Source organism: Pithys albifrons, chromosome Z, assembly GCF_047495875.1.
Source record: "Pithys albifrons albifrons isolate INPA30051 chromosome Z, PitAlb_v1, whole genome shotgun sequence".
NCBI lineage: Eukaryota > Metazoa > Chordata > Aves > Passeriformes > Thamnophilidae > Pithys > Pithys albifrons.
The window spans coordinates 54,426,188-54,487,135 of NC_092497.1; the positions used below are offsets into that span (position 1 = coordinate 54,426,188).

At 44.8% G+C, this 60,948-nt stretch overlaps 1 protein-coding gene across 5 annotated transcripts; it reads right to left on the reverse strand.

The window, feature by feature from the left end:
- Nucleotides 1–18,825: 18,825 nt before the first annotated feature.
- Nucleotides 18,826–38,261, reverse strand: PRRC1 (proline rich coiled-coil 1). 5 transcript variants are annotated; one of them, XM_071580190.1, is made up of 10 exons: nt 38,174–38,261; nt 37,981–38,025; nt 36,798–36,908; nt 32,912–33,310; nt 30,710–30,861; nt 29,533–29,635; nt 25,708–25,871; nt 24,272–24,375; nt 23,269–23,371; nt 18,826–20,422 (listed from the first exon to the last, which is right to left on the reverse strand). In XM_071580190.1, the coding sequence occupies exons 3-10, from the start codon at nt 36,886–36,888 to the stop codon at nt 20,213–20,215; spliced, it is 1,326 nt and encodes a 441-aa protein (XP_071436291.1). In that variant the 5' UTR covers nt 36,889–36,908; nt 37,981–38,025; nt 38,174–38,261; the 3' UTR covers nt 18,826–20,212. The 5 variants fall into 5 exon arrangements, with proteins under 5 accessions (XP_071436291.1, XP_071436290.1, XP_071436289.1 ...); XM_071580189.1 differs by having other exon boundaries at nt 36,798–36,930; XM_071580188.1 differs by lacking the exon at nt 37,981–38,025.
- Between the last annotated feature and the right edge of the window lie 22,687 nt (nt 38,262–60,948).

Here is a 60,948-nt window from a genome sequence, read left to right on the forward strand (position 1 = left end):
CTGTGGGTACCAGATCTGCAGCAGGATTGCAGCAGGTCTGGGTGGAAAGGGAGCTGGTTGCAGATGGAGGGGCTGATCTCAGCAGTCACAGCGAGGCTGCAGGCACAGAGAGAGCTGCAAAGCAGCTGTGGGAGGAGATAGTTAGAAACTGTAGGAAAGAAGGCTGAAGACAGAAAACTTGGAGGGCAGGGAATTGCAAAACCATGCTTTCAGTTAAGTGCTCCTGAGAAAACGAGAAGGGCTTAATGACTCAAAGAAAGGGAGAGGAGGCTTCTGTATATCAAACTACTGGGGAATAAGCCATAAGGAAACACCAGCTAAGAGGACATGGGCACACTTGAAGACACAAATATATATGAAGGCATTCGGATTATAGTAATGCCATAAACTGAAGGTGTATCTGCTAAAGGAGCAGAATTATGGCAAATTGTAAGACTCCCAGCCATCCATACCCACACTTGTCTACGCTGGTTGTACACCCCCTGTCATCACCAGCAGTCACATTTCTTGTGTTCTGACTGTAAGACCACAAGGCCAAACAAGGGGGAAACTCCAGCGCTGGAGTTTTGGGAAGTGGTTTGTCTCTCCCATACTTGCACAGCGGAACGTGGGATTGTGGTGTTTTTAAATTTACTATGACAAAAATTCTCCAGAAGGTTACTTTTTTATCTATTTCAAATGGGGGTGGGGGGTGGGGGTGGGGGGATGGGAAAGAATATCCAGAGGTCTTCCTCATATTCTTTATCCTTCCTAAATTATTTCAATGAGAAATGGAAACCATTTCATCTTGAAATAAGACAGAAAGACAGAAGTTTTTTACAGTGAGAACAAGCACTGGAACAACCTCTCCAGGGAGGTAGTGGAGCCCTCATTGCTGGAGGTTTTCAAGATGAGACTGGACAAGGTGCTGAATAATCTCATTGATGCTGATCTTTCCACAAAAGGGTTTTTGAGGTCCTTTCCAACCTGAGTTATTCTGTGATTCATTTGATACATCTGATATGTCAAAAATTAAAAATAGAGAGGAAAAAGAAGAAGAACAATAAGCCTTGTTCTGTGAGATCTCGGTACACATCCTAAAGCTGCAAAAATGGCCACAATATTTTGAAAATGTGTTCAATACTCTTAATTTGTGGTGATTAATGTCAACCACTGCCTGATACAGTGGTACTCCGCATTTTTGTACCTCAGGCTTTGCAATGGCATAACAGTATCTCTCTCATGCTGCCTCTCAAGGTAACTGCTCCAGTTTGGTGGGACATCTGATGGCAATGAAAAAGTTCACATTGATTCATTAACTCTAGTCTATCCTTTTATTGCCAGCAACAAATGAGATATTGTGCAAAATCCTCATCTAACTTCAAACAGAGACCTTGGGATTTTATCTAAAACAAAAACTTTACTGCTCTTTATATTGTGTAGCTGATAGAATGGCACTCTCAGAAGCCAATACTGCTGTCAGTCAGTTTAGTTAACAAATTCAGTTTGTTTCTTTCCTACTAGCAGGAATTATTTTAAATAATTCCTTTGGAAGGAGTGAGCACTGAAACTCACAACGTAGCAGTGCCTCTTCTACACTCAAAGCACAGTAAGGGATAGAGAAATACAGCCTTGCCTTACCACAGCTGCAATAACTCTACATATTAAAAGCAGCTGCAAAATCCGCTACTTCTATTGTTTATCCTGCTATGTTGCTTGCCTTAGTGTCTTTCATTTCAGTGAATTCTAAATGCCCACATCAATATTTTGCTTGAAATTTAATATCTCCTGGTTTCACCTAATTCTTCATCACAGTTAAGGGGACTTATTATTACATTCCCTTTGATTCTTTCCAGTTTCAGTTCAGAAGAACCTGCTGTGCAGGTTTCTTTACAGACTTGCACTATTTCATTTTTCTGCATAACATCTTACCAGAATGTCATAGATAGAAGGCCTCTTCATTAAGAAGGGAAAGACACTCTTTTTCTTGACATATAATGAGACTTTCTAAAATGTGTGAAAACTAAATATCTCTCAATTGACTTTTACTGCAGAGGATTTTGATCCTGGAGATATGTAATTTTTCAGTGAATGGCATTTCTCTGAAAATTCTCAAAAAGGTTTCATATTAGTCGACTAAAGATACCAAAATGATGTCTTCTTCAAAACACAAAAATGGGGATGCAAATCTCTTTGTCCTGTTCACAGCCTACTCCTGTCATTACAAACAAAACTTGAAATTTATGTGTTTTCAGCCCATTATTTGAAGCCAACATGAGATTTCCTCAAGGCAAAACCAATTACAGCAAAGCCACTCTGGTAGATGTTTGTCTGACATTCAACAAAGAATGTTTCTCCTTCTCCTCCTCCTTTGTTTTGTGAGCTCATTGTGTGCAGTTAAGTCCCACTTGCCTTTAAGTTCTGCATTTTGATGGCTAAAATCTTCATTTTTCTCTGAGTGGAAGTTTAAGTTCTCACGTGGTCACATGTCAGTAGGAACTGGGTTTTAAAAAAACATAAAATAGCCATAATTAAATTGCTGGAGTTGGCAGCCCTGTCTTAACTTGCTGAGAAAGAAAAGTGGGTGAGTTTTGGAGTAGCTGGAGGCTCTCAAGTGGGTTTCTGACTCACACAGAAGAGGAAAACACACGACCTTGTTTTGAGAGCTTCTCTGTGCACATTATTCTAACTTGGCAGTCCTGGGGCTTAGCTGGTTTTGAGAGGAGCTGTTCCATAAATCACTGTCATCTCAGCCCTTACCCACCAACAAACACAGGCACCACATTGTTGAGTTGTCTTCTTCTGTACAGGTTTGTTTGGAAATGCTTTGAACTCCCCATCAGATGTCCCTCAGAGAACACATACAAGCTTCACAGGAATGCTTAAACAAGAACAAGGGAAGTTCTAGCCAGGTAGGGGTTGGGCTCTTCTCCCAGGCACTCAGCAATAGGACAAGGGGGCACGATGGGCTCAAGCTCTGCCAGGGGAAATTGAAGTTGGAGATGAGAAAAAACTTCTTTGCAGAGAGAGTGCTCAGGCATTGGAATGGGCTGCCCAGAGAGGGGGTGGATTCCCCATCCCTGGAGGTTTTTAACCTGAGCTTGGCCGTGGCACTGAGTGCCATGATCTGGTAAAGGGACTGGAGTTGGACCAAGGGTTGGACTTGATGATCTTGGAGGTCTTTTCCAACCCAATCCATTCTATGATTCTGTGATTCTAACAGTGTGCAACTTACCATGAATCACTGAACCTGTGACTGACTGACGAATTGACTGACTGACTGACTTTAAGTTACAGTTGTAAAGTAATGCTGTGGTGAAAAAGGCTGTGTTTTCCCTGCTAAGATATCCACCAGACATCTGTGAACAGGTTCTCTGTTCCCCCACCATCCTTATGACCTAAAGTAACAGCAAAAAGGAAAATTACTTTTGGCCTCATCCAATATGATTTTGAAAACATACCATCTTTAAACAAAATGTCAGAGTGTCTTGAGAATTGGGGCTCAAGAAAAGAGGAACTGGACAGGCAATTAATTAACAGAGAGCACAACATAAAATGGCCTTCTGACACACTTGTTAAAGCCCCAGTGCTACAGAAGACTGTGCCAAGCACAAATGTGTTGTAGAGGATTGACAAAGAATCTTCAAGTTACCTCCAAGGGAGGTAATTTTCCCCTTGAAGGAAAACAGCAAAAGTAGGACAACAGAGGGAAGGTTGGTAAGTTGTTTCGTGTCTAGATCTCTGAGACAGAGCTCATGGTAAAGCTATAACTTCTCAGTGGATGGACTTTACCTCAGTCCTTAAGTTGCTTAAATCTAGGTGATAGCTCTGGAAGAAGAACTAAGAAAAAAAATCTAATTTAGTTTCTGTTTTCAGCCTATGTCCTTACTAAAGACAAGTGTAAGTTCAGTGACTTTTTGCTGCCATAATGTTTGATAAGGAACACAACTGGATATTAGCCCTAGCAGTAACTGCATGCTAATACTTTCTTCTGCAGTCTGCATATAGAAGAGAGACAGTAAGAACATGAAAGTTTTAAAATGAAACTAATAGGAGAGGCAGAGTACAAAGATATTTGTGAAGAAAGAACAATTTGTCACATTCAAAGTGAGTAATCTTGAGGACAAAAGTCACTGAAATGTGATTTAATTTTTAGAATAGAGACCCCTGCCGTGCATGAAGGAATAACTGGAAAACTTCTGTTTGAAGCTGAGAATTGAATAAAAAGTGAAAGGAAAGACCTGGCAGTAGGTACTTGATCACCAGAGGAGTACAAGTACTCCAGATAATGACTTAGAGTGCTTACATAATATTCTTGGTGTCTCTTTATGTGTTTATACAACTTCATAGACCACAGAGGACAGTCTGAGTCTCATAAGCCCTTTTTGGTTGTGAGTGAGTCCAACATCAAAAGATAGTTTAGATATTTATCTGAATAGTAAAAGTAACCAATTAGGTCGTTACTCATATCTGTGGAGGAAAATGTCAAAAATCAAAGAAAAAAGCTGTGCAGTGAGTCTTGTCAGATGCTACACTGATTTTTCATTATTTCCTATTTGCTCAGAAAGTCCATGCAGCTCTGTGAAAACACAAGACGACTGGAAATAAACATAGTTCTAACTTAATAAAGAAATGTAAGCAGAACTTTAGCATTAGTTGAGAGCTGCCCTCCCTCGTTCCCACAGGGTATCCTGGGTGCCTCAGTTTAACAAACTAATTAGTCTGATTTTCCCAGTTTTTTCCCCATGAAATTGGCTGAAATTCAGACTGCTGTATTTTTAAAAATGTTAAAAGTAAGATAACATAAAATTCAAGATGAGACACAGAATATGGGGTACTAATCTTATAAAAAATTCTGTATTATGAATCAGTGGGCAAGGGTGCTCCCTCTGGGGAGATCCATTCCCCAGTCTGTGACCACTGGAGTTTTTTTTCTCTGAGAATGGTGCTGGGAATAAGCAGGGTTCCCTCACAACCCTTCTGAGGTCAGGCAGCCTCTCAGTATTGGCCTGGAATGGACATAAGCCACACGTTTCCTTGCAGGCTGTACTTGGATCCAGGTGCTTCCTCTTGTTCAATGACTGCATTGTGGCTGTTTATTAACCACAAACTTGTATTTCCACAGCAGGACAGGATGGGAGTAAATGCCACAGATGTGGGGCTGAAACGCTCAGTTCTATGTTGTTTCCCAAGAGTCCTTCTGGTCCCAAGAGTTCTGGAGGAAGTGGAAGTTTTGTAACCAAGAGAGAATTCCTGAACAGGAATAGCCCTGGGGTGAATAGGAACAGAAAATAACTTGACATTTACTGTTTGGGTATCACAAATAATTAGCCCAGGCTGATGAGTGAGCTCTGAATAACATCACCAGCTACATCAGCTCAGGTGAAATGAAGGAGCTAAAGGCACAAAATCCATCTGAATGTCACTGCAAAGAGCCACAACACTGAGATTCTTAACACACTTGTCTTTTTCTATACACATTTTAAAAAAATACTGAAAACTGGTATTTTCTTTTCCGTGTAGCCAAAAATCTAAGAAAAGGAGGTCTCTGTTGTGCGAGAGAAATTTTGCAAATTATTTAACTTACAGGAGCAGCACTATCAATGCAGTGAGGTGACATTGTCATAGCAGCTTGGAGTCAGAGCTGGAAGAGAGAGGAGATACTGATTAATATGGCTAGTGGAAGTAATGGTCATGAATTTTATTTTCCACAGCTTCTATTTAAGACCTTTCAATAAACAAGAATTATTTCCAGTATTTTCTGCAGAATCCTGAAAGAATGAGCTAAATATCCAGTTGTTGAGATTAATTATGCTTCCCTGATATTAAACTACCTAAGGCTCTCCAAGGAGTGGGATAAATATGAAATACAGAGGATTATTAAAAACAGCTTGTTTTAATTAATTCTTTCCATTTAAAAATACCTGTCTACCACTGTTGATCCACAGAACCTTCACTTCATTGGAACTACACAGTGACAAAAAAATATCACTCCAAGAATTAAAAAATCCAAGAAAAAAAAGTAAAAATATATTTGAGGCCTTGAAAAGAGCTGAATGTTTTAATTACAGAAACATTTAAAGGAAGATTCTCTCACAGGAGGAAGGATAAGAGATTGTGATATTTCCTGCAGATAGGATGATGTATCGTCTTGGGGGAATGATCTTGATTTTTTTATCAAGTTTCTTATATTTTTCTTTTTTTTTGCTATAAAGCAAAACTGATTTAATAGACAGTTTTACTTATGAGACTCTCATAGCCTGAATGAAAATATCTGCCCAAACACTTTCAGTATTTTCGTGGTGGTTTATGTCCAAAACTTTCTGAACATTTCCTATCAATTTAAGATAAACATTCAATAGAATATTATTACATTCCCATCAAATTGCAAGAGTACTTTTTCCAAGTAGCTGACCTTGGTCTCAAGGCACAGGAAACAGAACAGACACCTGAGTTATCTCTGGGGTAGTTTCAAGGGCAGCACTTCCAGTGGGAAACAATTTTTGAAACACATCAAAATCAGAAGTTACTGCACAGTTAACACTGAAAAGAGTTAAATGTACTTTTTCCACTGCCATTACTGAGCTCTTCTGTTCAGAGACATGAGTGCCCAGGAGAGCTCATATTTTTGAACCATATCATTTATATGTCCTGTGGACTCCCTACTTCTGATTAATGAAAGTCATTTGTTCCTGCCAGGGCTGGACCCTGCAATCTCCTGACATCCAGTGCCATCATGTGGAGACATGAACTGTTACCATCTGGATGTCTCAGAGCACTGAGGACCTTTGTCTAGAGACATGCACTTAAAATCTTGTATTTGCAATAATGAAAACAACTTTTTGGGGGGGAAAAATAATCACATTGCTAAGGTGCTTGGCAGTTAAGATATTCTTGGCTATTAAGATCATTCTTAGTGCTTCAGGTCTGTTCTACTGGCTGCCATATCTTCCCTCTAGGTTAAAATAAAAGCACTCTTTCTAAAACACAGATAGTGTCTTTTGCCCTAATATATTAAAATGGTGTGAAAGCATCAGCCTCTTTTACATGTCATTTTACTTTTCAGACAAGGATTACAGATTTCTTCCTCAAGAAGAAAAATCAGTTTTTTCTTTCATTCATATATAAATATACACACATGAAATACACACACACATATATTCATATGCACACATACAAGAACACACACACAAATATTTAACCTTGTGAGATAGTCCGGGGGAGATGCTGCTCTTCTTGTGGTCACCAGATATTTCAGCTTCCTGTCCTAGTTCAGCAGGAGGGACCAGCTAACCCTGTGTGGGGGTGATCAAAGCTGTGTATTCTACCCTCTCTATTCATTCCCCAAGGTCAATGGGCCATTAGCAGCAGCTGCCCAGGGAGCCATTATCACTTCACACCCAGCCTGAGGGGGGCGGAGCTGCTAATGGGCCATCAACGGTTCAACACCCCCTGGCTCCCAGAGTTAATCACCCATTGTGTGAGTCCCCGCCCAGGGGGAGGAACTGAGTGCTCCCTGAGGGTACATAAGTGGTGGGTAAGAAGACCTCAGGAACCTCTCGTCGGATCCAGAGCAGCAGCAGGACCTTGACAGGAGGAGATCACCGCTCTCGCCCAGACCACAGCCCTCGCCTGCACCAACAGGTTTTTCTTTTCCTTTTGCTCTGGACTTGGGGGAACCACAGGGGTCTCAGCACAAGGGCAAACAAACCCCCTTGGGTTTGTGCCCCAGGACACTGGGTTATACTGCTGGCGTTTTGTGAGTTGAAAGCAATTTCCCTTGTGTGTCAGTCTTGTTATTGTAATATTATTATTAAATTTTAGGTCTGACTTATAATCTCTCTCGTGGTGAGTTCATTTCCCCTGCTGGTTCACCTTTAAACCAGCACACTTCCCCAAGCCAAGATTTCAGCCCATGTGGGTTCCAGAGTGATGCTTGGACTCCATGATCTTAGAGGTACAACCCTGAGACTTTGATGATTCTATATTTAGTTTAAGTCTAGAGCACAAGGACCAAACCTCTTTTTCATACCCTTCCTCATCCTTTTTCCATTTTTCTCTTCCACCACAAAGTCTCTTGTGAAGTCAGCAAACTCAGATTGCTTCCCTGTGCTTAATATCAGCCCTGCACATCCTGATTTTATTTTATACCGTGATTTACTCTGGTACCTCCTGAATGCCTGCCAGCACCTTTTCTTTCAGCAGCCCTGTTTGATGGATGTATTTCCTTGGCATTGATTATAGTGATTCAGAGACCAGGACAGTATTTCCCTCTGCTTACCAAGCTGGTAACTGATAGTAAGTACAAAGCAATTCTGTAATAACTGCAATTTAGACTGGTTTAGGAAGCTGGCACTGCTGAAAACAGAGATCTTGATTTGTTGTTCAGCAGATGGGCCAAAATTGTTCCACTCCACAGTGGAATGAGTGGAGCAAAATTTCCTTCTGGAATTCATCCTTCAAAATCTCACTGAAAATAAGAAACCGTTGCTTTACTTGAACCTCCAGTAACAAGGCTACTCTCCAGTCCACCACTGAATCTCCACTGATGCTGAACCTGTGGAGGAATCTCAGATCCAAGGGGAATCAGACACAACCCAGAGCACAGGTTCTAGGGTGCAGACTTCTTTTAATTAGTTGCTTTCTTGCTACCTTGTCAAACAAACAAAAAAGAAACAAATGGAAAACATGAGGCTGTTTGGTATGCAGTGGTAAACCCCAAGTATTTTGGGTGTGGTGAGCTTGACAGCAGCAGAAAAAAGGGTGAACACAGGAAAAGAGCAGGAGGAAGCCAAGAGGTGTTTGAATTCAGAAGGAAGGATGGAAATAAGTAAGGGTAAGCCAGACTTTTGCAGACACAGATAATGGTGTGTAGGCTGTAGCAGAGTTGAAGGAAACAAATACCTGTCATCTTCCTAGTCAGTCATGAATAAGAACTAGGATACACTTCTTATCCATCCACTAGTTCTGTCGTGGATGAATACTTTATTTCTAGTGTTCAAGAAAATTATGGAGAAATACTTGAAAACCCATTTTCTAAGTCAGCCTTTTCAGAGAGGAATTTGCCAGTGGTTCACTTGCAACATAAGATCACAACAGCCATGCTGGGTCAAGGTAAAGATTTTTCTAGCTATGCATCCTCTTTCTGACACTGGTCACCAGCAGCCTCTAAACAGAGAAACACATGAACCACTCTACAGGCAATGATGCTTCTCATGCTCAGGACTCCCATTTTCTAGCAGTTGTAGTTTAGAGATAAGAGCTGTGTCTGCATCTTTGTGATTAATGGCATTTTGTGTATTTCTTTTACATTTATACCTCTGTGTTTAGCATGATTTAATTCACAAAAGAGTTTTTTTTTACTCTGCAGCTGATATATACTGCATTATGTATAGTTGATAGTTCTGCTGGCTCCTCATTTGAGCTGTAACTCAACTCAACAAAAAAAAAACCCAAACCCAAATACAAAACCCCAAACCAACCAACCAAAAAACCACATCAAAACCAACAAAAAACCTCCCAGAAAAATCTGACTCCTTATTTTTCAAGAATGTTACAAGAGTCATTTATAAAACACCAAAAATCAATTTTTCTGCTTACGTTTATGAAATAAACTGAAATAAAGGATATAACTCAAAAAAACATCTACAGATGCAGATGTATCTTGTTTATTTGACAGGTCTGGAGTGTGGGAGCCAAACAGCAGTAGGAAGTGAGACAATGGCAGAGGCCTGAAAGAACACAAAGCTTTGACTGAGTTGTTGAGTTGTTCTTTGAAGAATAAGGTGGAGTGAAACACCATCAAAGGCTGGAGGAATCAGGAGCCATGAACAGCATTCATGGAGAGGGTGACAGGCTCCCACGAAAGCAGGACTTGCCTAAAATTAAAGAAAGCCAATAAAACTAGGAACCTATTAAAAGAAGAAATGATGGTGAGGAAGCTTCAGTGAACCCCTCTAGGTTGAAGAGAAATTAACAGAAATACAGACTAAGATGGTGTAAATAATACAAACCAGAAAACAGGAGTTAAAAGCACTGCTGAACCAATCTTTCAAAAGCACAAAATTTACTTTTCTCTTGTGCTCTGCTGCTTATTAAAGAGGTTTGCAGGGAACATGAGATTGAAACTGTACATAAAAGAGAGAACCACATAAGTGTCCTGGTTAAAAGAACAATGACATGACCAACCCAGGAAAACAACAAAAGCATCAGTGTTTAATTTTGAGACAGAATAAGCAGTGTGAGGAAGTTAGAAGTCACACACTATGTTCAGGTCATACCTATATGTATCACTTGCCTTGCACTGTGCTTTATTTTGAAATTTTTGTCAGCTGTGTATGTGAAATAACACCAACACTCACCCAAAAGAACTGCTGTAAACCTGCCCTTCACTTTGGCTATAGCTGATTATGGCAGATTTATGGAAGACACACCAGAAACACAGAGCTGCACCATCTGCAACCCCTCACAGGGGAGTCTGGCACCTCCTGTGTTTTCCCTTTCTTTTTTTGGCCTTGGTATCCCTCAAGTGGGTAATTACAGGATGGCTTCCAGACTAGCTCATCTCCCTTTCAGAGAAGCACACAGAAGAAAATACACAGTCAGGGATTACACATCCAGAATGCAAAATGCCAAGTGCTTTCAGCCCAGTACATGGCATGTGCAACCCATAAATTCAGCACTAAGGCTGCTTATGAACAGTGCTAAATGCATGCACAGAAGGAAGGGAGTGAACACAGGCATTTGGTCCATGGGGATTTGCCACCACCTAAAACACTGGCACAGTCAACCTGGAAGGGGTTGCTGTTGCAACACACACTGGTCTAACTTGGCCACAAAGACCCCCAAATCCCATCAGAGAAATGCCAAACAACTTGGATTGTTTCAATTGATGAAGTGGATTCACCACCCCTGGAGGTGCTCAAGAAATGGCTGGATGTGGCATTTAGTGCTGTGGTTTAGTTGATAAGGTGGTGATTAGTCAGAGGTTCCATTCGATGACCTTGGATGTCTTTTCCAACCTAAATGATTCAGTGATGTTCATCAATACCTCTTTGCTGAATAAAGAGATAACAATTATTTGATGTGTTAAGGCACTCAAACACAAGGGGATGACCCTGAATAAATAGACATGAATAAATACATGGACAGACAGAACTTCTGCCTGCTCTGACACTTGTGCAAGCAACAGTGACTTTTAGGTAGATGTCTTGGTAGAGTGTGCAAAGCCATTTGGTGTTTGCCACTGTTTAAGGGGTCGTGTTCTCTGCCTCTGAAGTGTTTTTCTACAGCACCCACTGCACTGAGGATGTGCAGAAAACACAGTTATATTCTCCACCAAGACTTGTTTCCCTTTCACTATAAAAACCTAAGTAAATAAAAATATATGCACTGAAACTATATTACTGTAACTGTTCTATTCACACCAGAAATTTGCTAAATTTCTCCCTACAAGCCGCAATTTTCTGAGTCGATATTTTGAACGGCCTAAAAAACCCCAACTCCCAGCAACAACACATCTTTAAAAACTACATTTAAAGGTAATGAGGCAACTCCACAGTTGGAAGGATGTGGCAGAGGCAGGACATTCTGCTCAAGTTCATCCTGAAAACATGTCAACACTGACTGGAGAGATCTGCTCTCATAAAGTAGTGTTTGTTCAGCTCTTTTTTTTAATGCCAGATAGGGTCCAAGTGGAAGGGTGGGATTGATCACAGCCAATGAGCAGTCAGATTAATTTCTAAGGCTGCAAAACAGTGGGCAGTATATGAACTCTCATTTCTCAAAACTATGAGACATTTGCAAGCTTAGGTTTCTGTGGGTTTTATTAAAATTTTTTTATATGTGTATCAAACCCAGCTTGTTTTGCAATAACTCAAAAGTTGAAACAAACTGTGAAGAAAACATTTTTTCCTATTTAATTAAGTGTGTGAGATCAATGGTTTAATATTACCTACTTGTGCAGAACTTGGAAAACATCTCTTGTGACTTGCTGCCTTTAAATGAAATCAAGCCAAAATCATGGAGCTGCTTTATCACCCTGCATGACTTGCTACATCCACACCTATGTTAATAAAACAACACCATTTAAACTAGCAAGGGACTGAGAGTTTGACTCAGTTTGAGAGTCTGAGAGTTTGTTTCATTCAACCAAAATGGAAAGGAGAGGTGGGCTTCTGCATGAATAAATCAGAGAGCAAATTGTATACAGGCCATATAAACAGTTTGCATCAAGAGGAAACAGATTAGCAGAACAAATTAAACAGATCATTAAAAAATGTTAAAAAAGTCTTTTGTGGTCAAAATGATAAAACTTTCCCTTTCCTATCAGGAGAAACTTCATCACTAGAAACAAATCTGAGAAAAGGCAGAACTCTCTCTGTCTAAAACCGGGCATTCAGACACATGACTTTATGCAAGTACTGCATGAACTTTGCTTCATCTGCATCAGGTAACACCTGGTCTGTATTCTGCCTCAAGAGTACAAATCCAGTCTGTAAATGTGTATGTTCATCCACCTCCTACCCAGTTTCAGCCACTCCTCCCACAATAAGAAAAGCAAAGGCGCTCATGCAGAGGCTTCCAAAGTTATTTTGGGTAGTTCCAGTGGCAACAGAAGACAGGGAGAGCTATACCATCAACAAAAGGGGCTGGATTTTGCACCTGCCCTGACACAGCCCTCCCCCTGACTCTTGCTTCTGTTATTCAACAAAATACAGCTTCAACTCCTCATCCTTACAATTTTAACCTATACCATCCTAAATTGTGCTTATCCCCCCTTCCCTCTCCAGTTCTGTGCTACACAATTTATTTTCTAGGTCTTCCATACCTGCCTGTGGCAAATGTGCTGTTCTCACCGTGGAGAGTTTATTATAGGGCTAATAGGAATGAGAAACAAGCTCCAAAATCCACCTGAAGTCAGCCTAGCATCTGTGGAATCAGCTTTTTTTTGTCTTGCTTGTACTTAAGAACTCAGAAAACAAGAATAAATTGGGAGCTCACACCCAAGTTTACAGTGGGTCAGAGTTGCTGATTTAATCATTTGGCTGTCACTGGTGGTAAGAGAACCTTCCCTCACAGATTCATGGGATTTGTAGCACTCCAAAAATAGAGGAAACCAAAGTGTCTTATCCCTAGCAATAATTTTAATTTATTAGATTTATCAGTGTAAGAACAGATTTTGTGTGTCTAGTATTACTGAGCTGCAATGTCCAAGAAAATAAGCTCTGCAGATACAAAAATCTGCGTCTACACAGGATAGAGAGAACTTAAAATGCTTTCATTATAGTGTTTACAATTTTCTAAGTACTGGGATGTGCATTTTTGTAAATATTCTGAGAATCAGAGACAAAAAGAAACAGGTAACTGGTGTGATTATTGATTACAGTAGCTTCCACTATGTTAAAAATAAATACTGTCATGTTCTTTCCTCTTGAGACACAAGTTGGTTGATTTTTAGTTTTAATACATTTTATCAAAAACCCCAATTTCAATATCTGCCTTGTATGTGCACAACTGTACTCACTTATCCCACAGCAACATCCCAAGAACACCATTGATGGCAGGATAACTGATCTGTCTGGGAATTCTTTCTAAATCTGCTGGTATTACATCTTGGTGGATGGCACAGCTATTAAAGAATCCCACTACTGGTCACAATATTCCTCCCTATACAAAATCAACTTCCTGCACTTCAAGAAGTTGCAGAACATTCACCACTTTCTTGCAACAGCTGCTCCTGCAGCTGTAAGAATTAGATCATGAGAATGATCCCCAAGCAATATATATTCATGTGTGCTTTATTCTAAAAGCAGACACAACAGCTTTCTCTTTGATACTTGAGTTCAAAATAAATTGTTTTTCACTGTGGTTAAATACTGTTTTTTTTCACAGCCTGTCCTGAGTCATTAAACACAGCAATTCCAGTAAGTTTAATTAAACCTGTTATTTCTTATCTACTATTTTTTACTAGAAGACATAATGGATTCATTTTTAGCATACAAGCAGGACAACAGCTATATTTCTTTTGTTTCTGAGCTGGAAAGAAAGAAGTTCCCTATGGTATCTTGTTAGAGGAGAAATATGTTTTCTTCCATTGGGAAACCGTCCTATAAAATTCTGAGCAGAACCAACTCAGCTGCAGAAGCTGTAACATGAACATACAGACACTCAAAATAGGTCAAGTGAAAACTTCTAAAATTCACGGAAGTTTTGATGGAAATCAAGACTCAACTGAGGGAGGAATTTGACTGAATGGTTCAGTGCATTATTCACAACAAAGTTACTATATTTGTAGGTTTTTAGTTTGATCTTTATCAAATACATGTTAATCCCACAAAGTAGAATAAAAGATGTTAGAAAGTTTCAATGCACAATTTCCAATACCATATTTCTTATTAAAAAAAAAAAAAAAAAGAAAATCACAGTCACTCCTGTCATGGAGTATCCCTTTAATAGGAAGCATGTTTTAGTGATTAACACCAGAAACCCCCAGGCATAAGACAGAATTCCATACAACTCTACATTAAAAAAGCCAACAAAACTTTGGAAAGACAACCCATCTGCTTTCTCTTCTACTATATGAGGTACTTCCCTATTTTACAGCTACACTCACTCACACATGTATAATGCAAAGATAGTTGGAATCACTTTCTCAACACCAAGTATTTTAATTTTGCTTGTAACCTTAAAGCTGCCTCTCCTTTGATTCCAGTACACGAAAAATCCCTGTGTTAGCTCAGAAGCAGCTGTTGAGTGGGTTTGGACCTGTTAGCCCTCTGCAGCACTGTGTATTCACAATTTAGTTGCCAGGTCATAGTCTGGCTGCTTTACAATATCAGCTGTCTGGAGGATCTAAAGCTTTGACGGAATTCTGCACAATGAGATGATATATCAAACCAACTGGCATTTCTAACTTTTAGGAACTGTAATTCTATACACCATTGCTTTTGTGCAAATAGATTTTCCTGAATTGTGTAACTATGGATGGAACAGAGCAATAAAGTCAAAGCCAAATGTCTTTGAGATTCAGGATGTCAAAATGTGAGTTCTTAATAAGTCACAGACAGACTTAATTGTTGAAGCTAAAATCCACATGGGAAAAATAACCAAGTTTGAAGCTATTTTAATCTGGTTTTCAAGTCTATTAACAACTTTTGATGGGATACAGAATGTTCTCATTTACTGCTTGTTCCTGTGTCTGTTCACAGTAGGAAATGAAGAAAACTTCTTTCCTTTTTTTAAATTTGCTTGGTCAAAATTATTAAATGTAATTTTAAACTAGACACACAAATTCTGTTTCAGTGTCAACACTGTTCAGGTACAGTTACTTAGTTCCATCTGCAAAGTTTACATCACATTATACTATTATGGAAAAGAAATGTTGTTTTACAAATACGCTTAAGAACCTGAATCACAATTGTGCTGAATGTCTCTATTGAAAAGATTTGCATGTATAGAATCATAGAATCAGCTGGGTTGGAAAAAACCTCTAAGATCATCAAGTCCAACTCTTGATCCAACCCCACTGTGATTGCCAGATCATGGCACTCAGTGTCACATCCAGTCTCACCTTAAAAACTTCCAGAGATGGAGAATTCACCCCCTCTCTCGGCAGCCCATTCCAATGCCTGAGCACTCTCTCTGCAAAGAATTTCTTCCTGATATCCAACCTAAACCTCCCCTGGCAGAGCTTGAGCCCGTGCCCCCTTGTCCTATTGCTGAGTGCCTGGGAGAAGAGACCAATCCCCACCTGGCCAGAACTTCCCTTCAGGCAGTTCCAGACAGTGCTGAGGTCACCTCTGAGCCTCCTCTTCTCCAGGCTAAACACCCCCAGCTCCCTCAGCCTCTCCCCACAGCACTTGTGCTCCAGTCCCTTCTCCAGCCTCGTTGCTCTTCTCTGGCCCCGCTCCAGCCCCTCAATCTCTTTCCTCAACTGAGGGGCCCAGAACTGAACACAACACTCAAGGTGTGGCCTCCCCAAGGCAGAGTCCAGGGGAAGGGTCACTGCCCTGGTCCTGCTGGCCACGCTAGTTTTGATACAGGCCAGGATCCCATTGGCCTTCTTGGCCACCTGGGCACACTCTTGGCTCCTGTTGAGCTTCCTGTCCCTCAGTCCCCCCAGGTCCCTTTCTGCCTGGCTGCTCTCCAGCCACTCTGTGCCCACCCAGCCTGGAGCGCTGCAGGGGGTGGGGTGGCCAAAGAGCAGGACTGAATTTGTGTTGGTTCTCTTCTAAAGCTGGCCAAGATCAACAGCAGCAGCCAGACACAACTTATTCCATATTCTCACCTGATTTCTCAACTACTCTCTACCATTTCCTGCATGCAGGACACTGAATTAAATGCAATTAAGCTCCTGTATTTTCCTCCACTGCTCACTAGACATTCCTACTTCTCTGGTACTCTCCTGATTGATTTCACATCCTTTTAGACTTTCTCTTTTCTTTGCCCTCTTCTACCATTCCTCACTACGTTGCCCAAACTGAGGTGTCTAAAGAAGAAGATTGGTATTGGAAGGCAATTCCAAAAGCCTAAAGGAGCACACACTGAGGCTTTTTTGTTTCTGATTTTGGACCAAGATGTTTCACCAAACTGTACTTGCTGTTTCATCAGACCCTGTCCCTTCTTCACAGATGTGTATGGCAAACCTCGAGAGGGGCAGCTGGGTGGAAGTTAAGATTAGTTTTAACAAAAATGTGTGAACTTTATAACCAGATTTTGCTAGAAGAGCTGCACTGTTCTGAGAAATACTATGATGAAAAAAACTCAGGCCAGACCCAGGGAGAAACTTTTCAGCTCAGCTTTGCTGCAGCTAAAACTGACTGTCGGAGTAGTCACAGGTAACTTTAGCTCATCATTAGTAAAGAGAGCTTATTCAACAAGAAAATCTGCAGGGGCTCAAACCTCCACTGAAGGGCTGTAACACCTGAAGCCAGGACAGCTGCTTGCAAAGTCAACCACTGACTGAGGGCACAGCCTAAGAGCTGGGACAACTGTACACCTTCTCAAATAAAAAGCTGATCAGAATGTGCAAAGGAAGTTCAGGAAAAAAGTTTCATTTGAGCAAAGAGGGTTTTGCACACTTACATTTTCAGCTCTTCTCTAACAATAACCCAGTCACACCCTCCTTCAAAATCCTTACTTGTGGCACCATGCCTAAAATTCATATATCAAATCTTACTGAGAGGGCTTGTCAATTTTTGGCAGTTTTTTCTAGAAAGTACTCATACACTTAAGTGTTTATGCAGAGTCCTAAAACTACCTTTCAGCCTCTGCATAAAAATCCAATGTTCTTCCTATGTACAAAACCCTTGTGCTGATGTTTCTGAAGGCTCATCCATCTCTCATTAGCCTACACAGACCTTCTGAAGTTCAACTTGAATTTATCCCTGCTCTGCTCTGCTACTTTTCCACAGCAATTAAAACTCTGCCATTGTGCAACACAGGGGACCTAAAGAACCTTACTGTGCAAAAAAAAGCAGCAACAAGTGCAGAGTTAATGAGCCATCCTCCAATATTTTAATGAATCTTAGTTTAAGAACCAGGTAGATCTGTGTTAAAGATCTGCAAACTCCAAGAACTTGGCTGCATCTATGTGAGAAACACTTAAAAAATTATAGTAGAATAGCAGTATATATGGTGGTTTTCTTGATCTTTTGTTCATGACACTCATATCTGAGCAAACCCATCCTCTCACAAAGCAGCAGAAATGGCTTCCACAGTTTCATCTACAGAGATGAAGCAGCTGAGGGTTATCTTTACAGGTAACAAAAACTTCATGTCCAAATTTGTGTCTGCTTTTCTAAGCTGATCTCAACATAAATTTAACACAAGATGTTGGTGTCTTACCTGCTGAACTTCCTTTCCTATTACTGCCCACAACACGACCCAGCAGATGGTAAAAAGCTCAATGTTATCTTGGTCAGAATTCATCCATGCTGACTGCAACTCAGACCCTGAGAAAGGCCTCCACTCAGGAATAATTTTGTGTTTTTCATGCAGAACATACTGCACACATTTTTCCTTACCTTGGCTGATGGGGGAAGAAGCTGAGCTCGTGGCTTTCATGTGAGGATGTTATTTTTTAATACATAAAGAAGCAATGCTCAGTAAAGGGAGAGAATTAACTGAGAATTACCAAGCTGAGCCTTTTTAATCCTGGTGTGAACAGTCAAAACTGCATCAGAAGAACTTCACTAACACAGAGGAAAACCACATCATATTCCAGCACCCAGACACAAGGAGAAGGTATGGAAAGAAATGAAAGGTCAATCTCAACTTTGGCATAAATAAAGAAAATGTCTACAGGACAGCAGACATCTAAAAATTCTCTAAAAGGCAGGTGAGGGCAGCCTTGGAATACAACACATTGGCAGCCTCATAAGGCAGCTGGGATGCCACACCAATGTCACCACCATGAACCAGGTGGGGCAAAATGATGAACTGCCTTCTGCCTCCATTCTCCTCCCCTCTGAAAAAGTGAAGGCCAGAGCCAGGAATGGGGGAAAGAAAAGGGACTTCCCCTTCAGTTCTAAATTTAAGTCATGCTAGGGCATGTAAAAGTACTGATGGTTTAATGTTCTCTTCCTTTGCACCATGGGGGATGCTGTAAGGAGGGTATAAAAGAGCAGCCTGTAACACACTGTACACTGCAAACTGAAATGACAATAAAAGCAAAGATGCCTTCACAATGGCAAATAGAAATCCCTGCATTAACCTTTTAGTTGAATATAGAAAGAATTAGTCTCAGTGAGAGACCTCAAGACTTGAAGAGTTGGGTTCTGTTTCCTTTGTTTAACCATGTTACAAATTTGCAACCTGACCATGTAAATGTAATTTCAATGAAGAGATGTTCAACAGATGTATTAAAAAATAAGCCTTTAAAAGAGGTGCAATTCTCTGCAGAAAACATTTATTCAACTGCTTTACAGAGGAAACCAATTAAGGCCAAATATATTACTTAGAAATGGACAGACCTTCACTGGGTACAAATATGAGCTGGCTTAACAGTATATTGTATATAAAAATGTTCTTTGAAAGCATCTAAGAAAGATAAAGGCAGAGCAATATAAGCTGAAAAACTGCTTCTTTAAGGCCAACAAAAAGTATTTCTTTATTCTTTGTTTCTTAGAAAAGTGTTATTACCAAAATATTTTCTTCACAATTACTTCCATATTTCTAAATACAGATTTTAAGATTGTGTGAGCACAGATAGAGGGTATTTATGGACATGAAAAACATCAGACACCACCAAAAAATTATATGAGAGTCAGCAAGTTCATGACACAAGAAAGCATTTAAGACTTAAAAGTCTTTAAAAAACCCAGGATAGCAAACCAAGTGATACACACATCACCATTTTCCATAATCAAATTGCTGACAACTCTAACTAGATAGAAGAAATTTCATAATTCCATACAAAAATATGAAGTTTGGAAGCACTGGAGTAAATTATGTTCTTGAAACTGCTGAGATGATTTCATATGGTATATGCATTACCTGACCTTTTAAAACCCACTGAAGCAACTTGAAATTTGCCTGTGGTGTTTTAAGTGGCCCATGGATTTCGTTACTGCTACACAGAGAAGAAGAAAAGATGAAGCATGGAAAATGAGAATTCAGAATTATTTAACAATGACTTCAACTAACCGGGCATGGATTTGTGCTCTTCTTCAGCAGCTCACTGTTATGTGCTGTAGAAACTTGGCATTGTTCCTGAGAACTATATACAGACACCAAACCCATGAGGTGTTAAATATCCCCTAAACACATGCCCCAGTAAAACACGTAACACAGAAGGTAGTCTCTCTGGATTGAAATGCATATATAACACACATGTTATGCTGTCAGCATGTTTATATTACTCATATAATAGAAATATCTCAACAAATATCCCCTTTGAAAAGTATACTAACTAAAGCATCCCATCAAATGCCTAGGAAGGTGTCAACTTATAGCACGTTTCACTTGAAAACCTGTAATGCTACTTGTACCAGTTATAAACATGTTTGTTTCAATTTCCTGTTTTGTGACTCATACTGGAAATCATATGGTAGTTAAAAACCGCAGTTGCTCATTTCCACTACTGGAAATCACCTTCACTTCTTAGAGAGTAGAAAGAGTTTAGAGTTAATTACAAATCTGTGTTGCATCCACTGATAATTAAGAGCATGTAGCCTTCACATCAAGTCTAGAGCCAAGCCCAGTACTCCCTGGTGTCCTGGACCCGCCCTTCTCACACGGTCCTGGGTGGCAGCTCCTGTTTGTACATCCCTGCCAGGGCCTTGGCCGCGCTGTAGATCATCTGCCGGCGGGACATGCCCGTGAACACCGAGTGCCAGTCCATCCTGTTCACGTTCAGGCCACTCTTCTCCAGCACTTCACCCACGGTCACCAGCAGGCCTGACCATCTCAGACTATAGTCCTGAGGAGTGAGACTCTTGGCCTGTGTAACATTTTGAGAAGTGATTACTGACAGAGTTTAAATTAGAAGTTTTCATACAATCAGAGAATGGATTGGGTTGGAAAAGACCTCCAAGATCATCAAGTCCAACCCTTGGTCCAACTCCAGTCCCTTTACCAGATCATGGCACTCAGTGCCACGGCCAATCTGTTTAAAAACCTCCAGGGATGGTGAAACCACCCCCTCTCTGGGCAACCCATTCCAATGCCTGATTACTCCCCACTGTGACCAACTTTCAGAAGTAATACTCCTTATAAAAACAGATCTACATGGCAAATTAAAGGGTATCACAATCAGATTTCAGACTGCCCCATAATTTGCCTACCAAAATTTTGGATTTCATGTGTCATGATCCAAACAACATCTGAGGAGTACAAACTAAATACAAAGCTTAAGAGAGTAAAGACATAGTACCAAAGTTAGGAGGTAGCTTTCTCTCTTAAAGTAGCCAATATATGGAATAAATAACAATATATATTTATACAATATATACCCCCCAAAGGCTTGTAAAAACAGTTAAAAAGTCTGTATGAAGCTGGTAAATGCAAGGAGAAAGCTGAGCCTGGCAGAAAAGAATGACTGAGAGATTTGCATGAGATCACAAATGGACTTGAGAGTGCAATGTCATGGAACTGTAGAAAGGATTGGGCTGGAAGAGATCTTAAAGACCATCCAGTCACAACCCCCCTGCCATGGGCAGGGATGCCATTCATGAGATCAATTTGCTCCAAGCCCCATCCAACCTTGCTTTGGACACTTTCAGGGATGGGGCTGCCATAGTTTCTCTGCCCAACGTGTGCCAGGGACTCACCACCCTCACAGGGAAGGATTTCTTCTTAGTATCTTATTTAAAAGTATTCTCTCAGTTTCAAGCCATTCCCTCTTGTTCTGTCACTCCAACCCTTGAAAATAGTCTCTCTCCATGTTTCCTCTAGCCCCTTCAGGTCCTGGAAAGCCACAATGAGGTCACCCCAAAGCTTCCCTTCTCCAGGCTGCACAATCCCAGCTCTCCCAGCCTTTCCTCCCAGCAGAGCTGCTCCATCCTCTGACCATACTGGGGCCTCCTCTGAACTCTCCAACAGCTCCATCCTTCCTGTGCTGCCCTCAGGGCTGGAGCAGCTCTGCAGGTGGGGTCTCACCTGAGGGGCAGAATCCCCCTGTCCTGCTCTGCTGCCCACCCTGTGGGACCAGCCCAGGGCACGGGGGGTTCTGGGCTGGGCCATGTCCAGCCTCTCCCCCACCAGCACTCTCAGGTCCTGCTCCCAGGGCTGCTCCATCTGCTCATCCCCAGCCTGGATTGATCCCAGGGGGTTGCCCCAGTCCAGGTGCAGCACCAGCCCTTGGCCTTGTTAAACCTCAGGAGATTCCCAGGGCTGCTCCTGGGGCTTGTCCAGGTCCCTCTGGATGGCCCTGTCCTGCAGGTGTGTCACTGCACCCTCAGCTCAGTGTCACCTGCAGAGCTGCTGAGGCCCCCTCAGCCCCTTCCTCTGTGTCATTAATGGGCATATTAAATAACTCTGGTCCCAGTACAGGCCCCCGAGGGCACCACTGGTCACTGGTGTCTACTGGGACTCTGAGCCACTGACCACAAACCTCTGGACATGACTGTTCAACCAATTCTTTATCCACTGAATAGTCCATCTCCAGTTTTGAGTGGGGGACCATGTCCAGGAGGTTATAGAGGTCCAGGTAAATGACATCTGTAGCCCTTCCCTCATTCTGCAGTTGGAACCAGAAGGAAAACAGCGAGGGAACCATCACTGCATTTCTCTAGTTTGATGCTCATCACAGACAACCAGCACCTTCGTACAGATTTTGAGTCAGTCTGTTTCCAGTGCATGAACAGCAGATCAAGGGCATTGCTGTGCTCTATCCTTCCTAAAACTACTGCCTGCAATAATAACAGCACATGCAAATTTGCTGGAATATGCAGAATAGTTTGGGTTGGAAAAGGACCTCTAAAGATCTTTTCCTGTAGCTTCATGTTTTTCTCCGTTTTTAAAAATCATTCTGGAAATCTACAGAGACAGACCAATATATCTCCTTTTTCTCAGCTTTTCAAGGCTTCAAGAACTCGAGAAAATAAGAACCAAAACCAATCCTACATATGCTCACTTACTGAAATGGGTACTACTCAAAAAAACCCTAAAGTTACTATTTGTTTTCTCAAAATAAGCCCCGAGGATCAAACCCCAAACAGCTTTGGTTTTATATTCCTCATGGAAACATTTATTTAAAAAGAATTTTCAGACCAGAGTTAATTAATGCACAACTTGTATCTGCTGTCAGGCAACACGCAGTGACGGGAGTCATTCCCAGCCTGCGTCCAAAGAAACACAAACAATCTCATGAAAACCTCCTGCTGGGGATATTTAAGAACTGCACGATTTTCAATGGGATGAACCACAGTGTTTCCCAGATCTAAACCTTTTGATTTCAGAAATTTTACATCCTTGCACACTCAGAAGAGGGAATCTGTCTTGCCTTTTAAGTGGGAGTCTATAGGGAATTCTATAAGGTGGGAGCTCATAGGGAATTGTATTTCCTTTTTGAGGAAGTAATCCTCTGTTATTAATTTATTCTTGCTTAGCAGTTCTTGTTAGTAGGGAAGTAAAACTAGTGCTCCAAAGTGACACAGAATGAGACTTTTGATCACAAAACCTGTTGCCATAAATGACTGAGGATTTTTAGGTAATACATTAATGTGTTTCAAAAACAGTTTTAATCTTCATTTCATAAATTAAAACATTTAAGTGGAGCAACTGACAGTAAGAACTCACATTGTGAGTTAATCTTGTTGTTAATTGGTAAGAAAACTGAAAACTCACTTGCTGAACATATTGCAAAGGCACTGGTGTTGCTTGGGTAAACACTTCCAGGTGAATTCGATGAACTGGATCCTCAATAATCAGACACCCAATGTCAAACCACCTGCAATGATGTTGAAATTATTTTACTTCTGAGTACTGAGTATCACTCAATTGAAAAACCAATGTGTTAGCAGTTGAATTATGACCATTTTACAAACTCTACTACAAATGTAATGATAATGTAATAATGAGATTCCTCAAAGCCATCTGCTATTTTTATCAAGTTAAATTTGCATAAATCAGTCTTCATATATCTAACATTATAGTGCATGTGTATGTATGCAAAATGCATAATATACATAAAAATATATAAAATATACGAAACTTACAAATCAAAGACACAAAGAAAGCTGGTGGGTTGGGTGTGTGCACAGATTCACTCCTTTGGCCATAGTTATTATGCTACAAGTTTCACTCAATCTTTGAAAGAACATTTCTCAATAAAATAACCTTCCCTAACAATTAAAAAAAAATCTAGTTATCATTTATGTTCTATATTCAGAATATTTTGGGCATGTCTAATGCCATGTCTAAGAACCACTGAAATGATTTATTCAGAGAAACAGTTCTGCACTCTTCAGAATACATCCCAATATCCTTTCTGATACAATTTCAAAGAGAGTAGGCACACATAAGTGCACAAACTACTGGCCAAATGCCAACTCTCACAGCTCCTCACTTTTTTTCAGTTCAGTATAACTTCACTGTGTTTTTACATTGTGAATCTACAAAAACCTGAAAGGAATTTTTTTAATATTAAAGTCTCAGGATGTCTGGACAAAAAATTGAACACGAACACCAAAATCAAATCTGACAACACAATACTGAAGACAGATCCTCTCCTTTCTTCTGCTCAGAGTGATTCTGACACCAACTCCTTTGAGTTGGCCCCCCTGAGTCAACAAAGAATAGTTCTGATATGTACCCACACCCCAGGAATAAATGTATTTAATGTTCTCACTTGTCAGGAAGCAGTTCCTCAATGAAGCTCTCCACGGATACAGCAGGCTGTTTCTCGTGGATGACTCCCGTCCGACGCAAGCTGTTTATCCTCTCCTGGGCTCCCTACAGGGAATACAAGCTGTTGGATAACACTGTCTTGGACCATAACACAGCAAAATGTTTACAGATCAACCCCAAAAGAACTCTAGAATATACCTTTCAAGTTAAACAGAAAATATGAGAGATTTTGAAAATTACTCTTTCAATGTTAGGGGAAAAAAAAAAACCAACCAACCGCATGAAAATCCGTAAGGGAATCCCAAACCATAACATAAACTATGATAAAACTAATTAAACATTGTTAGGTTTTTATTTTCCAAGGAAAAGACCCAGAGTACCATGCAAAGAACTCTGTAACTGTGACAAGTTTCCCTATTAGTGAAACATCAGTATATATTTCTGTTCTTTGCACTGAGGGTTTTGCAACCCAAGACTTCTTGGGTTTAGAGCCTTTTAGTGCTTTGAAGCAACTATGTAAGACCAAGGAAAAGAATGCATTTGTTGTGGCACATACCCAACTAATATGTAGGAATCATTTGCTTCAGCTATTACTACTCTGAAGTTGTAATACAAATATCACTACCACTATACTGCACTAGTTAAACAAGTAGAGAAATATATATACATTATTTTGCTTTAACTCAATATGAAATTGTATCAGCCAATATATTGCTGTGACGACAGGCTTTACTTTGCTGCAAACACTGCCACAACAGCTAGGGGGAGAAAACACTTCCTTTTTCATGAGTTTTTGCTTACACTTAGTAAGCACAATGCTAAATAGCTGTTTTCACGATTTTTTAGTTATTGGTTAAACCTTTGCTGACCCCTCTTCTGTGGCAGCACAACAGTTTGAGAGGCTGCAACAGTGATTTGCTTTTCAAACACAACATTGATCTGTTTGGGCTGATCCCTGACAAGTGTTGGTCAAACTGGCTTTGATCTACAGAATTATGAGGCAATTCAGTCTCAAATAATCTCGCCTCAATCTCTTTTGATTTCTAACGTTCCCAACATGATTTGCTAGTAACAGACTATTAAAAAATGCCTGATGTACTTTGAAACAACAGCAGTGCCACAACATATGTGAGACGTGACGACAGGGTAAGAAAACTGACATAAATAATCATCGCTTGCTGTGAATGTGTTTATAAAACAAAAAAATCTTTCAATAAGCAGCTTTAAACTGGACTAATGATTTAGATGGAAAAAACCCACCTCAAACCAAACCAACACCCAGCAGAACAACAACAAAACAAACAAAAAACACTAAGAAAAAACCCAAAGAAAATGCCTACCTATCCCACAAAGTGACTGTCACATTATGGAAAATGAGACTCTTCTGGGTGAAACTCTGTATGAGAGGCCCTTTGGTACTGTTACATATCAACTCACCTTTAAACCTGCAGCATAACCCACTGGTTGGGGTGCAATGTTAGACTGTGCAGCCTCTCCAGTCACAACAGCCATTCCAAAGACCTCTTGAAAAGCATCTCGAATTGCTGCAACTTTCACCTCTTTATTGGAAGTAACCACTATGTCCAGTTCTCCCCCAGTCCCTGTAAAATAATTTAGAGGCATCTGTAAAATATGCATGTTCATGTGTTTTTCCTCATTCCCTTTACTGGATAGTTCAAACACATGCTCCATCTGCACACTATTCTTCAGCTGCTCTTCTCTTTCTCACGCACTGTGCAATAGTTATTTCATGAAGAAGTAGTAATTGAAGTTAGGAACTAAAAGTTAGATGAATAGGTGAGACATGGATGAAAGACAAACAGGAATTGGTGGTTGTTCAGCACCTGAAGAAACCCCAATGCCACTCATTTAAGATCACAATTCATAGAATCACAGAATGGATTGGGTTGGAAAAGACCTCCGAGATCATCAAGTCCAACCCTTGGTCCAACTCCAGTCCCTTTACCAGATCATGGCACTCAGTGCCACGGCCAATCTCACCTTAAAAACCTCCAAGGATGGGGAATTCACCCCCTCTCTGAGCAGCCCGTTCCAATGCCTGAGCACTCTCTCTGCAAAGAATTTCACTCTGATCTCCAACTTTAATTTCCCCTGGCAGAGCTTGAGCCCATCGTGCCCCCTTGTCCTATTGCTGAGTGCCTGGGAGAAGAGACCAACCCCCACCTGGCCAGAACTTCCCTTCAGGTAGAGATTTAGGAAAACAGACATCCATTTCTAAGGATGACTTGGTCTTCTGAAAAGCAGTAAGGAATGTTGGTGTGACACACAAACTCTTCCCTATGAAAGGGATCAGGAACACAGACGCAGGTCATAAAATCCAGTGAACAGCTGTCAAATCACCTAATTTTTAAAGATGGGCTCACATAATTGTCCTTGGAGTGATGCTTAAGGATTTTAGTGTGTTTTTGTAGATTTTTAGAATCATGTAAGTTGCATATATTCTTCTAAGTTGCTCACATCCTAAAGTCAGTTACTGATTCTCTTTCTCACAGATTTGGGAACTTTCTCATGCCCTGCCAAGGCCATGGTGTTTGTGAGAAGTCACCTGGAGACAGAGTGAAGACAAAACACAGGAAGAAGGCCTTGAAGTCCTGGAAGATCTCCCGGGGACAGTTCTGAGGACCCCCACGGGAGGGGCACAGAGGGAAATGAAGATCATGGTTGGTTATCAATATCTCAAATGTAAATTAGTGGAGAAGATATAAAATTGTAACATTCCTGGTCATGGGGGGCAGACCTTCTGGTGTGCACCTTGGAAGCTTCTAATAAAGGTAACCTGTCTATCTTCCTCCAATAAAACTGTTTTTGAGTGCCTGTTTTCACAACAGGCAACAGGAGTGTGAACTTATTATCTTCCTCCCTACCACTTTATCCTGGTTTTCAGTATTAAATATCTATGGAACCAAGACCTTGTACACAGTTCTCAAGGTTTTCCAGCAGGAGATATCTCCATAAAGAAGTAGGAGTTTTCACCAGGCTTTTGTAGAATAAAACAAAACCATTAATGAATTAAAAGAAATCTAAAACTACTACAAAGGAGCTCGATCATACCTCACATCTGTTTATCACAGCACAAGTTCCCCACTGACAATGGTGAGCCCAAAGCTTAAATCTTACAGCAAAGAACAATTTACTCTTTGGCTCACATTACTCAGCAGACCTCAGTTACAGGAGCCATACCTTATTTTTACAAAGAATCACCAGAGATATGCCAGAACAGCAGTAAAACATACTTTTTGAGTTTTTGGAGTAGCTTTTTAACTTTTTACTTACCAACTGCTTTACTGAATGATCACTAAACTTTGAGCAATTGTTTCAAACACTGGTAAACAACTGGACCAAAAAAATGACTATTTTTTTCAATTACTCCTTCTGGAGAGAAGTGAATTTAATATAATTAAACAAGATCTTCAAATTGACTGCAGGCATTTAGTGAAATTAAAAGCCTTGTTTGAGTGCCCAGGAACAGAAATACTGTTAAAGAGCTTTTAATGAAACTAAAAACTAACCTATAACATATCTAATAAATTACTGCATAACAACTTTAAGAATAGATACTGTCTTTGGATGCAGAATACAGAATATGTTCTTTTGGGTTAAGGAGCATGAAATAGCAAACCCTATCTTTGTTCATCACAGATACTACAAAAGTGAAACAAAGACATTACAAGCATTAAATGAAAACATTTGTGATAACATCTGTCACACACTGGGGTAGTATGGAAATTCTGAAATATAAGAACTACAAACACTCTGGTAAAATCAGAAACAGAACTATTACATCAAGCTTGATGTAACTTAAGCTCTGACACTTAAATGTGAAATTTCATTGTGTATTATAAACTGACAGTTCCACATTCAATTTAAGATTCCCTGTCATGTTTTTTTTATAAAAGCATTGATATTTATGCTCATAAGGGGACCATTTCATGAGCAGACAGAAATTGTCTCTTCCAGGTGCATGGCTCAAATAACACCTTCACAATGTGCCAATGAAAACAGTTCACCTCTTTTCAAGAAAGGGATTACAGAAATACTATTTGCTCACATGGAAAAAAAATAATTTCAACCACCTCAACCAGAAGCTTTGGCAATTTCAGTTTTTGGCAGGAGGAATATGACATTTCTTTGGCACTGCAGGAATGGGGAGAGGGCAGAGAGAAGTGGGGCCGCTTGTTGCTGGGGACATGATTTCTCCTGATGCCAGAGTACATTTCTAGAAGGAAGTACATACTAAGTTTAAGCAACTGTCCCCTATTTCCACAACTTGCAACTACAAAAACAATGCAGTAGATAAATGTCCAAGCTGCCCAAGGTGTACACAGATGCTTTCCCTTCCAACAGGACCTTAGAGAGCTTTGAGGTAACTACTGAATTAGCTTACTTGACCTGAATCTTACAGGCAAAGCATTTTATTAGAATTAACTCCTCCTCTAAATAAAATTGTTCTGTCAATAAACACTGTGTCAAACTACCCAGGATAGTGACACATTAAAAAAGGGCAGTCGTGACTCCAACAGAAACCTTAAATACAGGTTGCCAAACTGAACATAATCAACATCTACTGCAGCCTCTCACTGCATCCTGCTCCTGCTCTCAAATGCCTTTAGGAGGCACTGGTGGCAGGCACGTTGCTGGCTGCCCTTCTCACTGATTCCATTCCCACTATCTCCTAACTAGGGAGCTTCTGGGTTGTTCCCCTTAAATGTAAGACAATTAACTATTCCTCCATAATTAGGTCATCTTCCCGCACCCACTGGATGAGTACAGGAGTGCAGCAATGCAGTCACTGGGTCACAGAAAAGGTCCAGCTGGGAAAAAAAACAGCTCAGAAAAACAAAATGAAAAAAACAGAGTTTTAATAGTTTCTTCTCAGTCTTGGCAGTTTCCTGACCAGCTTTATGTGCAGACCAAGGGCAGTACTGGCACACCTGAGGAGGAGGAGGACTTACCACATTGATAGAAGTTAAATAAAAAACATGCCAAAAACCCCGAATCAAATCATCACCTCATACAAATGATGCCTTTTGCATCCCTATTTTAAGGAAGAGGAATCTCAGGTCAGCTTATATGTGACGTGCAATGTACTCCAGTAAAATAAGAAATGGTGAATGCTTCTCCTTCCTGTCAAATTTCAAGCTACAAACAAAATGCTTTTATATTTTAAGTATAAAAGTGGGGTGCTATTATATTAACTTTTCTGACACTCACATGCAATACTTAATGGCTTGTCACACTTACTGATATAGGGAACCATGCCAGGGTCCAGCGTTGTGATCATGGACTCCACTGAATTTCTGGTTTTATCAATAACAGACTTCACCATGGGATTCTCAGCTACACCCTAAAATTAAGCAAATGCATTTCTTAGAATCACAGAATCATGGAATCAGTTGGGTTGGAAAAGGCCTCCAAGATCATCAAGTCCAACCCTTGGTCCAACTCCAGTCCCTTTACCAGATCATGGCACTCAGTGCCACGGCCAATCTCACCTTAAAAACCTCCAGGGATGGGGAATCCACCCCCTCTCTGGGCAGCCCATTCCAATGCCTGAGCACTCTCTCTGCAAAGAAGTTTTTTCTCATCTCCAACTCCAATTTCCCCTGGCAGAGCTTGAGCCCATCGTGCCCCCTTGTCCTATTGCTGAGTGCCTGGGAGAAGAGACCAACCCCCACCTGGCCACAACTTCCCTTCAGGGAGTTTCAGACAGTGCTGAGGTCACCTCTGAGCCTCCTCTTCTCCAGGCTAAACACCACCAGCTCCCTCCATATTATCTTCTGGGTTCTTTTTTTCCCCACAAGAAATTCAAAACTTTATAGTTAAAAAACAAACAAATAAAAAATAAATATTAAGCTCTTGTTCTTTCTGTGTTTTTAACCATTAAACTTCGTAACACCTGCTGTATGTCAGTACTCAGCACAATCATCACAGCATGTGACTACCATGGCTTTTCAACAAAAAGCTTAAAAATTACCCTCTGCATCAATGTGGAAACAGCCCCATCATCTTGTCAAGCCAAGGACTGCTTCTCCAGCCTGCCTGCCTGACTAACAGGGAGTCATTATACATCTGCACCAACAGGTTTTCCCCTTCCTTTTACTTTGGGCTTGGCGGAACCATGTGGGGCTCAGCACAGGGGCCAACAAACCCCACTGTGTTTGTGCCCCAGGGGGCTGGGTTATACCAGTTTGTGGGTTAAACCCAATTTCTCTTTGTGCCATTGCATTTATTGTAATATTGTTATTAAATTGTAACTCTGACTTATAATCTCTTTTGTGTTGAGTTTATTTCTCCTGCCAGTTTACATTTAAACCAGCACAAGGGTTTATAGCAACAGGCATTAAAAAAATAAGATACATCTTATTAAGTCGGTAAAAAATGGTAATTCCTCATGAAGGCAACAGGCAAAACTCCATACCTTTATAAAGCCCCACAGCCCTCCAGCAGGTGCCCCACTGTGGCCAGCAGATACTCTCGGGTCTTCATGCTCCTCAGGAAAAGTGATTGCAGAACCAGAGGGAGAAGACAAAGTCAGTGCTGCCTGTTGAGTAATGGGATCAGTCAAAGCACCTAGTGAGAGCAGAAAAATAAAACACAAGTCAGCACTTATTTTACTGCAGTTAATTTCATATTGTTTCACAGCAAAACTGCAGGAAGGTTGGAATCCTACTGGGTTGATTCACTTCACTCCTTGAAGGTCCCAGAACAATTCTACTTGTTAAAAATGACTTCAACAATATCTGCTAATAGAATTGAGACTGCCTGTACATCGTGTACAAAGTTAAACAATTAATTCTTTTCCTTATCAGAGTAATTTAAAAGTTGTTCTCCTTATTGTATTCCAATTTCCATACTAAACCCTTGTTATGGGTTCACCCAGGTGGGCCTAGATTTGGGCTCTGAAGTTTGGATTAGGCCGAAGCTGTCAGCTGACTTGAGCTGGGCTGAGCGAACAGCTGACCTCTTCTAGCCAGTAAGTTTGTATTCCATACCACATTATGACATCATCTCCAGGGAAGTAGGAACCAGTGTGGGAGTGGTTAAGGCAGTCGCTTCTCAGCCCTCCTCTTGGGAGGACGCACGATGCTGTCCCAGGGGGGATGGAGAGGACCAGGCCCACCACTGGCTCACAGGGTACCTCAGGAAAGTAAAATGTGTTGTTCTGGGTCTCTCCTTTCTGCTTGAGTTTGTCTCCCTGGGGAATAAGTCTTTTCTTAAGTAATGTGTAGTTAAGATAGCAGAATTTGTGTGTTTGTTATGAAGTTGAGGTGGGGAACTTGTTGTTGCAGACATGCGTGAGTGTATATTTGTACTCTCTTCTAATTGTCTCTTTCTTTCTGTGAAAAATATATGTAGATTTAGTATAAATGCAGTTTGAAGTGTTTTTTTTCTTTCCCCTCTCTTTTCCTCCCTTTCCCTGGTGTTAGGAGGGAGGCTTTTCTCTCTGTGCTTGGGGGGGTTGGCAGTTGCTTATCTCAAACCAAGACAACCCTCCACAGAGCAAAGAGAGGAATAGGTGTTACTCTCTGAACAAAGAGATAGGAATGTTCTCATACAATAAGAGAAGCAGGAAATTTCCTAACACCAAGTGCAGGAAATTAGTATTTGTAGGAAAAGGAGGAGCTCTACCTATTTTAAAGGAAAACAAAAGAAACTAAACAGTAGAAAAATAAAGCATGAGGCTTTGCACCATGACTCAAGCCTATTTGAATGGATTTTCCAACATGAGCCTTAAAGAAGAATTATTTTTATTTTACACTGCACAACTGATAGCTCTTTTTAGACATTTTACTAATACAGACTACTTAGAAGAGATATCACCAATAATAGTATAAGCCTGGCCCAATTGCAGCTGAAGAGCCAAGTTTCCATTCCAATAGCTGAGAAGGGCATCAGTTCAGCAACCACAGCAACTGCTAGCATGGAATGTACTTGTTTTTAAATGTCCTACTGCAATTTAGTGTCTGGAAACAAGAACAACAGAAGCTGGTGCCATGCCACAGGCAGCTTGTTGTAGGTACCTTTTGAGAACAAAACCACTGAAAATTACGAGACTACAGCCTGAGGTATAAGCTTAAGCTCTGCCAGGGAAAATTAAAGTTGGATATCAGAAAAAACTTCTTTGCAGAGAGAGTGCTCAGGCATTGGAATGGGCTGCCCAGAGAGGGGGTGGATTCCCCATCCCTGGAGGTTTTTAACCTGAGCTTGGCCGTGGCACTGAGTGCCATGATCTGGTGAAGGGACTGGAGTTGGACCAAGGGTTGGACTTGATGATCTCGGAGGGCTTTTCCAACCCAATCCATTCTAGGATTCTGTGATACCATTCTAGGGAAATAAAATATCTGAAGGTGGCTCTCTGAGCTAAATAAAAGCTTTCCTGTGCAAGTTAACAAAAATTAAAGTCCTCAAAGATTTTTCTGTGAGGCTGACTGCCACCAGAACTGCACTGGACTCTCTGTCCTACTCCATGACTGTATTTTAAAGGCTATTATTATTATTATCCCTTCTGAGCACAACTATGTTAATTAAATGCATCCAGAATAACAAAGCTGAAGTAGCAGAGAAGTGGAAAAAAGCCCCTCATCCTGTCCCACGAACAGAAACTTCAATAAAGAGTTACCTGTGACTGGAGTTGCAGAAAATGAAGGCATGAGTGGGCTCTGGGGTGCTCGGCCAGCGTGACCCTTGGTGATGTCATAGGTTGAAGACATGGCCAATCCTGAAAAGAGGGGACCAGTGGGAGGAGGTGCAGGGAGACCAGAGCCAGCAAGAGAGCTTAATGGAGGAGGAGAAGCATAGAACTGGGACACAGGGGTGCTGAAGGCTGAAGGTGCAGAGAAAGAGGGGGTGGAACTCGGAGATGCTGCAAGAGCAGAAACCGTTGCAGAAGGCACAGGTGAAAGAGAAGCCGAAGTCATCAGACGAGGAGGAGGAAGAACTGGGGACACTCCAGCTGGCAGGGGTGGGGAGTATGCAGAAGAAGAGTATGTGCTTGGTGTAGAAAGGGGACTGGACAAAGCTAGGGGAAAAAAAAAAAGGAAAACAATGCAAAATTTTAGAAATGCTAATAGCCCTTATGTCAGAGATTCAGTCATATAATTGGTCAGGTATCTCAGAAGTTTTGAGCCACTCTGGTTCTGGTTGTGTTTTCATACACCACCAACTGCACTCAACATTTAGTGACAGAATCTTTGTAACAGACACATCTCTTTTTCTGCATGACCCTATTTCTCCTAAGCTTAAAAAGGTAAGTCAACATTTGAGAACTGAATTTAGGGCAGCAGAAATCTGCCTCAAATTTCTAGCTGTAACTGCTCTTTCAAGTAACTTTTACTAACAGGAATATTGATAATGCAGGATGCTGCCATCTTCAAGAGTAAACCAAAGCAGAAAAACAGAAATTACCATTTTTGATAGCAGTGAGATGCTGGTCAACATAAGCATCTCAATGACCTCTGATTAAACATCAATCACAGTCAAATGATTCACAAATCACACTAATAGTGTGGTCTCCAAACTCTGTCACACACACCCATAGCAAAAAAAGTTTGAGGTTGCACTCCCACTTGTAAATTAATTTCTTTATAAATTATTTACATGCATCACTGCACCGGTATGTTATGCATATTACAAAACATACACAACTAAACTTTAAAAAAGGATAAGATAAATGAAAAAATGGGGGGTTTTCTTAACAGCACAAAAACTTTTCTGCTCTCACTGAATATTCTTTTATTAATATACTATCAATATAATAATAAACTATTAAACAATAATAATAAACTAATAATAATTAACATACTATATAATAAAATTATTGATAGTAACTTCTTAGTGTGAGCAGCATGATTGAGAAAACCTCAACAATTTTTACACCTGATGATGCAGCAATTGAAAGGTCTGGTTCTGAGTCCAGCCTATTTTGATTCTTGGCTTTAAGGGCTGCCATGGCTGGAAAAGACTCCTCACAAAGAGACACAGATCCAAATGTAGACATGCATCATTGGCTGTATTTGCTACATCAAGCTATTCATTTTCCACTCTCTCCCATCAATCATGCACAGGCTTTCTTTGAAATTCAGCCAGAAAAGTTTTCATCTTCTCTGATGTCAATCAACTGGCCTTGCTAAATGAAGACATTACATTTTTGGATTTCTAACAAGGAGGCTTAAATCCCACTGAAACTGTTTGAAAGGCGTTTACACAGGTTAGGAAATTCTCTTTCCAAGTTTATGCACACAGAGCTGATAGTTCTGATGCAACACTTTCACTGGTTTTGGCAACAGCAATGTAAAATGATGGGAGTATTTCCAAATATCAGTTTCCAAAATGCTTCCTCAAAGGAAGACTTTGTTATAAAAGCAGTTCCTGTATCACTCCTTTTAAAATGTCACCTTTACCTTGAAGGGACAAATTATGAGTGCATATTCTTTTCAAAATATCTACTGACAACCCCTTGTTATCAGAAAAAGCATCAGCAAGTCTGAGAGACATTTATTTTTGTAAAAAAAAAGGGGTTCATGTCAACATGAAGTTCAACAACTCTTGTACAACTCCTTGCCAATGGAGACCAGCAAATCTCTGTGCAATTAAAAAAAGTATTTTGTGGTCACTCCCCAGCACTATAAAAGAAATCTACTACTTAAAGACCGTTTCTGTAAATTTTAATAAAAACATTGCTTTTATTATAGGAGTCACTTACTGTTGAGGATAGATTTTCTCAGTATATTCCTCCTTTAGTGTCTGACAATACATTATTTGTGTATTTTGAAACAGGATTTACCAAAATCCTAATGAGAGACACATCAGGAACATCTGGACTACCATGAAACTGCATAGCAAGCCCCCCATGTAATTTGTCCCAATAATTGTTTCCTTGAATCCTCAGCCATGTTTTCCAGGCCTCTTCCAACAGTGTTTGGTGACAGATCCATTTTAGTCTCCATGGGGAGAGGCTGAGAGAGCTGGGGCTGTTCAGGTTGGACAAGAGAAGGCTCTGGGGAGACATGGGAACCCTTCAGGACCCGAGGGGGGCTGATGAAAAAAGAGGGAGAGAAACATCTTCCATGGGCAGACTGTGATGGGAAAAGAAGGAACAGTTCCAGTTTTTCCTTCCCATGCCCCAGTGAATTGCCTTGCACACCCCCTGGGATCCACTGAGCCAGTCTGACTCAACAACTCCAAATGTGCTAAAAAATTAAGTGTCTGGTACTCAAATATGGGGATCAGAATTCTGAAAAATCAAAATGCTCTGATTACCACTGTGGTAGTTTTAGCCAGGCCTCACATTAGCAAGCTCAGAGATTAGGAGAGACAGGGATCACCTGACTAAGCAACCAAAGGAATATTTCAATCCAGATGATGCAAACCTGAGATACGAACACAGGATTGGGAGGTGTTCACTCGGTTCCATCCTGGCTGAAGCAGGGGCAGGACATGCAGCTGCTGCCCTGCTGTCTGGGGCCTGCTGCTGCTGCCACTACTTGCATTTTGTTGGAGTTCAGGGAAGTAGAAACATTTTGTTGTTATACTTTCTCTTTCTTGCTGGGGCTCTTTTAGGGTGCTGATGGATCTGGAGTGATGGAATCTGTTTTCAGTGGGAGGCAGAAATTGTTGTTATCTCTAACTTGTGTGTGTGTTTTATTGTACTTTTCTCTTAATTTTCCCTTTTCTGTATAAATACATATATAGTTTAAGCATAAACCTAGTTTTGGGGTTTTTTAACTTTCCTCTTTTTTCTCAGCAGGGGGAGGAAAGCTCTGACTCTGTGTTGGGCATTGGCATTTTGCCAGCTTGACCCAGGACACCACAAACAGGGAGACCTCAGAGCACCTTCCAGTAGCCAAAGTGGAATGGAAAGACACTTTTGACAAAGGCATTAGGGACAGGACACGGGGTGATGGCTTTACACTGAATAAGGGCAGGCTTAGATGAGCTATTAGGACGGAATTCTCCCCTGGCAAGAGAGTGAGACCCTGGCAAAGGTGTCCAGAGAATCTGGGGCTGCCCCATCCCTGGAAGTGTCCAAGGCCAGGCTGGACAGGGCTTGGAGCAACCTGGGATTAGTGGAAGGTGTCCCTGCCCATGGCAGGGGGTGGAATGGTATGATCTTTAAGGTCCTTCCCAACTCAAACCATTCTGTAAATATTAAAATCCAAGTGATTATCCAGGTTTCCCACTATCCTTTACTGGCCTGTAAACCTGTTTTGTTTTTAACTCCCTGCTGTGCTGCTCATCCAACTCGGCATTGTAGTGGAAGGTGTTATTTCTCTGGCCATGCATCCTTGAAAGACACAAGTGCATCCTCATGACTCCACAAAATACTTTCAAGAATAAAAAAAAATGTTCAAGATATTCTCTGTGTCAGATGTAAGATAAGGAGCACATTCCATGATTAAAGAACAATTTAAATTCTTCCAAGTAACCTGGAGAAGTGTAATTATGATGATTGCAACGTTTTGGATTAATTGTAGTACTTCAAAAGACATGAATAAACGTTTCTGTACCTGATGAGACAGGTGTTTCAGCAGCAGCCTCTGCCCTGCTTGGAGGGGGCGTGTTAGGTGGAGTTGTCTCTATTCCACTCTCTTCCATCATTTTCCTTCAGCCACAAAAAGCTGGGAGAGGAAAAAACAAAGTCTGTGTTGAGAAAAAAAGGAAAATATTTTAAATTAGAATGCAAAAGGCACAACAAAATTACTTAAATTCCTGAACAGAACAAGTCCAGAGAAGAGCAACGAGGCTGGAGAAGGGACTGGAGCACAAGTGCTGTGGGGAGAGGCTGAGGGAGCTGGGGGTGTTTAGCCTGGAGAAGAGGAGGCTCAGAGGTGACCTCAGCACTGTCTGGAACTGCCTGAAGGGAAGTTCTGGCCAGGTGGGGGTTGGTCTCTTCTCCCAGGCACTCAGCAACAGGACAAGGGGGCACGATGGGCTCAAGCTCTGCCACAGGAAATTGAAGTTGGAGATGAGAAAAAACTTCTTTGCAGAGAGAGTGCTCAGACATTGGAATGGGCTGCCCAGAGAGGGGGTGGATTCCCCATCCCTGGAGGTTTTACCTGAGGTTGGCCGTGGCACTGAGTGCCATGATCTGGTAAAGGGACTGGAGTTGGACCAAGGGTTGGACTTGATGATCTTGGAGGTCTCTTCCAACCCAATCCATTCTATGATTCAAATATTTAAGCATCACAAAGCTCCTGCAGCCCCACAGAGGGGGCCCCACTGACCCACACCCACATTAGGCCACAGCACTGGCACAGAGGCTGCCAAAAAAACCCTGTATATTCCTACAGTTCACACCAACCACACACACATTGGGGGCATGGATACCACGGGATGTGATACAACAGCTCCAATACTTTCAGGGAAAAAAATAAAAGAAATAATGGCAGTGACAACAAAAGCAAGTAAACCATTTAAAAGGAGGCTATAAGACAGTGGAGAAAACAATGAACCTGCAGCACCACTGCTGGGCGGCAGAAGCAGATTGCCAAGGGAGAGGATTGCCAAAGGATTAGCCAGCCCAGCTAATTTGGGATCAAACCACGGGCTTTCAGCAGGGCCAGCACCCCAGTCCTGGGCGGAATTGGCTGCCCTGAGGGCTCAACACCAACAGCCCACACAGAACACGGGGCAGGGAAGGGCCGAGATAATTCGGCCGGGATAATCCCCCCGGGAATGCCGCCTCCTCACCTGGCAGGGAGCCTCGGAGCACAGCGCTGTCCGCACGGGGAGCCGCTAGAAGGACGAGACACTCGGAAGGAGCCCCGCACCGCCCGCACCGCGCCGGGCCCCGGCACCGCCTGGCCCAGCCCTCCGCCCGCTCCTCCCCGCCGCCGGGCACCACAGGGCACAGCGCGGCGCCCCCTCCCGCCAGCGCCCTCACCGAGCCCGATTCCCGCTGTCCAGGTTCGTCCCTTCCGGGCCCTTCCCGTCCCGAGGATGAAGGAATGGAGGCCGCGGCCGGCGCTGTCCGGGACTACAACTCCCAGCAGGCCCCGCGCCGCGCCCGCCCCTGCCACGTCTCCAGCGGCCCCGAGGCGCCGACGGGTCCATCTGCGCCGCGCGGGCGGGGGGTTTCGCCGCCTCCCCCCACGCCCACTGCGTGGTTCGCTCCCCCACTATAAAAGCGGCGGGCAGGGCGCGGCGCGGGCAGTGCCACGTTGGCGCCTCGGGGGAAAGGACGGGGAAAGTAAATATAATTAAACCTTTCAGCTTCTAGAGAGCCGCCAGCATGCTGTCTGGAGTCCTGTTTATGGGCATCGGAAGTGCATCTCGGTTAAAATTATTTGTGCTGCCTTGGTCCTCTGGGCAATTTCAGCTCCTTGGACACAAAAAGCCCTCAGGCCCTCCTGGCCGTGGGGGAGGAAAATACCAATCGTATCGCTTAAATCCTCCACCCCTGGCAGCACAGCAAGCCTGCATTTCTAGGTTGCTGTTAACCGGATTCTGCAGTGCATCTCAGTTAAAACAACTAGGGCCTGATAAATAAGCAAGGCATGGCAGATCTTTGCACGAAATGAATTTATAATACTAAGGAAAAATCATCAAAGCCAAGTACCTTTGGATACCGTGAATTTAAAGTATTTTCCCCAGGAGGCTGTGCCTTGTTTTTCCTGATTTTTGAATATCATGCTGATAGTGTAACAGGAACAAGAATTGAGAGGGGACATAATCACAAAACTGAATGTTTCTTGTGATTATTCTTTATTGATTGTCAGGAACTTCATGTTGTTCCAGTGACAAACACCACTATCCCTGGTAGCACTTTGAAGCCTTTGTAGAAAGCAGCTGACTGAGAAGCCAAATCCTGTAACACACCTTGAAGTTGTGTCCTGATGGAGAATAAATCTGTCACTACACATCAAAATACTGTCAGGAGTTTTTCACTGTGCTCAAATCCAGCTGTTTTGAAACTTTGCCCAGCCTGTCAGTATTTTCCCAGCTATATTTATTTGTAAGGAGTTAATTAGAAATCCCTATCAGGGAGGTATCGGTGAATGATTGATCATCACCGATACGGTGAATAGGGGTGGTGCTCCTAGGAGAAGGGCTCGAAGAGCAATAGCTTATGCTCTCGAGGGACCAGCTCCTTGGAAGATCGGGGATGGCTCCTACCACTCCCAACCCAGTGACGATTCCCCGAAGGAAGAGGTCCACACGAGTTGGGAGTCCACGAAGAGAAGCGAAGTTTATTGGGGTGCCCGGACTTATATAGGGGAGCATGGGACTTTCCAGAACATGGGCGGAGTAAGGGGAGGAGGCAGGGAGGAGCGGTACATCTCATTGGTGGGCATGCAAATTAGGGGGAGGAACGAGGGGAGAACCAATGGGAGAACGTAACCATGTATGGGAAATGGTGCACTGCACGAAACAGGGATCAATCAGGATAGGGTAGGGGGGAAAATGCCCTGAGGGTCTGTGGGAAGGAGAAACCTGGACAGGGATGACTAAGGGAAAAAAGACAAGGGTAGCCATCTTAGGATATATAACAATCAAGCTGGGGAAATGTCCAAATAACTCCTAAAGCCCCGTTGTCCTTACCAAGCTTCTTTTGAGGTTTTTCCGGTTCTTGGACTTCTGCGTCTTCATCCACCCAGCGCTTGTAATACTTTTGGCATTTGATGAACTCTTCATCCACTAGGTCTCTTCCGACATGGACTTGGACTCCACCGATAGGGTGAGAATGGTCTTCAGCTCCGAGGGGCAAATGATCACAGGTTCTAGTGAAATCAGCTCCATGGCTGATTCCATCTCTGACTCTGTGTCTGGTTCCAGATCTGCTTCCAAGTCTGGTTCCATGTCTGGTCACTCAGCCTGGGCTGCATGGCCGGTAGACCCAGGGATATCACAAGTGGCAAAGGGATGGCCTGGACTTGGACACCACCGATAGGGTGAGGGTGGTCTTTGGCTCCAAGGGGCAAGTGATCACAGACTCCAGTAAAGTCAACTCCATGGCTGATTCCATGTCTGGTTCCATGGCTGATTCCATGGCTGGTTCCAGGTCTGGCTCCAGGCCTGCTTCTGTGTCTGGTTCCGTGTCTGGTTCTCTCTCTGGTTCCAGATCTGCTTCCAAATCTGGTTCCATGTCTGGTCACTCAGCCTGGGCTGCATGGCCGGCAGACTCAGGGAGAACACAAGTGGCCAAGGCACGGTCTGGACTTGGACTCCACCGATAGGGTGAGGATGGGCTTCAGCTCCGAGGGGCAATTGATCACAGGTTCTAGTGAAATCAGCTCCATGGCGGATTCCATCGCTGGTTCCATGTCTGGTTCCAGGCCTGCTTCTGTGTCTGGTTCCGTGTCTTATTCCATGTCTGGTTCCAGATCTGCTCCCAAGTCTGGTTCCATGTCTGGTCACTCAGCCTGGGCTGCATGGATGGCAGACCCAGGGAGAACACAAGTGGCCAAGGCATGGTCTGGACTTGGACTCCACCGATAGGGTGCGGATGGTCTTCAGCTCCGAGGGACAAGTGATCAGAGGTTCTAGTGAAATCAGCTCCATGGCGATTCCAGGTCTGGTTTCAGGTCTGCTTCCAGGCCTGCTTCTGTGTCTGGTTCTGTGTCTGATCCCATGGCTGGTTCCCGGTCTGGTTTTGTGTCTGGTTCTATGCCTGGTTCCAGGTCTGTTTCCAAGTCTGGTTTCATGTCTGGTCACTCGGCCTGGGCTGCATGGCTGGCAGACCCAGGGAGAACACAAGTGGCCAAGGCATGGTCTGGACTTGGACTCCACCGATAGGGTGAGGATGGTCTTCAGCTCCGAGGGGCAAGTGATCACAGGTTCTAGTGAAATCAGCTCCATGGCTGATTCCATGGCTAGTTCCAGGTCTGGTTCCAGGTCTGGTTCCAGGTCTGTATCTGTGTCTGGTTCCGTCTCTGGTTCCATGGCTTGTTCCCGGTCTGGTTTTGTGTCTGGTTCCATGTCTGGTTCCAGATCTGCTCCCAAGTCTGGTTGCATGTCTGGTCACTCAGCCTGGGCTGCATGGCCGGCAGACCCAGGGAGAACACAAGTGGCAAAGACATGGCCTGGACTTGGACTCCACCGATAGGGTGAGGGTGGTGTTTAGCTCTGAGGAGCAAGTGATCACAGACTCTAGTATAAAGTCAGCTCCATGGCTGATTCCATGTCTGGTCCCATGTCTTGTTCCAGGTCTGGCTCCAGGCCTGCTTCTGTGTCTGGTTCTGTGTCTGGTCCCATGGCTGGTTCCAGGTCTGCTTCCAAGTCTGGTTGCATGTCTGGTCACTCAGCCTGCCCTGCATGGCCGGCAGACCCAGGGAAAACACGAGTGGCAAAGGCATGGCCTGGACTCGGACTCCAGTGATAGTGCGAGGATGGTCTTCAGCTCCGAGGGACAAGTGATCAGAGGTTCTAGTGAAATCAGTTCCATGGCGATTCCAGGTCTGGTTCCAGGTCTGCTTCCAGGCCTGCTTCTGTGTCTGGTTCCGTGTCTGGTCCCCTGGCTGTTCCAGGTCTGTTTCCAAGTCTGGTTGCATGTCTGGTCACTCAGCCTGCCCTGTATGGCCGGCAGACCCAGGGAGAACACGAGTGGCAAAGACATGGCCTGGACTTGGACTCCACCGATAGGGTGAGAGTGGTCTTTAGCTCTGAGGAGCAAGTGATCACAGACTCCAGTAAAGTCAGCTCCATGGCTGATTCCATCGCTGGTTCCATGTCTGGTTCCATGTCTGGTTCCCGGTCTGCTTCCGTGTCGGATTCTGTGTCTGGTTCCATGTCTGGTTCCAGATCTGCTCCCAAATCTGGTTCCATGTCTGGTCACTCAGCCTGGACTGCATGGCTGGCAGACGCAGAGAGAACACAAGTGGCAAAGACATGGCCTGGACTTGGACTCCACCGATAGGGTGAGGATGGTCTTGAGCTCCGAGGGGCAAGTGATCACAGGTTCTAGTGAAATCACCTCCATGGCTGATTCCATGTCTGGTTCCAGATCTGCTTCTGTGTCTGGTTCTGGTTCCATGTCTGGTTACAGATCTCCCAAGTCTGGTTGCATGTCTGGTCACTCAGCCTGGGCTGCATGGCCGGCAGACCCAGGGAGAACACGAGTGGCAAAGGCATGGCCTGGACTTGGACTCCACCGATAGGGTGAGGATGGTCTTGTGCTCCGAGGAACAAGTGATCAGAGGTTCTAGTGAAATCAGCTCCATGGCGATTCCATGTCTGGTTCCATGTCTGGTTCCATGCCTGCTTCTGTGTCTGGTTCCCTGTCTGGTCCCATGGCTGGTTCCAGGTCTGCTTCCAAGTCTGGTTGCATGTCTGGTCACTCAGCCTGGGCTGCATGGCCGGCAGACCCAGGGAGAACACAAGTGGCAAAGGCATGGCCTGGACTTGGACACCACCGATAGGGTGAGAGTGGTCTTTAGCTCTGAGGAGCAAGTGATCACAGACTCCAGTAAAGTCAGCTCCATGGCTGATTCCATCGCTGGTTCCATGTCTGTTTCCAGGTCTGGTTCCGTGTGTGGTTCCATGTCTGGTTCTCTGTATGGTTCCAGATCTGCTTCCAAGTCTGGTTCCATGTCTGGTCACTCAGCCTGGGCTGCATGGCCGGCAGACCCAGGGAGAACACGAGTGGCAAAGGCATGGTCTGGACTTGGACTCCACCGATAAGGTGAGGATGGTCTTGAGCTCTGAGTGACAAGTGATCACAGGTTCTAGTGAAATCACCTCCATGGCTGATTCCATCGCTGGTTCCAGGTCTGGTTCCATATCTGGTTCCGTGTCTCGTTCTGTGTCTTATTCCATGTCTGGTTCCAGATCTGCTCCCAAGTCTGGTTCCATGTCTGGTCACTCAGCCTGCCCTGCATGGCCGGCAGACCCAAGGAGAACACAAGTGGCCAAGGCATGGTCTGGACTTGGACTCCACCGATAGGGTGAGGATGGTCTTCAGCTCCGAGGGACAAGTGATCAGAGGTTCTAGTGAAATCAGCTCCATGGCGATTCCAGGTCTGGTTTCAGGTCTGCTTCCAGGCCTGCTTCTGTGTCTGGTTCCTTGTCTGATCCCATGGCTGGTTCCCGGTCTGGTTTTGTGTCTGGTTCTATGGCTGGTTCCAGGTCTGTTTCCAAGTCTGGTTTCATGTCTGGTCACTCGGCCTGGGCTGCATGGCTGGCAGACCCAGGGAGAACACAAGTGGCAAAGACATGGCCTAGATTTGGACTCCACCGATAGGGTGAGGGTGGTGTTTAGCTCTGAGGAGCAAGTGATCACAGACTCTAGTAAAGTCAGCTCCATGGCTGATTCCATGTCTGGTCCCATGTCTTGTTCCAGGTCTGGCTCCAGGCCTGCTTCTGTGTCTGGTTCTGTGTCTGGTCCCATGGCTGGTTCCAGGTCTGCTTCCAAGTCTGGTTGCATGTCTGGTCACTCAGCCTGCCCTGCATGGCCGGCAGACCCAGGGAAAACACGAGTGGCAAAGGCATGGCCTGGACTTGGACTCCAGTGATAGTGCGAGGATGGTCTTCAGCTCCGAGGGACAAGTGATCAGAGGTTCTAGTGAAATCAGCTCCATGGCGATTCCAGGTCTGGTTCCAGGTCTGCTTCCAGGCCTGCTTCTGTGTCTGGTTCCGTGTCTGGTCCCATGGCTGGTTCCAGGTCTGCTTCCAAGTCTGGTTGCATGTCTGGTCACTCAGCCTGGGCTGCATGGCTGGCAGACCCAGGGAGAACACAAGTGGCAAAGACATGGCCTGGACTTGGATTCCACCGATAGGGTGAGGATGGTCTTGAGCTCTGAGTGACAAGTGATCACAGACTCCAGTAAAGTCAGCTCCATGGCTGATTCCATGTCTGGTTCCAGGTCTGGTTCCAGGTGTGCTTCTGTGTCTGGTTCCGTATGTGGTTCCGTGTCTGGTTCTGTGTCTGGTTCCATGTCTGGTTCCAGATCTGCTTCCAAGTCTGGTTGCATGTCTGGTCACTCAGCCTGCCCTGTATGGCCGGCAGACCCAGGGAGAACACAAGTGGCAAAGACATGGCCTGGACTTGGACTCCACCGATAGGGCAAGAGTGGTGTTTAGCTCTGAGGAGCAAGTGATCACAGACTCCAGTAAAGTCAGCTCCATGGCTGATTCCATGTCTGGTTCCATGTCTGGTTCCAGGTCTGGTTCCATGTCTGATTCTGTGTCTGATTCTGTGTCTGGTTCCATGTCTGGTTCCAGATCTGCTTCCAAGTCTGGTTGCATGTCTGGTCACTCAGCCTGCCCTGTATGGCCGGCAGACCCAGGGAGAACACAAGTGGCAAAGACATGGCCTGGACTTGGACTCCACCGATAGGGTGAGGGTGGTCTTCAGGTCCGAGGGACAAGTGATCACAGGCTCTAGTGAAATGAGCTCCTTTAGAATCAGCCCCTTGAAGCACAGGAAGGCTCCTCCCACTCCTGTCTCGGCGCCGATCCCCCGAAGGAAGGCGACCACACAAGACATGAGTCAACGAAGAGAAGCAAGGTTTATTGAAGTGCCTGGCCTTATATAAGGCTGCAGTGGAACTTTCCCGATAAAAGGGAGTGGAGGAAGCCTCCCATTGGTCTGATTATATGCCAACGAAGGGTCAGAAAAGGTACCAGTGGGAGACAAGAATGAAACCATAACTATATATAGCAGAACGCTGCACTGCAGCAAACTGGGCCCAATCAGGCAATGTTTGGTGGTGGAGCTCCTAAGGAGTTGTGGGAAGAAGAACTTGGGTAGGAATAACTATAGGGAAACTATAGGGAAAATACGTAGGGTAGACAAGATGACCATATAACACTAAACTGGGGAAACATCTATCTAAGGTTTAAAGTCCTCACAATTCTGTTGAAATTCCTGCAGTGCTTCAAAGTTCAGGGTTCCAGGATCCTGTAGTTCTGCATCTTCACCCACCCATCTTTTGTAGTATTGTTGTCATTTAATAAAGTCCTGGTCAACCCCGGCAGGGGCCCAGCAGGTGCAGCTGGGACACAGCAGGGGACTGGGGGCATCCAGTATGTCCCCAAAACCTCTCTGGGCACGTATCACCATTGAGAGCCCTTAGCCTTCTGCCTCAGCCCAAGGGCTGTACCGTGCCTTGCCTTGACAGTTCCGGCTCACACTCTGGGTTATAAACCCCCCGGGGGTGTCTGCCCTGCCTTGCCACAAGAAACTGCAGTTGTGGATTAATGATTGGATTTGACGACATGACAGCTCTTTTTACACCCCAGAGATTCTGGGATTCTCTGTTCCCTTCACTTGGGAATTCAGGTCTGTTGGGGTCACCCTTTATTGGGGTAATATAGATTAGGTTAGCAGGGATCAGAGAAGGCAGAAACGACTCAGGGTGCAGTTGATCAGAAGGCTTCACTGAAGACAAAGGACTTTACTTTTAGTAACAGCTTCACTTTGCTCTACTCCTGTTGGTGGATTAATTAGCACCGATAAACCAATGCACGGATCTTCACTCCGAGAGGCACAGTGTTAGCCACCAGCCACCTTTGAGTGATAATCAGTTCTTTTAGCTGGCCTCTCGGAGCTGGGAAGGCTCCTACTGCATCCGTCCCGGCGCCAAACCCCCGAAGGAAGAACTGCACATAAAGACAGGTGTCCAGAGGAGAAGGAGATTTATTGGGGATACCCGGCTTATAAAGGGTAGTGGTGGATTTTTCCAGAAAAAATGTGAGGAGCGAAGCACCCCATTGGTCCAAGTGCATGCAAATGAGGGATTGGGAGAAGGACCAAAGGGAAACAAGGGAACAACCATAACCATATAGGGAAAACTGGTGCAATATGGCAAATGCCAACCAGTCAGGGAAAGAGTGGTGGGAAAAGAGCCCTAAGGGTTGTGGGAAGAACCTGGATAGGGATGTCTTTAGGGGAAAATACATGGCATATTGACATATATTTTATTATACTGGGGAAACATTCGTATATGAAGCATCACAACGAGAGTTCTTGTAGATTTGATGTAAAGCAGTGGCATTTAGCAGGACCAGGCTCCCAGACCTCCGCATCTTTATCTACCCAACGCTTATAATACTCCTGCCACTTGACGAAGTTGAGGTCTGTCCAACATACTCCTACTGTCAATAGCTCATACCAAAGGAGTGTGTGACAATGGGAATTTCAAACACGACTGCAAAATTGAAAGAAATTGTAAAAAAGTTCATACTAGCGTAACTGGGATTTTGTCAATGGTACATAAATAAAATCAGGATCCTGCCCTGAAATTTCCCAAAACCGTAGTCTCCCTTTATGGCAGACTTTAGCCATCATTTCAGGGCAGGTGGTTATTTTCTTTGTAAATTGATAACTTTTTAAAAACACCCACTCCCACAAAACAAACTTCTTACTAAAGTGTCGATCTGTCCAATGACAGCATATGGTTGTTTGGTACCTGGGAAAATGAATAATGCAGTGGGCAGTCCGCACCGCTTCCGTTGAACCTGTTGAGTAGATAATTGATCATTAACTACATCAAGGATCTTTTGTGCTTCAGCTGTCAGTTTCCGTGGAGAGCATAAGTCTGGATCCCTTCAGCAGTTGGAAAAGCGGAGAAAGAAAATCGATAGAAAGTCTGAGATAATTCTGGATCCAATTGATATTGCCTAACAAAGTCTGTAACTGATTTAAAGTTCTTACTTTAGAAGGAAGGACCACATTCTGAGGAGTAAAGGTTTTATTTCTTAGAGAAGATCTAGGTATTTCCATGGCCTCGTGGTCTGCGTTTTTTCAGGGGCCACTTCCAGTCTGTGTGAGCTGAGGGCTTCCTTGACTGCAATGTGAACAAGGGCCAATTTGAATTTGTCAGGAGCCGAAATATGTCATGTTGTGATAGATGAAGGCATCAGGATATTGTGGCCTCACTGGCTCAATTATTCTCGACACTACCATCTGACATATGGTGGGACTGTTTTTCATACCCTGTGGGAGGACAGCCCAATGCTATCTTAGAAGGCTCCGCCGCATTCACAGATGGAATCATGAAGGTGAACCTGCGGGTGTCGTCAGGATGTAAATAGATGTTAAAAAAGCAATCCTTGATATCTATGATGACAATCGGCCAGGCCTGTGGGAGCATGGCAGGAGATGGGAGCCCTGTCTGCGACGCTCCCATGGGCTCAATAAGGTTATTGGCCTCCCGCAGATCATGCAAGAGCCTCTATTTCCCTGACTGTTTCTGAATGATGAAAATGGAGAAATTTCACAGGCTGTCAGTGAGAACCAGTCTATTTTTACCTCATTGTTCTTTGACTAATTCATGAACCTGCTGCAACTTTTCTCCCCTTAAGGGCCACTGATTCACCCAGACTGGAACGTTAGTGGTCCAGGTGAGGGGAAGCACTTGTGGTGTGCCAGGGGACCTCATTACAAATTTGGAATTTGGAGGACTACTCCCCACTGAGAGATAATATCTCTCCCCCACAAGGTTACCGGAATGTCGAGGACAAAAGGCCTTGATGAGGCAGCCTTACCCTCTGGTCCACGGATCAGAAGTGGGAAAACGCTTTGTCGTGGAACCTGAATTCCTCCCACTCCACAAATGTCGATTGCCAGGGCAGAGATATTCCAACCCTCTGGCCAGTCGTTAGTCGCAACGATAGTGACATCTGTGCCAGTATCCAAAAGTCCGTTGACTAGTATGTGGTGTCCTGTATTAGGAGAGAAGACAGTACATGTTAACTGTCGCGAGCCTTGGTCTCTATCGGGAAGGGACCGAGACCAGCGACGGGGTTCGCAGACTGCCTGCTGAGCTGTCGTTCGCGGCTATCCCTCGACCCAAGGTATGGTTTGCCTCGCGCGAGCAGAGAACAAACACCAAGGAGACGAGGGTGGTCTGACCTGATCCGGAGATCTAGGCTGATCCACTGATCCAATTTTATTGGGGGAAAACAGGGGTTTATATAACTTGGGATAGGGAAGGTTCTGGAAGAGGGGTGGAGCTGAGGCGGAGCATGCAAATCCACCTCAGCCCATAGGGTATGCAAACTAGGAGGGAGTGAACTTGGGTGTGGACTGGTGACAGGCAGGGCCAGGGCCGCCCCCTAGGGGGAGCTGGCCAATGGTAGCTGTTCTCTTGTTGCTAGGCTCCTGCCTGCCTGGGGGAAGGTTCTGGAACTGGGAGAGACATTAGACATCTTTATTTAATAAAACTGGGGATACTGGGGATAAAACTAGGGATAAAACTGGGGATAAAACTGGGGATTTAGAAAGTTCGTATTGTAAGGTCATAGTCCGGGTTCTTCGGGGCCTTCCTGGACCTTCCACACGTCGAACTCCGTTCGGCGCTCGCTTGTCCTCCTCCATTCTTCCATGTCCATATAGTCCCCATCTCCAACATCTCCTCCTTTTTTGTCTTGTAATGTTGCTGGGAAAACCCTTCGGATGATCTGATTCTTGGCAAAACCCAAGGAATAGGTGAAAGCAGAGGAAAGGCAAACGAGCACAATTTGTTTTAGCCAATTGGGCATGAAGGGGATCTGAATGCTTTCGAATATATCTTTAGAATAAAAATTTGGTGGGGCTCGAGCTGCGGAGAATAGATTTTTAAGTTGTGCGAGGTTATAGAAGGCAAATTTGGTTCTCTCCTGCAGCTTGTCGAATTCAAGACAACAAAGGTTGGGTCTGTCCGAGCAGCCGATCATGCGGGCAAGCATGAAGTAGTCCACGGCCGCTCGGTAGTTTATAGACCCAGGGAGATTCAGCTGTATTCTGTCATTTTAGTAGTAATTGGATTCACGTATTTGTCAATGTGCCCGTTTGTCTTTCCTAGAAAGGTTTGGTTAGTAAAGCGGTCTAAGGAATCGAGTTCAGAGGTTGTATTAATTGAAATGAAAGATACGATTGTGGATTTCAAGTCGTCTGGGTCCGGGTCGTCGTTGACGCGCCTGGGCATTGTAGGGGTGGCTGGGTCAAGAAGGACCAGCCGAGCGATGGTACATGGACCCCCTACAGGCAACGATGGAACGCCTGTCCAGGCGCGATCACCGCAGACCAGGAACCAGCCTTTGGGTAGAATTCTTGGCCGAATGAAAAAGTGGGACTTTAGAGGCTCTCTGTACCATTTATTGTAGCACCAAAATGAAAGATTACGATAAGCAACAGAGTCGGGCGTTAGCGTATTGTTAACAGTAGCAGAGGTTTGGCGAAAGGAAAAACAGGTGTTAGTGCGGGGTGAGCCTAGAATTTTTATCTCAATAGGTTCAGAGTCAGCCGGGGTCGTGTAATAGTAATCATTGAACAGCCGACTGACTTTGGAGCTATCGGGGAGAGCCACCAGGTGAGATTTCAAAGGGTCGTCTATGTTAGTATTGGTTAGACAGATTTTGCCAGAATTCATCACATCCGAGAGTTCTGCCCAGATATTACCCCGAAGGGCCGCTTTTGGTGGTAGCTTGGGAGATGCTGGAGTCGGGACGGGACGGTGTTCGGTCGGGGACACGCAGCTGAGGAGGATCAGGATCACACAGGGGTCTGTTACGGAGACGACGGTGGCCGCGATGACAAGGGCGATGGTCCTTGGAAGACCCGGACTCTCTTGGAGGGCACCCATCTCGGTCCGCTCTCTGTTGAGATACAAGCGTATCCCTTTCCCCAGGTTATTAGGGGAAAGGGGCCCTCCCATTTGTCGGTCTCCAGGTCTTTGAACATTACTTTAGGTTTTTCATCATTTAGGTTATTAGTTTCATTGTAATGTCGAAGGATGGGGGTCAGATTTCCTTCTTGGCGGTTCAGGAGATTGAGGACGTACAAGGCTTTAGCCAATTTTTCTTGGGGCGTCAATGATGCGGTGCTCTTTTCTTGTTTTTTCAGCATATTTTTTAAGGTTTGGTGAGCACGTTCCACTATCGCTTGCCCCGTAGGATTATGAGGTATCCCCGTGGTGTGTCTGATGCCCCACTGTTGGAAAAATGCTTGCAGGCTGGCCGAGACGTACGCAGGGCCATTGTCGGTCTTAATCTGCGCTGGCACTCCCATGAATGCAAAGGCGGCAGTTAAGTGCCTTTGTACATCTTTGCTCTTTTCCCCCGTGTGGGCAGACGCCATCATTAATTTGGAGAAAGTGTCAATTGAAACGTGCACATATTTTAGACGGCCGAATTGAGGGATGTGTGTGACGTCTGTCTGCCACAGTTGTAATGGCTTCAGCCCCCTAGGATTGACTCCCGAGGGCTGAAGGGGGGAAATTTTCTGGCACTCTGGACAACTTTTTACAATTTCTTTTGCTTGGTGCTGTGTTAGGCCGAATTGTTTCTGCAACGCCTTTGCGCTTTGATGGAAAAATTCATGTGAGGCGCGCGCCTGCTGCACCAGATTAGGGACAACAGACACACCTGCCAAAATATCGGCTTGGCGGTTTCCCTCCGCTACGGGACCAGGGAGAGTGGAATGAGAGCGGGTGTGAACAATGAAATATGCGTGCTCCCTTTGGCCAATTAACATAATTAAAGTCCGAAATAGGGTGAAGAGCTGTTGATTGCGTAATTTTTTGAGGTAGGAGTGTTCCGCTCTCTTAACAACTCCTACTACATAGGCCGAATCGCTGACAATGTTCAGAGCCTGCTTGGAGAAGATGGTAAAGGCTCTGACCATTGCCGACAACTCCACCACTTGTGAAGAGCCTGTGGTGACATGGCAGTCGCTACACCACTCATCGTTGACTTTCCATGTCACCACAGCCTTGCCCGTTCTTCCCGACCCGTCGGTAAATACCGTGACGGCACCGGGAATAGGGGTTAAGGACCGCATGATTTTTAAATTTAGTGGGAGAAATTTGAGTTTTTGAGTAATTTTCTTACCGGGTAATGTGAATAGCACTTGGCCCTCAAAGTCCTGGACCGCCAATTGGAAATCTGTGGAAAGAAGGAACATTTGATCATAAATTTCCGATGTTATGGGAAGGTGTATTGTGTTGGGATCTCGGCCTTCCATTTCCCAGCACCGCTTTCTCCCCCTGAGAATGACCTTACTGATCATCTCAGGGAGAGTGATGATGGTTTTGGAAAAGCAGTGCTGGAGGAAGACCCACTCCCATATGACCACTTCGTCCTCTTTCTCGTCTATTTGCCCTATGATGGCAAAGGGCTGTTTTGGGCCTTTTAGTACAACCAGGATAGGCGGAACCCCAACCAGCTTCCTCTGGGACTGCATTTGTGAAATTTTGGTCTCTACGATTTGGAGGGCAGTTTTGGCTTCTTCTGTAAGGGATCGGGGAGAATCGAGATTAGGATCCCCTTGCAATAGGTCGAATAGGGGGCTTAACTCATCAGTGGTTATTCCTAATTGAGGCCGAATCCAATTAATATTCCCTAACAATTTTTGCATGTCATTCAGAGTCCGAATTTCATAATCAATTTTAATTTTCTGTGGTGTAATGGAGGAATGGGACAGTTTCCAGCCTAGGTAATGCCAAGGAGAATCCCATTGGATTTTCTCAGGTGCGATTTCAAAATGGAAGGCCTGCAACGCTGTGGTGACCGAATTAAGGACCCGAATTATATCTTTTTTAGATTCTGCGCAAATTAATATGTCATCCATGTAATGGTAAATGATGACTTCTGTATTTTGGAGCCGAATTGGAGATAAAATTTTTGCAACGTAAATTTGGCACAGCGTGGGCGAATTTTTCATGCCCTGTGGCAGAACCTTCCATGCAAACCTCTTATGGGGTTCTCCGGCATTCCTAGTTGGAACAGAAAAAGCGAACTTGTCCACATCCTCCGGATGCAAGGGGATCTGGAAAAAGCAGTCCTTAATGTCAATTACTACTATAGGCCAATTACGAGGAAGCATGGAAAGGGCTGGCATACCTGGTTGTACCGGGCCCATGGATTCCATCACCTCGTTGATCTTTCTTAAGTCATGTAGTAACCGCCACTTGCCCGATGCTTTTTTAATGACAAAGACGGGGGAGTTCCAGGGACTGGTTGATGGGGCGATATGGCCTAATTCTAGTTGTTCTTTTACCAGGAGTTCCAATTGTTGCAGCTTTTCATCTGTAAGGGGCCACTGGTCTACCCATATAGGTTTTTGAGTTAGCCAATTAAGTTTGGGTAGCAGCTGCTCACCAGTGGCCGATGTTAAAAATTTGTTTTTAATTTGGTGCCCCACTGCCCCAGTATGTCTCTCCCCCATAGTGTCATGGGCAGTGGCAGTATCAGTGGCCTGCACGAGGCCACATTTCCATCAGAGTCGGTGAACGTGATGACATGCCGACTCTGCCTAGGCTTTAAGGTTCCCCCCACCCCAGTAACACTGAGCGCGGTCTCCTCCTTTGGCCAGATGTCTGGCCAGTCCCTGACGGCGATGATGGTTATATCTGCCCCTGTGTCGAGTAGCCCCTCGATGTTTGTCCGTCCCAGGGGTGAGGCTACTACCACCGACAACAGGGGTTGTTCCACCGTCAGGGTGGTGGTCCAGTTGACTGCCTTCTCCATGGGCTGATGACGCTGCAGTTGGGAGGTAGGGAGAAGGACAGCCACCGGATCCATGGAGGAGACTTCTACTGGGGGGAGAAGAACTTTGAAACACACAGTCATATCATATCCTTTAGAGTTGTCAAGTCCAGTGAGGGTCATAAGTTTGGTTTGGGCAATGATGCCCCTTTTTGCTGCTTGCGCGGCTGGTTGAAGAAGGTACTCCTCCCCCTCTTCCAACGGCTGCTTAGATGTTACCTTCATCTCGCACTCCTCCCCCTTTAAGATGGTACAGGGATCACAGGGGTGCAAGATGATGCAGCGAGCCCGCTCTAGTGCAGGCTCGGCTCCGACTGAGCCCGTTGGAGGCACGCAGGAGAGGCATTTAGTGTCATCGCGCCCCTCCTGGCGCTCGGTGGGGAGTTTCCCTGGCTACCACCCTCTTTGCGCTGCGTTGGGGGGTCGCTAAAGGTGACCTGCTTCCTATACTGGGACTTTGGTGACTTAGGAGGAAGCGGGTCACCATTGATATCAGTTACGGACCTACACAAGGAGGTCCAGTGCTTCCCCTTACCGCAGCGCTGACAGTTATACTTTGGTAATGTTTTCGGTGAGGGTGGTGGCTGGTTGGCGGGGCAGTTTCTCTCATAATGCCCCACCTGGCCGCAGTTGTAACAGCGGCCTGTGGCCGCGCAAGCAACAAGTTCTAGGTCCCTTTTAGAATAGTCCACCTTGCGGCAGGCCTCAACCATTTCCAGCAACGTGGGCTCTTTTAAGGGCCGGAGGATCTTCCGGCATTCCTCGTTCGCTTTTTCTATGACTAAGGATTTAAATAGGACATCCCGTGCATTAGGGTCGCTGATTTGTTTAGAGATCGCTTCCCTAAGCCGGGATGCGAAGTCATAGGAAGGCTCCCGAGGTTCTTGAAATATTAGTGCATAAGAAGGCGTGCTGGAACTAGTCCGAGCAACCTTCTTAATAGCCTCCAGCGCCAAGTCCGCGGATTTATGTAGAATAGGCAGGGGAACCATGCACTGCTGAGAGTTGGTAACGAACCTCCCCTCCCCGTACATTTGATCGATTGCCCTGTCTTTTGTCAGCCCCCTGGGAACGGGGACGAAGTCCCCTTCGGTGACGTGTTTCCTTATTAATGCCTTCCACTCCGCCTCGAAGGCGGAGTATTGTAGGGAAGGCAACCAGGCGCTCGTGACCTGCCGGATGTCATTTGGCGTGAGGTCGAACGCCTGGAAAAAGGACTCCAGGAGGCTGAGGGTGTACGGGGAGTCAAGGTTGTGCCTCCATTGGGGTGGCCTACCTCCCTCCACGTGCACTGGGAAGGCCTTGAGCATTTCTAGGTCCCCTGCCTGGGCCGCCTGTTCGTGTACGGCCTTCCACGCCTTCTCCTGCGCCTCCACGATGTGGTGTATTTCCTCCACTTGGGAGGTAGTGGAGGCCGGGAAGGCGCGGGCTGAGTCGGCGGCCGTGGTGTTAAATACGTTAGGCCTTGGCGCTGAAGCTAGTGTCATGTCTGTATAAGTCAAGTCCGGTGAATGTCTCTTGGGACTAGTGGGGGGAGAGATGTTAGACTCCCCCTCACAGTCCAGTTCATCACACCTCTCAGCCCTCGGTGTTACCGGGGCGAGAGAGTGTGCACACTCCGGAGGCGATGATGTGTACCGGGCGACGCGACGGCACTCCCGCGACGTTTTGATGGATAGTTGTTTGTGCACCACGGATTGGCATAAGGCCTGCGGCCTGGCCAGGGCCTCAGGCCTACACAGCCTCTCCGGTGCGACGCCGCAGGGTGGACTGGGCAGGGCACGGTGGCAGGGAGGCCTCGGTGGTGATGGTGGGTAGGCCTCCCTCGAGTGGGCCTCGGGCCTAGCTGCATGGGCGCGGCCATGTTGGTCCAGGTGGGCGGGGCTATAGGCCTGGGTGGAGGCGTGGCCACAAGGTGGAGGCGTGGCCATGACGCCATGAGGGGCGTAGCCAGTGGGCGGTGCCTCAGGGGGCGTGTACTCAGGTGGTCCCTCCCAACGCTCCCCGTCAACGGCTCCTCCCACGGCTCCTCCCCCGTTATCCCAGGCCACGAGGTGTTTCGTGCCGCCGCCATTTTCGCCGCGATCCATGCAGTGTCCCCCCTCCGCCATTTTGCCCTTGATCTTGTCCTTGGGGCTGGGGCTGGAGGACGAAGGCTTCGGGGCGCCATCTTGTGCCCTCGCCGAATTAACGGTCGGGTGCCCAGTCTTTTGGCGGTCCTGGAGTAACATGTACACCAGGCGCCAGGCGATAAGCGCCTTTGCCGCCGTTTTATCGCCCTTCTTCTCCGCCTTCCAGAGTGTGGCTCCCAGGTTGTCCCAGTGCTCGATGTTAAGTTCCTCTGGGACTTGGAGTTGGTGGGAATTAATCCAAGTAGCCAGGGCTTTTAGGGAGGCTTTGTCATACTTATGGCCCTGGTACTCGATGACCGCTCGGATTTTTTTGTAAACTGGGCGCTCGGACTTCCCTAGAGCGGCTCCCATGATGTTAGTTAAAGATGGAGTTCCGAGTCTTTTAGTCTTGTTGGGGGATTTGGAGACGGGGTAGGAGGGGTAGGGGCTTCCCCGGCAGCTCACCTCTCTCGATGGTCGCCTGCTCCAACGATGAGGTGGGGCCGATGCCCAGTCTCTGCCGGGGGAGGCTGCCGGACCGCAGGGTCTCAGTCACTCCTGCGGCTATCACCGATCCAAGACTGCAGTGAGCCTATCTTGAACGACAGACTCAACAAACAGTCCCGGGTTTCGGCACCATCTGTCGCGAGCCTTGGTCTCTATCGGGAAGGGACCGAGACCAGCGACGGGGTTCGCAGACTGCCTGCTGAGCTGTCGTTCGCGGCTATCCCTCGACCCAAGGTATGGTTTGCCTCGCGCGAGCAGAGAACAAACACCAAGGAGACGAGGGTGGTCTGACCTGATCCGGAGATCTAGGCTGATCCACTGATCCAATTTTATTGGGGGAAAACAGGGGTTTATATAACTTGGGATAGGGAAGGTTCTGGAAGAGGGGTGGAGCTGAGGCGGAGCATGCAAATCCACCTCAGCCCATAGGGTATGCAAACTAGGAGGGAGTGAACTTGGGTGTGGACTGGTGACAGGCAGGGCCAGGGCCGCCCCCTAGGGGGAGCTGGCCAATGGTAGCTGTTCTCTTGTTGCTAGGCACCTGCCTGCCTGGGGGAAGGTTCTGGAACTGGGAGAGACATTAGACATCTTTATTTAATAAAAACTGGGGATACTGGGGATAAAACTAGGGATAAAACTGGGGATAAAACTGGGGATTTAGAAAGTTCGTATTGTAAGGTCATAGTCCGGGTTCTTCGGGGCCTTCCTGGACCTTCCACACGTCGAACTCCGTTCGGCGCTCCCTTGTCCTCCTCCATTCTTCCATGTCCATATAGTCCCCATCTCCAACAGTTAACATTGGTCTATCCGTTGTCAGTGTGCGCGTCCAGTTCACAACAACATCGTCTTTATTGTGTGAAGACTCCTCCAGGGGAATTAACCGAGTGGCCTTGTCTGCAGGATATATAGCAACAGGGTGAAAGGAAGGCTTGACAACAACAGATACCACCTTGGAGTCCAAAACATTCAAAACAAGAGATACTACAAGTAAACCCAAGGAAGTGGCCGCCTCTGTTCCTGTTATCAACACTTCCCTCTTAGTTCTGTTGAGTCATCTGTTGAAGCCATTAACACTATGTAAAAGTTGTCCTTTTCTAGGGATTGTGGCCCGGGATCTGCCAGATGCAACTTAATCCCACTTGCTGTGCGTCGCCCTCCGGAACGGTGGGGAGCAGTTGGGTCTCACTGTTGTAAAAGGCATTTTTTGTCATCATGCTGCTCTGAGGGCTCTGGACCCCATTTCCTGAGTCTTGCACTTTATGAATTGCTGGAGGCATCATAGGGTGTCCTTGACAGTTAAATTGGGGCCGACATTGTGATGCCCAATGTTTCCCCTTACGACATTTTAGGCACAATCCTGGAAGAGCCAGCTTTTGTTTCTGCAGCTTAGGGCAATGGACCTTTAAATGTCCCATCTCATAACCCACCACAGGTGGAGCTCATCAAACCTTTCTGTGAGGACCTTGACCAGTGGAGGGGCTGAGTGAAGATGACAATCATTTTGCAGCAATCCACTGTAAAGCTGGAGAGGGAACACCTGGATGTTTCTGTGGTATCTGTGGTGCAGGGTCTGGCCCTGCAGGGGGCAGAGCCAAGAGAGATGGGCTCTGACTATACCACCGTCCTGTAAAACTTCATGTGCAACAGCTCATGCATGGGGGGTATGAACCAGCGCCCCATCCTCGCCATCCTCACTCTCGAGGGGCCAGGATGGTGGCTCCTGGACTGCCACTGTTTCGAGGTCAAGGTCTGTGCCTGTCCCGGGCAGGACTGACGCATCTAGGAGGAGAATCAGTGCAAGAGGGAACACAGACAGGGACAGGGGGACAGGGAACAGGAACGGAAAAAACAACCGGAAATGGAAAGGCAGCTGGAGAGACGACGAGAGCTGGAAAGGCAAAGGGAAGAGAAATGGAAGAGATTGCCTACAAGAATGTGGAGGAAATTACGTCTGAGAACATGGAGGTATGACAACTCTTAAGCAAACATCTTAAACAGGGGAATAAACTGGTGTATAAACTTGGGTTCCAGTAATTGTAAACATGAAAAATAATTGGTTGAAAATAAAGTTACACAAGGAATTTATCAGCAGATTGTAGAAAGCCCACTGATACAATGGAGAGGTTTCTGCTTCCAGGAGCAAGGCTAGGAAAGCGGCAAGCGGCGCTCCCTAGGATCAGGCCCCTTAGAAGCTTAGGGAGGCTCTTCCCGCCCCCGGCCCGGCGACCACCTCGAACGGAGTAAGTCCACACAGCCTGGAGTCCACGAGGAAAAGCCAGTTTTAATGGCGTGCACTGGCTTATAAGGGGAGCACGGGAATTTCCTGGATTTGGGTGGGGAAGAGGGGCGGAGACCGGGAGGAGTAACGCACTTCATTGGGTGCATGCAAACGAAGGGAAGGAGGGAGGGGAGGAGCGGCAAAAGGACCAAAAGGAGAATGAGGTTGGCGGGGAAATTCTAACTTAGGGCTTCCAGCTCTCCGGGGCAGGGACAGCCCCTGCCCGGGCTCCAGTGGCGCCTCACAGGCGACCCTGCCGGCAACCGCCCCCATGGCCGGGGCGTGCCAGGAGACAGGGCTGGGACCCGGAGGGTTTTGTGGGAAGATGAAACTTGGATAAGGAACGACTAAGGGAAAAATAACCAGGGTAGCCATATTAAGGGTATAACATTTAAACTGGGGAAGTGTCCATCCAAAAGCCCCCATGGTCCCGATTCAGTCGCCGCATGTGCTCCCCGGGGTCTTGGACTTCCGCATCTTCGTCTATCCAGTGTTTGTAATATATCTGCCACTTGGTGAATTCCTCATCAGTCTGGTCTCCTCCAACAGGAATTGACTTATTTATGACTAACCTAACATACACCCAATACATTTAGAAGAATAATGATGTATAAGGAAACAATCAACAGTGCATCTATACAACATCCTGGCCATTCCCTCATTTCAGCTATTCATCTTCCTTTGGTTGACCAAGATGGGACAACCAAAATTATCAGCTACTGTCAGAGTAGATCAGGAATTTCTCAAATGGCAACAGAACTATAAAAGATGGATAGATGAGGACATCGAGGTTGGGAAGTCTGGACCGGTTGGTCCTACTGTGTTGAAGAAGATTTATGAGAATTCGACTACGTTTCCTTCTTATATTGATATGACCCCTGTTTAATGTTCAAGTGTTATTATCTCTACCCATTATATTTTCCCTGTAGTTGTTCCTATCCAAGCTCTTCTTCCCATATGTCCTTAGAATTTTTCCTACTGTCATTTCCCTCATTAGTTAATATTTGGTGCAGTGCACCACAGTTCCATATATGGTTATGTTGTAACCCCTGTTTTCCATTGGTCCCTTCCATGTTCTGCCCCTTTGTTTGCACTCTGACCAATGGGGTGCTTCGCCCTCCCCTTTCTCCGCCCATGTTTCTAGAACACTCCCTCGATCCCCTTATAAGCCGGGTACCCCAATAAACATTGCTTCTCTCGTGGGCACCTGGCCTTGAGTGTGGTCCTTCCTTGGGAGCTGCGCTGGGCTGGGTGCGGGAGGAGCCATCCCCAGGCTTCGAGAGGCAGGCTAAAAGAGATACAGCCACAGAGATACAGCTCTTGGAGCACAAGACCCATGCTCCTATTTTTGGAGCATCACCATCCACCAACAAACTGCAGCTTGGAGCAGCCAAGTCAACTTCAGGTTGTCCCACAGAATCTAAAAAAGAAAACTCTGTTCCTAGAAATACTTGTAAAAGTGAAAAATTGCCAGAATATCTTACAGTGAAGTCTGAGAAAGATAAGAACCTTGAAGGAGAGACCAACGATAGCAACTACTCTTTAGATATATTCTTTTCTTTACAAACCCTTAACACTCTTTATCATTAACATTTTCACCAGACCTTTGTTCTTTGTCTTTTCTCCTCTCTCTTTATGCCTCTCTGATTCTCTCTGCTGCTCCTCTCTCCAACTTGCACAGGCCATCTTTATCTTACCCCCCAGAATTTCTTCTACCTTTTTGCAGACTGTCTACCAACTTACTAACACCTTCTTTTATGAATTCATTACTCAAACCTGAAGGCTGTCATTGATGTAAAATGAAATGATTTCTTTCGAGGCATTTACACCCACTTACTCTAGCAATATTATATTAAAAGACAATAAAAGAAAAGTTCAATAAAGTAAAAATAAAAATTCATTAAAATTCCATTGGCTTTCGCACATGGCGCTTATTTGCAGTAGGTGACCAGTTTAAAGCCAAGGACCATAATCTTATGGCATGCACTGCTCTATTACAAGGGGACAGTGGTCCTGCCCCAGCACTGACCTTACGTGATCTTAGATGATGTAAAAGAACAAGAGCTGATGCAATTGTATCAGACTGAGAGGAGTAGTAGCTAGAAATGAGGCTAAAAATGAAGCCTTGTAGCTGTACACAGCTTATTTAGTTCAACTCCAAATTTACAATTATCTGATGGTTGTTTGGTGGCCTAGGTGAACTGAATTACCACATCCAGACTTTTCTGTGGAAGGTCACAAACTTCACATTGTGAGAAAAATCTCGGGTTTAAAGAACTTTTAGAGAGACTAATTTAAAAAGCAAAGCAAAAAGGTTTAATGGCCAGGCTGCAGGCGCGCAGGGTGTCTCGCCACAGTGTTGCCACCGGGGAGCGCACCGGGAGAGGGGTTGCTCCAATTTATACCCTTTGCACCACGCCCCCTCCCTCACCTCTGGGAGCTCAACTCTCCTTTGTCCATTTTTGGTGTCTCGCTTGCTGATTTGATGCTACTCAGTGACTTCATTTCTCCTCTCCTTTTTTTGGGCCATTTCTTGCTGCCCCATTGGTGCAACCAGCCATCCTATCAGTCCCTATCACCGGCCGCAGGCCCTGACAACAGCCCCTGGCTGGGACTGTTGCCTCACAGTCTTCCCGCCAATTTTGCCTATCTAACCTACATATGGAAAACTCCCCCTCCTGAAAGTCCAGCCCCATTCCCTGAAACAATCAACACAGAACCCTTAATCAACCTCAACAACCATCAACTGAAACCTCTTATTCTATGTTTTCTCACAACGAACCCAAGGTAGCCTAGTTTCCATCATTAGCTTAGTCATGGTATTTTTAAGTGTTTGATTCATTCTCTCGACTCTGCCAGAACTCTGGGGATGCCATGGTGTGTGATGCTCCCACTTGGTCCCAAAGCCTCGCAAAGAGGCCTGGCTACAAAGTGAGGTGCTTGGTTGGAGTCAACAGTCTCCAGTGATCCAAACTGTGGAACTGTCTGTTCCACCAGTGTTCTAGCAACCATTTTAGCATCTGCTTTTAACTACTGGGTAAGCCTCTGCCGAATGGGTTAGATGATCTACAACAACCAGTAAATGCTTCCACCTTTGCTGTGGAGGCAGATCACTGAAATCCACTTGGATACTCTGAAAGGGTCTCAAGGCTAGCCCCCATCCCCCCTCTGAACACCTCTCTGGACCCACTTATTAACATTTTGACACACCAAATACCCCTCAAGTGCTTGTTTCGTTATTGTATATATTCGTGGGCATACAAATTCTCTCAGGAAAGCATCTGCCATGGCCTGAACCCCCCAGTGTGTTCTGTCATGTATAGTTTTTATCATCTCTCGAGCTGTTGCATTTGATAA

What these genes read in the sequence shown, in the direction of transcription:
- PRRC1 (XM_071580188.1), bottom strand. Translation starts at nt 36,888, where the DNA reads ATGATGGAAGAGAGTGGAATAGAGACAACTCCACCTAACACGCCCCCT. An exon ending in TTCTGCAACTCCAGTCACAG is followed by an intron (nt 30,862 to 32,911) that starts GTAACTCTTTAT and finishes TGCTCTCACTAG; the next exon opens with GTGCTTTGACTGATCCCATT. An exon ending in TGGCATGGTTCCCTATATCA is followed by an intron (nt 25,872 to 29,532) that starts GTAAGTGTGACA and finishes ATTATTTTACAG; the next exon opens with GGACTGGGGGAGAACTGGAC.